The sequence below is a fragment of the Saccopteryx bilineata genome, chromosome 11, assembly GCF_036850765.1.
Source record: "Saccopteryx bilineata isolate mSacBil1 chromosome 11, mSacBil1_pri_phased_curated, whole genome shotgun sequence".
NCBI classification, from domain to species: domain Eukaryota; kingdom Metazoa; phylum Chordata; class Mammalia; order Chiroptera; family Emballonuridae; genus Saccopteryx; species Saccopteryx bilineata.
The window spans coordinates 2,127,043-2,199,131 of record NC_089500.1 but is presented as its reverse complement, the minus strand read 5'-3'; positions in this window follow the sequence as shown (position 1 = coordinate 2,199,131).

Genomic DNA, 72,089 nt, shown 5'->3' with positions numbered 1-72,089 from the left:
GAACAAGCTGCTTCCTGAAGCAAGTGTACTAATTGCCTCCTCGCTCTTCCTCCCGGAATGACCATGATGCTTTTTATAGCAGAAAGTGCGAGCCACCGAGAATAACGGTCATTTTTATTGAGCACGGACTGTCAGGCTCTCGGTTAAGCGGTGCACGCATCTTCCTCTTTAATTCTTTAAACCTGGGGGGGGGGGGATATGCTATCAATTCTTGCTCAATTAGATGGAGCCAGTGACAGTCCGCTGGTCACAAAGACATTGTTTCCTGCGCACAGGATCCTGAGCTCCCCAGAGGGAAGCCACAGTGCATCCTCCAAGGCGAAGCCGTGAGTATTTGTGGAGAGAAGAGCCCCGAGAGTCTGACAGAGCTCTCCGGAGAAACCCCTGTGGCAAGCCCACTCAGAGGAGCAAAGGTAAATGCCCCTCAATGGCTTACACAGGCTCTACCAGATGTTCAGTATTCATATCACGGGGCCACCACTCAGAAGGAGGTGGAAGGCTCCCCTGGAAGGAAGGTGAAAGTGCTCTCCCTGCGGTAGACCGTGCTTCATTCTCTATAGAAAAGGTGCAAATTCAGACAGTTCGTTCTTAAGCTTCGCAGCTAAACAAACAGGTGCTCAAGGAGGGACAATGGTGGACACCGGGTTCCATGGTGTGGCACACAACCTCTCCTGACCTGGTTGGCTTGGCCCAGCGGGTCCTGGAGCATGGCTGAGCCTGGACATCTACACGCCCATGCTCGCGGCTGAGCGCCAAGAACAGAGCATCATCCTCCCTCTGAGAGGGTGGTGGGGTGAGTCCTCGCAGGGCGGTGGGCGAGAGGCATTCTTGTAGCGGGGACCAGTTTCAGATGGGGATAAAAGGGTGGCACACCCTCAGGGTATAGTGAGGCAGGAAAAGGGGCTTCGAACTGAGTCACCACTGGTGGACCAGCTCCCTGAGGATGAGGGACAGGGTGCGTCTCTCTGCCAGTCTGGCACATGAGTCCTTGGCAACCATCTGGACAAAGAGCAGGGGACTCGCTGGCACCGCAGGTGTTGAGGAGGGTGCGCAGAGCCTTCGCTGAGCCCACCATGGTCGGCAGAAACACACCCATGGGGAAGAACATTGGAGGGAACTGCTGGACGAGAATCAAAGTCCAACACCAACAGAGCCCACGGTGATGTGGCCATGGAACCAGAAAGGCCGTGGAAACCAGTGCCTCCCACTCCCTGTAAGGAGGTCCCTGTGGGCGGCAACAGGCCCTGCTCAGGTGAGGCGAAACCAGACGGGACAGTAACTTGAGTATTCTGACTTCTCCGCTCCTCGAGCAAGATGAGAGCCTGAGTCTGAATGTCAGAAGTAACGTTTCGGCCCTGGCAAGTTGGCTCAGCGGTAGAGCATCAGCCTGGCGTGCGGGGGACCCAGGTTCGATTCCCGACCAAGGCACATAGGAGAAGCGCCCATTTGCTTCTCCACCCCCCCCTCCTTCCTCTCTGTCTCTCTCTTCCCCTCCTGCAGCCAAGGCTCCATTGGAGCAAAGATGGCCCGGGCACTGGGAATGGCTCCTTGGCCTCTGCCCCAGGCGCTAGAGTGGCTCTGGTCGCGGCAGAGCATCGCCCCCTAGTGGGCAGAGTGTCGCCCCTGGTGGGCGTGCCGGGTGGATCCCGGTTGGGCGCATGCGGGAGTCTGTCTGTCTCTCCCCGTTTCCAGCTTCAGAAAAATACAAAAAAAAAAAAAAAAAGTAACATTTCAGCAAAACTCTGATGCTCTCTCACCCCTAGGATAACGCTATTCCTTCCAAAAGTGGTCGTTCCTTGCTCTAATATTGGAAAATTCCAATACCCCATGGAATTGGAACTTGACAGAAGATGTGAGTTTCATGCAAGAGGCTCAGAGGCCGATGGGAAGAATCCCAAGGGACTTCCCGGGCCACAGACCTGTGTCACCATGACGCATGCTTGAATTAGCAGAGGAGCCTATAGAAGGATGTCTGTCACCTGTGTCACCTCCAAAACTGGAGGTCACGTCTGTCACTGTAGGGAAGAGTCATACTGTAAAAAGGGGTTCTTGTCCAGGGGCCAAAGACTCCAAGAAGGCTTCCACCTCAGCCCCTTACATTAAACGTTAAGTTCTAGCTCACTATTGAAGTGCAGGGTCAGCGTGTCTCATCAGTGCTTTGTAGGGCTCTCTAACCTACAAACAAGAAAAAAGGATTGCAGCCACCACTCAGGAGATAGAGACTTACCACCCTCACCAGCCTTGTGTCTATTCACTTACAAACAAACGAGGGACATGGTTTTCCACATTTAAATTCCCGCTGTCTGTGCTATTACATTATTTTTTTTTCCAGGATCATTCACATGAAGGGTGTGGAAGAGACAATTTTTAATATAAAAATTAAGGTTCTTCCTAGGACCACACAGGAAGGTGTCCGTTTAAAAACAAGATTAGGAAATAATAGCCAACACTGTGTGAATAATCACTTCAGGTGAAACTCTCTATTCCAGGGATCGGGACCTATAGCTCATGAGCCAGATGTGGCTCTTTTGATGGCTGCATCTGGCTCACAGACAAAGCTTTAATTAAAAAAATAATGTTAAAAATATAAAACATTCTCATGTATTGCAATCCATTTATTTCCTACTGCTCATGTTCATGGTTGCGGGTGGCTGGTGCCAATCACAGCTGTCCTCCGGGACAATACCAAATTTTTATTGGATAATGCGTAACATATATGGGTCATTGTATGGCTCTCATGGAATTACATTTTAAAATATGTGCCAGTCATGGCTCTCTTAGCCAAAAAGTTTCCCGACCCCTGCTTTAACTCTAATTGTTGTCTCTGATCATCAGGCACGAAAGAGATAAGGGAGCCGGGCCTTACGTGAGAAGGGGTGTTAATGCTTTCACACTCACTGCATAGAACTTGAAAATGAGTGAAGGATCTTAAGCGGGTGGGGTGGGGGAGTATCAGACACACACAGGCCCCTAAGGTCCATTTAAATTATTAAGTTTACCTCCATGACCACTGAGCCAAGAGATCTTCGTGTTCTCTCTTTGTCTTTCAGTCCTGTTTAAATGGGCTTAAGAATTTCAATTGGAGATGACAAAAAAAAAAAAAACGAAAGAAAGAGCAAGAAAGGAAATCCAAAATTCCTGCTTCGACTCTCTGACAGTGAATGACTGACTCATGCATGAGCGACCTTGGCTGTGTCAGGGGCGTCCTTTCCATGCTGAATAGCTGCACTGGGAGCTTTCTGTTTTTATTTTGGTGTTGCCACCCCGGGTGTCCCTGGTGCCACCGCAGTCTGGCGCCAGGAGAAGATGACGTGCGGACACTCCCGGACGTCTCCAGCAGCACGCCCAGGCTTCCGGGGCGTCTCCCAGCCTCACTGGTGGAGGTGGGCAGGCCCGCTCGTTTTAAGGGCCTCTACCGTTCTGATGTTCTGTGAAGGTCCCTTCACCGAATACTTTTCTTTTGTTTTATTTATTGATTTAATTTAATGTATTGGATTACGAGAAGAAGGGAGAAAGGGAGACAGAAACATTGATCTGTCCCTATGGGTGTCCTGACCAGGGATCCAGCCTGCAGCCTTTGCCTATTGGGGCGATGCTCTAACCAACTGAACTATCCGGCCAGGACGGTACTGTTCAGGCGGAATCCCTGCACATCCACCAATTGTCATTGGGGTTCTGGGGGAGACACTGCTGACATCAGAGCAGCCTCCCCAGCCTCCCCGCATGGGTCAGGAAAGGAGTATGAATGTGGGGCTGCAGGAAATGAGGACCGAGGCCTCAGGTAGACCAGAAGACAGTCAGCTCTCAACCACTCCTTCAAATCTCCTGGGAAGGATTTTGACCGTTTTTAGGGTGGATTTGTTTGTTTGCTTTGCTTGTTTCTTTGTGCATGTATTTACTGGTTGCTCATTTATTTGAGGGGCCTGGTTCCTTAGCGAAGGGAGCTGACATTTATATCCATGCTCAGGGATCCTTCCTCAGAGCTGCGGGCCTTGGCAACAACTATAAAAACGGTGTAAAGGTGACCCACGTTGGAGAGGGCTGTGGGGACCCTGTGCCAACCCTGAGGTCGGGCTAAATAAAACCTCTGGATTGACAACACCCACCCCTGAGGAACATTGTGTGTGAGGCTCCTGTTGGTCGGCCCCTCAATAACAGGCCAGTTCTGGCTCCGAAATTGTGCAAACCAGGGAAACAGTACCCAGGTCATTTCCTTCTGTCTCTAGCCGCGTCACCCACTCTCCTCACGTCACTCTTCCTGAAAGCACACGGCGCAGCTTTTGTGCAACTGAGCGTCCCCCAAATGGGTTTGCTGCAATGAATGCTTAATCTTTATAAGGGTCTTATTTGTATTTCTCTCGTCTCAGAAATCCTATCCAACCTTCCTGCCAAAACTGCAGGTTGCCTGTGCTCCTCCCTAACCAACAAGGTAGTGACAACAGGGCACATGACCCCAGAGGAATGGTCCCCAAACACACTTCATCCCCGGCAGCCTAGGCCCACCGAGACAGGCCCTCTGCCTGGCGTTTTAAAAGTCCCCTTCTTACTATATATGTATATAGTTAGTCTTAATAAATAAATGACCTGAACCACGTGTAATCGATCACTCAAACCCACGAGGACACAAATTATGTATAATACATCGGCTGTGTAATTTATTTATTAAGCAAAACGTGCATTTCCCATGCTGGTGTTTGGGCGCAGTTTGTCACACGTGCAGCCAAATGATGTATTCTTATTAGTCCCACTCAATTACCAAGCCATCCCTCTGTGCACGGGGTATTTGTTAATGGCCGTGCCGCGGCACCATGTCTACAAGACCTGTGATTTTTGTGATTCATCAACGCTCGCAGTAACCGAGAGAATGATGGATCAGCCGCCGTTGATGAAACGCCGCCGACAGGACAGTGCGCAGGCGGGTGCCACCGTCAGGAGTTGGAGAAATAGCATTGCTCCGCGTCCTTTCAATGTCTAATGAAATTTCTCGCTTCGTGGGAATTTCTCACACATATAGATGCAAACTCAGAAAGAGAGAGAAGGCTAAGGTGTGGGAGCGGGAGGGAGGAAATAGCAAGCCCGTCATCACAGCTTCATGGAGTCCAAGGAGACCGTCATAATGACGACTGAAAGGGGGACGGTACCCAGGTCTACGCGGGCAAGGGCGTGAGTCCCCTCTGCTCACCGCCACAGCTGTCTAACGTCTCAGTCTTTTCTTGAGGATCTGTTTCGGACAACAGCAGACTTCGGTCACATACAAGGGAAGCTCCAGGGACAGACTATGAAACTGGAGAACTGTCCGAGAGACTTTGGGGTGGGGCAGGGTGGGAGGTGGACAGCAAGAACAGGGACAAGGGAGTTTCAAACAGTTTCTCTCACACAGCCTCCCTTCTGCTTCCACGTGACACATGGCGGCAGAAAGGAAAATACCATTTCCAGCGAAGATTAATTATCTTGGTGGCTTCAGCTAAGTTTTTTCTCCTCTTAGATGGATCCGTGCAGAGGACTTACAGCTGAGGTTCAGAGCAGGGAGGACAGGACAGCACAGAAGTGTCCCCACGGTGGCACTGGGCTCCCCAGTTAGGAACGGGCGCAGAGAGCGTATGACGGGGACGGAAACAGGGACCCGGGATGCTCGCTGATCTTACCCAGACCAGCCAGGGGGTGTTTATGTCCTTCTCTGGCCATTTTGAAATCCATTGAGAAGTGTAAGAGGAAAGAAAGTCCATGGTTTCATGTGGAAATCGATCTTGCTAGATTAGACCAACTCCCCACATGATGTGAAATAGGGAACAAACCAAAAGTGGGGAGGACAGTGGACTGTTGTGAATTTCAGAGTTTACATGTCTTTCATCTGTACTGGATGTATTTTGTTTTTGTTTTCTTTTGCTAAAGATAAAACTTTGTGCTGTGTCCCCACGACCACTGTTGCCCTAATGTGTGTTTTAAAATCGAGGTGGAACATGGATTATTAGCAGCACAGTCGATAACTGGCTGGGAAGACAGCACCGTGTTTTGATGTCGCCTTTGTGAAAGTCAGCTCCACTCTTCAAGCTCAGCAGAGAGCTATGTGCAAGCTCTCAAGACCCTCCAGCGGCTCGCAGTCCCAACCCTGGTGGGCACCTTGACAGGCATGGCAGAGAGTGGCTTCATACCTGGAGCAGAGCCCAAGCCCTGACCCATGTGTGTCTTGGGAGTTGGGATAGTTGCTTTTATGTTAAAAAAAAAAAATTCCTAGTGTACTTTTTAATGGCATTTAAGTTTTTTCATTCCCACATCTGAAATCAATTCCATGGTGTCCCAACCACTAGGGCCGCAAAGAATCTGTTTGAACCTGTGCTCATCTCTTGATTCTCGAATAAAACGCCTCCCAGCGTGGTCATGGCCATGCCCCCGGTTCTGGGGGGTTGGTTCTGTTTCGCATGCTTTCTCCGTCGACCACACAGTGAGGTTATGAACTGTTCTCTGAGGAAATAAACTCACGGCAGTGCAAGGTCGCCAAAGGTCGCAGTGTGTCCAGATGCGAGCACCCTTCTCGTCTCCAAGGGGACATTCTCTCCAAGTTCCACTCCAGAGAGGGGCAGGAAGAGCTCATGTCCTCACATTTCTTCCTAATTAGCTCCGCGCCCTCGGGCCAAGAAGGCGCTGTCCTGTCCGCACCTTAGGAGCGACATTTCCAAAATAACCACACCGGGCTTCCAACTAGACAGTCACAGTTCCCATCTGCACCTGACCTCTAGGTTCGGGGCCCTTCCCACCGGCCAGAGCTGCACTGGGACCCAGTCATCCCAGCACAGGTTTGCTCATCAGCGCCCTGGCACCGCCGCTTGTCAGCTGGGGCGCTGTAAGGTAGCATCCTGGCTAAGTCTGGCTGCAGAAGCTCTGAGCAAACTGTGGTCCGTTCTCCACCCTCTGGGACGCACGCACCGTGGGACCACTCTGGAGCGTGGTCTTCATGCGCTTCTCCCTGTCTCTTCTCACACACGCGGTGCTTAACAAGCCACTTGTTTTCTTTCCCATCTCTGTAGCAGATGTCCTTGGAGCAGGCACGCTCTCTTGCTCTCTCGATGTTCCCTTCCTAGCACACGCCCCCTACTATCTCCAGGGTTGTTATTGTGACCAAGAAGAAAACAGACAGGCTCGGGATCGTCCTCGCCAGGAAGGGACAGTAGAAACCCCAAAGCATCACGGCTTCTCTCTCTATGCTGTCAGAGCCAGATTTGGCCGAGGAAGTATTTTCTAGAAAATTCTTCCCCCTTCACTTGCAGTTTCATAGACCGAGCCTTCCTTTGCCAAACTTGCAAAACAAACAAACAAACAAACTTTTGACTATAAAGTCGATTAAGGAAAAAAGTAAATAAAACCTGAATTCTATTAAATGAAAACCCCGAGACAGAGAAGAAAGCTGTCGTTTCCCACAAATAACATTGTGGAGCAGCCCTCCGGTGAGACAATTTATACCGTGAAGTGGAAATAGACGCCTTCTTAAAAGATTGTTCTGCTGCCACGAGTAAACCTGCGAGGAAAAAAAAAAACAAAACCCTTTTTAGCACCAGCGATAGCTAGACAATTAGGAGGTGTCTGTTTCATCTTCCAGCTGTGCAGGTAAGCAAATAAAAAGGTATCCAGCTTCCTGAAACGCAGGTTGAATGTATAATAACAATAGTTTTAAAAGTCCTCTTGGAACAATCATTTTGTGGGTTCTGCCGTCAAGGATTCAGGCGTATTGATAAATTTGAAATAAGTTTTCTGTGGGGCCACAGGGGGATGCGTATGGGTGGAAAAAACCTCCCCATCCCCACCCCAGAGAAATGTCCCCTCTTCACTTTCCTGGCTGGAAATAAAACCACATGGGTTTGTGTGTGTATGTGTGTGTGTGTGTGTCTGTGTCTGTGTGTATGTGTGTGTGTATTTAAATGCCTATTTGGAAGTACAAATATCTCTGGGTTCATGACTCTGGATCAAGGGTTATTTCTACTTCAGCGGGATTTTGCTTAAAACAATGCTTTCTCCCAAACAACAAGCTGAGATCTTTGTACTCGGGGGTGTGGCAAGCACTGTTTGGAGAGTATGGGGGGCAGAAAGGTTAGGGGAAGGTCAAGTCACTGGGGAGAAGGGGCTCGTTCTGTGGACAGGGAGACACAGGGCAGGCTTACTCGGTTCAGATTATTCTAGAAACAACGTTCTACTTCTTACCTGTTAAAAAAAATAGTCCTATTATCACCATTTTATAGTTGTAACAAATAGGGGGGAAACAATCAAGGTAGAGAATAATTTCTCCACCAAAGACAGAGGTGACACCAGGTCTGGGTCTTCCAACGCAAAGCTGTAGTCTTTAATCATAAGTAGATATCCCACAACCATAATCGTGTTTTACGGTTGGCACGCCGTGTCCTCCTCTAACCCTTTTTCAAGACTGTGGATGGTCACATGCTTGGTACACAATACTTCACATTAAAAAAATAATGTTACATTAAAATCAAAACTAAACTGAAAAGGCCCAGTGAGGTAAACCCTTGGAAACATCTTTTCCTGACATCATTTGAGAGAGGTGAGCATGAGAGTGGGGAGAAAGGACCCCAGAAATACTGTCACACTCATGTTTACTTTATTGATGGATAAAGGTGTGCAGTATTATGCATCAGAAAATTTAAAGCTGGAAAGAAGAGAACAGAAATTAAAAAACAGTGGGTGGGTCTAAGCATCAGGACCCTTCTGGCTGTGTCACAGCCAACACAGTAAAATGGTTTTTTGCTGCTTAGTGAATTTATCTTAGAAGCTACAGGGTTTCCAGGGCCCATGGAGGTCAGCTACAGGGAGAATGTTCAATGGCGTCAACGGCATTGAACATTGAAAGGGGACCATGGACGAATCCCTGAGGGACCTGATGACTGCAAATATAACTTGCACAGTTTCCTCTCAGGAGGATGGGTAATGGCACGCACAGCCGGCTGAGTGAGAAATGGCAAAAATATTAAAATTATGGTGAAAAAAAAAAAGAAAGAGAAGACAAGGAAAGTACTTCGGATGCTGGTCTTGCTGCCTTCCACCAGCAGGGAGGATCGGGTGCTATTTTGGGTGAGAGGAGAGGGTGCACTCCAAGAGAGAACCGTGGAGTTCTGACGGTGAGAATGGGAACTCTAATACCTGGCGTTTGGAAGATGCCAGCCAGGGGATTCTGAAACCTAAGTGCCCTAGAGTCCTCAGCAGAGAGGCGTCTCTGATGACTGTGTGGGCGGGTCTGGCTCTAGGGTCTGACAACACCCATTCGGTGTGGGGTCAAACCTGCTGATGGAGAAATGAGGAATTAGAAGTCCGTCATCTGAGGAGGGAGGATCATGTTTAAAGTGCATTTAAAGCCTGACCAGGAGGTAGCGCAGTAGATAGAGCATCAACCTGGGAAGCTGAGGACCCAAGTTTGAAACCCAGAGGTCGCCAGCTAGAGTGCGGGGTTGCCGGCTTGAGCATGGGATCATAGGCATGACCCTGTGGTCTCTGGCTTGAACCCAAAGATTTCTGACTTGAGCCCAAGGTCACTGGCTTGAGCAAGAGGTCACTGGCTCTCCTGGAGCCCCTTCCCCCCTGCCCCAGTCATGGCATATATGAGAAGCAATCAATGAACAACTAAGGTACTGCAATGAAGAACTGATGCTTCTCATCTCTCTCCCTTCCTATCTCTCTATCCCTATCTCTCTCTCTCTCTCTCTCTCTCTCTCTCTCGCTCACTCTCTCTCTTTCTTGAAAAAATTAAAATTAAAAAATAAAAGAAAGTGCATTTAGACATTTAGGCAGAAGGTGCTCTTATTCTGAAAGTGAAACAGGGAAGCCCAGGCTCGGTATCCTGGGCCCTCAGGGACAGCACCCCAGCCCTGGCGCTGGCACTCAGACTTTGAAGAAAGTGAGAGACTCATCCCAGAAGAACATCCTCTGGGGCACTGGATGCTGCCCCGAGATGGGCGGATTAAAACCTAATTAGTGGATCAAAGGGTAGGAAGTGAGGAGTGAGGATACAGAGAGGAGGCAGTGATCTAGGACCTCCACAGAGAGACCAAATGGCAAGGCGATTACAGCATGCAGCTGGTGGGAAGATTGCAAACCACGAAAGGAAACGTGAGTGGCCAGGGTGATACTTTTGTCGGGAAAGTTGTGAGTTGATGAAGAGCTGTAGGCCGATGAAAGGAGGCAGATGGGATGGGGGGTGGGGGCTGCTGGCTTCTGCTGCTTCCCCCATCAGCGTCCCACGGGCCTCTTCCATGGAAACCGAAGGTCTGAGGACAGGAAGGCTGGGAAACCACGGTGACATCCAGTAGGAACGACGGAGGAGCAGATGGAAGGAAAACCTAACAAGTCTGCACAGCCCTGGGCTTGGTCAGCAGCGCCAACGAGCCTCCTGTTCCCATTCCTCCTTCTCCTCTGCGAGGTCGACAGGCGGTTCTGAAAGACCACCGGGGTCAGGTTCATCCCCGTCTCGCAGTGACAGGGATCCTCCCAAGGCCATTTATGGAGGGAGGATGTCCGAGCTGGAGGGGTCTTCCCTCGGCTCCAGTGGGTCCCATCCTGGTCCGCACCTGCGGACAGGAGGGAAGGCTACAGGAATAGAGACACACAGACAATAATGGCTCCGGCTCCTCTTGTTCCGGTCGCTCTGGTGCTTGTTTCCCTGACGGCCGGGTAAAGCACACGTGCCGCCACCACTGGCTGCAAAGCATGAAGTCCTCGCCTCCCAGCCAGACTCGTGAATTCACCTCTAACCACACCAGAGTCCCAAGGGGACTACAGGAAGCTCATTCGCCCTAGCGTGCGCACACTGCATCAAGAAGACCTTCAGTGCTACAGGAAAGGGAGTGACAGTCGTGTCCCCCACTCTTCTGACATGGCTGGGAGAAGATGGAGACAGGGGAGAGAGGGAAGGGCCCCCCCCCCGTTGGTGCTGAACGGGACAGCAGGGCGCCGGCCGCTGGGGTCCGAAGCCCCTGTGACAGGAGAGGGTTGGACGTCTCAGGGTGAGGTGTGCAGCCACCGGACACGCCTCTGCTCTCTGATCTGCGGAGGGACGGCAACTGAGAGGCATTGTTTCTGCACAGCGTCACACGGGGTTTGAACAAAGCGGGAGACAGAGAACACCTGAAAACCAGAAAGTGCTGTCCACCTAGGTGTGGGGGCTGGGGAAAAGGGAAGGGGGGGCTGGTGGCCCCGGCCACCCCCACTGGAAGTATTGGGACAGACCCCTCCGCTCCCCCCCACAACTGTCCAGGGCATGTGCTGAGAAACTCCAACTCTCCCCTCCGTAAACACATAGCCACAGCTCTGCTAGCGGCCGCTGTGACAACAGTGTCTGTCACACTGAATGGCTGTGACAAAAGAAACTGACACAGACAGTCCACAGACTGAAAACCATGGTCATGGGCCAGCAGGAAACGCCAGAGGCCATGGCCCCTTGTTCGTGTCAGGCTGGGGGTCAGATGTATGTCAGGCTCAGCAGTCAGAGACAAGGACTGGACTGAGTGGTCTTCCGGAAGAGCCAGTTCCTGGAGCCATCGGATGGTGAGGCAGCAGGTCCGTCGATCACGCTGTGCTCAGCAGAGGAAAGGTGAGATCACACCATGCACACCACACACATCTCCCCCACGATGTGCAAAGATTTCCACTGAGGACCACTGCTCCAAGGGCTTGCCCCTCGTGGAAGGGGGAGGGAAACCCACCACGTGGCACACAAGACCTACAGGATCAGTGGATGCCGTGTGTGACCACCATCACTGCAGAAAGGAACAAGTTCAACACTAACATTTCCCGAGCACACATGGCGTGCAGTCAGTGTGCAAAGTGAGCCCTGGGTGTGCTTCTCTAAGGTAATCCCCAGAACGAGCCTGCAAGACAGACCGTTGTTGTCACAGGTGGGAACACTCGGGTTTACTGAGGTTTGTAAAACTGTGCTCATCGTTGTGTAGCTAAAAGGTGGCTGAGATGCCATGAGCATCGAGGTCTGTCTGACCCTGGCACCCAAGCGTCTAATCACGACCTGTGTCCCGGCGTGCTTCCAGACAAGGCCGTGCTGGAAGGTCCCCGAGTCACCTGGGAAGCTGGGCCTCACCCAGACGGGCACGGCTGCTCACACGTCCCCTCCATCTCTGCTCTGTGTCAGGGACACGTCTCAGAGGAGCAGGAGCAGGGTGAGGTGTCCACAAGGCCAGACCAGCAACAGAGGAGCCAGGCGTCCACCTCTGAGCCAGGCAGGGACAGCCCCACGGTCCGAGCCAACACCTTGCGAGGTAGCCTCCTCCTGTGGGGCACAGGAGAAGCCACCGCAAGCATTTCTCCGGCTCAATGCCCCCGCCGCTGGAGGCTGAGGAATGGCGCTGCGTGCGGACAAGGGGCAAGAGTTCAAGGACCAAAGGCCTTCATGCTTCAGGGGCGTTCTGACCACCAGACACACGGGGCGCAGTCATGTGTCACCGTTTTTATACTGGTTTAAACATTTTCTTTTAATGGTCTTTCTCTTCTTCCCATTTGCGAATGGGCCTCTTCAACACCTGACCTTGGACCTTTGAGTGATCACAGAAGAGGCAGCCGTGCAATAAATTAGTAAGTCGCTGGGAATCCTGTCGTGACCAAGAGGGAGCCTCCTGGCATCCGTAGACTTCCCCTGTCTCGGCGGGTAGGGGACATTCCACTTCTCCCCCCACCCCACCCCAGTCACTGTGGCCCTTCCTGGGTAGCGCCACCTCCTGGACTCATTCACGAGACTGCCTGTCATAAACATCTCCCCCACCCACCCACCCCCATGTTTGTAAAACAGCTTAACGTAACTCAAGTGCCCCATGCCAAGCAGTGTTAAGGAAGAGAGGCCTCCACCTGCATGCGGACACTGGGGTCCAGGATGCAAGAAGGGGCAGCCGCTGTGGGGGAGGGGTCCTCGTGCCTCAGTTTCCCCGGCCCTTTGAGCAGGACGGACATGGGAGAGCTGGGCCCCCTTGGTCCCCCAGGGAGGGTGCTCCCCTCCCCAGAACGAGCCCAAGGTACCTCCCTCCTTGTCCCCCCTTCTCCATTCTGCCTCTCCCTCCTGAGAGCTGGGAGAGGACGGGGGGGGGGCGGCGGCAGGGCTGTGGTGCGCCCTCCCCGCACGCGCCCTGGCCGTCCACGTCCGCGTGGCCTGTCCTCCCAGTGTCCTTCCCCGGCCCCGAGTCACACATCACTCATATGGTCACATTGAACTCCCGATGCTCCTACCCCAGAGGATGCTCTGACTCCGGCCATTTTTCTTCATTCTCACTAACAATTTGGTAATGAAATATTGATTTTTAGTTAGATTCATATTGATGCTATTAGGTTTGCATTGATAAATCACGCCGGGCCTCTCCGTCCAGGCGGCTGGAGAGTGAAGCTCCGGAGCCCTGGAGATTACAATCAACTCATTGATGTGTTAATTTGATGGATTTTTTCCTTCTCTTAGAAGGAATGGGAGGGCAGGGGAAGATTTTTCAAGGCCTCCATTGTAAAGTTTTCACAGTGAAATCAGAGACAATAATTGCAGGCTTCATGGTCTGCGTTTGCCTCTGAAGCCCCCCACCACCACCACCCCACCCCCCGGCTGGCTGCTCCAGTCAGGGGGACATTTAAAAGCAGGGAAAGGGGGCAGGGGTGGTGGGGGGGCTCTCTGGCTTGGGAGGGGGGACCCAGAGGATATGACACACCTTGTAAACATGGTCCCAGAGTCCAGCTTGCTCCGGGGACGGGAAACCATTCCGGTCAACCCTAATTAAGCAGATAGAGGGGGCCTGGCAAAGCCAGATGGCGCATGTGCTGCAGGCCTGCACAGGGAGACTGCCCCTAAAGAGGGGTGCGCTGCAGGCCTGCACAGAGGGACTGCCCCTGAACAGGGGTGTGGAGCTGGGCTGCACAGGGAGACCGCCCATGAACAGGGGTGCGGAGCTGGGCTGCACAGGGAGACTGCCCCTGAACAGGGGTGCGCTGCAGGCCTGCACAGGGAGACTGCCCCTGAACAGGGGTGCGGAGCTGGGCTGCACAGAGGGACTGCCCCTGAACAGAGGTGCGCTGCAGGCCTGCACAGAGGGACTGCCCCTGAACAGGGCTGCGGAGCTGGGCTGCAAAGAGGGACTGCCCCTGAACAGGGCTGCGGAGCTGGGCTGCACAGAGGGACGGCCCCTGAACAGGGGTGCGAAGCTGGGCTGCACAGAGGGACTACCCCTGAACAGGGGTGCGGAGCTGGGCTGCACAGAGGGACTACCCCTGAACAGGGGTGCGGAACTGGGCTGCACAGGGAGACTGCCCCTGAACAGGGCTGCGGAGCTGGGCTGCACAGGGAGACTGCCTCTAAACAGGGGTGCGGAGCTGGGCTGCACAGGGAGACTGCCCCTGAACAGGGGTGCGGAGCTGGGCTGCACAGGGAGACTGCCCCTGAACAGGGGTGCGGAGCTGGGCTGCACAGGGAGACTGCCCCTGAACAGGGGTGCGGAGCTGGGCTGCACAGAGGGACTGCCCCTGAACAGGGGTGCGCTGCAGGCCTGCACAGGGAGACTGCCCTGAACAGGGGTGCGGAGCTGGTCTGCACAGGGAGAATGCCCTGAACAGGTGTGCGGAGCTGGACTGCACAGGGAGACTGCCCATGAACAGGGCTGCGGAGCTGGGCTGCACAGGGAGACTGCCCCTAAACAGGGGTGCGGAGCTGGGCTGTACAGAGGGACTGCCCCTGAACAGGGGTGCGGAGCTGGGCTGTACAGAGGGACTGCCCTGAACAGGGGTGCGGAGCTGGGCTGCACAGGGAGACTGCCCTGAACAGGGGTGCGGAGCTGGGCTGCACAGGGAGACTGCCCTGAACAGGGGTGCGGAGCTGGGCTGCACAGGGAGACTGCCCTGAACAGGGGTGCGGAGCTGGGCTGCACAGGGAGACTGCCCTGAACAGGGGTGCGGAGCTGGGCTGCACAGGGAGACTGCCCCTGAACAGTGGTGTGCTGCAGGCCTGCACCGGGAGACTGCCCTGAACAGGGGTGCGGAGCTGGGCTGCACAGGGAGACTGCCCTGAACAGGGGTGCGGAGCTGGGCTGCACAGGGAGACTGCCCTGAACAGGGGTGCGGAGCTGGGCTGCACAGGGAGACTGCCCCTGAACAGTGGTGTGCTGCAGGCCTGCACCGGGAGACTGCCCTGAACAGGGGTGCGGAGCTGGGCTGCACAGGGAGAATGCCCTGAACAGGGGTGCGGAGCTGGTCTGCACAAGGAGACTGCCCCTGAACAGGGGTGCGGAGCTGGGCTGCACAGAGGGACGGCCCCTGAACAGGGGTGCGGAGCTGGGCTGCACAGGGAGACTGCCCCTGAACAGGGGTGCGCTGCAGGCCTGCACAGGGAAACTGCCCTGAACAGGGGTGCGGAGCTGGGCTGAGGGTGCCCACGTGAACCCGGGAAGGGCTCCATGGGCCTCCCTCCTTGGTGGTCTTGGGGGCACTTACTTCCCCCATGTGTGTTCCCCTGCACAGTGGCACTTAGCAGGCCGGGGCCCTGAGCATCTGCAGCCTATTTAAAGCAGGTTTGATTTATGGTCCTAGGCAAATGTAATGCCTGTCATTAAGGGACAGGACTTGGCTGCACAAGGGATCCTATTTGTGATTTCCTTCAAAGACTCAGGGTTGGGGGAGCAGAGGGGGGGCAGGGGCAGGGGCGGTCGCAGGGGTGGGGGTGGGCAGGATTTTGCCCTTGGATCCAAGAAGAAAAGGCTTTGGAAATGCTTAGGTAGTAAGTCATTCTGTTTTCTTTCTGAAGCAAAACTCTTCCCCATCCAGACCCAACCTCCCTGTGCACCAGCCCCGTGTCTCCTGAGCACAAAAGAGCAACTTCCCATCCACCAAGTCCATTCTGTCAAGTTTGTGTGTGTGTGCACGCGCATGTGTGTAACAGATTTAAGTAAGGCCTGCTTTCCGTCACATTCCGGGTCCCTTATCCGCACTCCTTGTCCGGCCACATGTCATGGAGGTCCCTGACATCACGGGTGACCCTCCAGTGGGCGCTGTGTGCTGTCACTCCAGTGGGAAGGTCACAGCAGTGCTTCTCAGCAGTCCAGTGGGGAGGGGAGGAAGGGCACTCGCTTAAGATCTTTGGGAGCCCCAGGCGGAGGTGCTGGGATATGCGCCAGGGCAGACAGGCTGGTGAGAGAGTTCCACTGAGGAAGAAGTGGCAAAGACCCAGGGGAAGAGTGTTTCCTCTTGGAGGTGTCACCCCACACAGGGAGGAGAAGAAGCAGGCGGGCAGCAGAAATGGAAGCAGGCAGGTCTTAGATATGGAGATCTGGGGTCCAGACTGAAGACCAGGCATGCAGAGAAAGAAGGTCCCACTCACAGTCAACCGGGGCCCCGGGAACCAGCTCACGAGGCCACTACGCAGCCCGAAACACCTGAGCGTAGATTGCGGGGAAGAGGATGGCTCGGTGCTGTTCTCAGCACTGATTGTGGAGCAGAGGTGGCCTGCGCCCTCCTGGTGCGTGGCTGCTGTTCTCAGGAAGAGCAGACCGAGGTGGGTCACCACCCAGACAGGGGCTCTGTGTCAGGACCACAGCCTCAGGACGAGGGCTTCCAGAGATTCCTCAAAGCTGGTGTGTGATTCAGACATCCCACAGATTAATTCAGGCGTCGAAGCGATTTCTTCCTTGGCCACAAACAGTTGCCCAGGCGTGGAATACCCACTCCTCTGTAACAGAGAAACCATTAGGTCCATGAGTCTCTTAAAAAAAAAAATCTAACCATGAGCATCAGACTAAATGCAAATGGCTGTTCAAGTCTTCGGGCTAAATAAGCATTACCAAAATAATTGCTTACGCTTAGCGGGACGTGAATTCTAAGTTGCAAAAGTTGTACGAGCAGCGGAACACTCTTCTTCCCCAGTGGGGAGACGGGCTTCCCAGCCTCGCCGACTTGAGGTTTTATCCAGACAGCACGAAGTTTTGTGTGTGTGTGTGTTTTTTAACTAGGGGAAGATGAGTAGCATGTCCCCAATAAAACTTTTTAAATGGAAAATCATTACCAAGGGGCTTTGTTCTAGGACAAGCGGGGCTTCGGTGCATGGATCCACGTCCTTTCTGCAATGGTGGCTTTCTGTGCCCTGTAGCGGCGGGGGCGGGTCAAGGCACAACAATGGTGGGTCGGACTTCAAGGACCCTGCTGACAATTCCCCATCTGACAAGAATAACTTCTTTCACGGAGGAATTTGAGAATCTGAAAGCTGGCAAAGCCCTCTCCGTGGGAGGCGAGCAGAAAGCGAGGGCAGCGCACACGGGCACCTTCTGCGGAGGGCCGAGAGAATTAAGAAACCCCTTTGGATGCGTCTGTCCCCGCCTTGGTGCCATTCTCCCAGCGCTCACAATGAAAGGACTTTGTCACCAAGAACAAGGTATCTCCCTTGGCAAGCCCCTTTCCTGTAGTTAGCCGGGTGCACACCTGTCAGGCTCCTGACACCGTTTGGAAAGAGGCTTTTTTTTTTCTTCTTTCCTAACACCTTCCCTCCCCCGGAGGGGACCCTATCCTTGACATCCATGACAGCCCCTTGGGGAAATCATTCTGTGAAGCAGGGCCTTCAATGTGAAGTTTCCTCTCTGATCTTGACCTCCCTTAATTATCTGTGTCTTCAGATGTCTCGGTGGCATTGGGGCCACAGTGGCACGTGAAGGCCCCCTGTGAGCCTCTGAGGGCAGCAGGTTACTCCACAGGCTGGAAGCTTTCAAGACACTTCTCTGCCTCTTTGGGACAGGACTCAAGATGGTGGTGGGCCTTTCCAGACCCCCCCCCCACTGGCACGTGCGGAAAGGGTCCTAGAGGCCTGGGCCGTGGCTCCTTTGCCTCCTGGGTTTCATAGCAAATGACACACGCTCTGCTCCCAGGAAGCTCAGGAGCTGTGATTCAGAACCAGTGTCAGAGCTCTGTGATGCAACACATCCCAGAGGCCAGGAGGAACTGGCCCCCAAGCCAGATCCTCTGTTGAGAGTGCAGCTGGGTCCCACCTGAGCTGGGCTCCACCCACCAGCCAGCAGCACCGAACAGGGCTCCCATCTGCGGTCTGTCCCCGCCATGCCCTTCCAGGAGCCCACGTCCCCACACACACTGCCTGTTCGCTATTCTTGTTCACCTGCTACCTGGTTAAAGACTTGAACCAGAGGCCACCGTTTTCTGTCACCCACCAGGACAAGGTTGTTTAACTCGGAATGCCCTTCCCAGCTGTCTCTGTCCCTGGCCAGATGCTCACATAGTCACTTCCCTTCCATCACATCTCAGAGACCTGCGTGCCCACCCCATCCACCACGGCAGCTCCCCGTCCGGCACTCCTGAACCCCTTACCCTGCCGTTTCTTCTTTCCAAAGGCTGAATGCATTCTAACACACCCAAGACATACCCGTGGCATGCATGGATCACCCACAAACTACCTGCCCCACTACAATCCAAGTGACCCTGGAAATCCAGAGGTCTTTGTTCTTCTCATTCAAGGATACATCCCAGGTGCCCAGAAGGGGCTTGGCACACCGTGGGTGTTTGAAAGATACCCACAGAGTGAGTTAGCAACCCTTCATTTATTACAAGCTGACCTCTCTTTCCACGTCGGTCTGCTGGCTCTGTGAGGACAGAAAGTGGCTCTCTTGTTGCCTTTGCTACCTGCGTGCAGCATGGTGCCTGCTTCCGTGTCTGAGAAGTGAATGAAGGAATGAACAGGACACCAGTGTGCACATGCTTCCTCCATCCCTGATGCCATTCCCTGCTCCTCCGCGGCTGTCCTGCCTCCCATTCTCATATTGCCAAGGAGCAACAGAAGTCATGAGTCTTCTTTTTTCCTGTTAAATGACATGTTTTGAGTACATTTTGGACACAGACACCTGTCCTTTCTAATCCCGTGGAGGGATAAGCAGGAAGGGAAACCTTCCAGGACCATGGACCACTACTATGGGTCATAAAGTGGGATGGGTTACGATGCGTGACAGGCTGAACTATGTCACCCCAAAAGTCACAGCTTGAAGTTCTCATCATCCCCAAGCACCTCAGAACGAGATCTCATTTGGAAGTGGGGTCCTCAAAGAAGTAACTCAATTAAAAGGAGGTCGTCAGGGTGGTGGGCCCTAATTCAATGGTACATCTGTCCTTACAAAAAGGAGAGACGAGGACCCAGCTGCGCACAGACAGAGGGACAGCATGTGGGGGCACAGGGAAAAAGAAGGTGGCCGTCTACAAGCCAAGGAGAGGGGCCTCAGAGGGACCGAGCCACCAGCAGCTCCATCTCAGACGTTCACACCCCAGAACTGTGAGAAAATCGATGTCCAGGGAGCCCCCCGGGGGGGTGCCTGGCAAAGTTACCCATAGCGATAACCCCCAGAGCATGAGATTTCACAGTTAAACCACCAATGCTTGATAGTCCATTAATCAAGGCGGGGGGGGCTTCTCTTTCTTTTCTCCAGTGAAATCGTCACGAAGGAAACAAACTCATGCTGATAAGAGACACCTGGTCATTCTAAACCCAGATCAAAAAACCTCTCCCACAACCTCTGTTTCCATCCTAGAGCAGAGCATTTGGTTCCAACATCAGTTCTACCAGTAAACGTTTTTTATCACAAACGACCATTTCTCACCCTAACTCAGGAGTCATTAGACAACATTTTTGCACTGTACTGACTCCTGAAATTCATTTATTCACTTATTTCTTTTTCCTTCCTTATGTGTCTACTCATAGAGAAGACTGGAACATTTCTCAAGTTAAAATCCTGACCTTTACGTGACCCTTGCCAACTATTCAAACACACACACATACACACACACACACGCACTAAAAAAAGCCATAAAAAAAGATTATGGATCAATTTAACAAAAATCCAAAATTCTTTCTTTTTTCTCCTTCACTGCAGAAGAAGTATCAGAAATGACATGTATAAATTGGAAATCATTTCCCACTTGCCAGCCTATCTAGAATTGATGTGGCTGAGAATATTCCTTGTAATTGTTAAATTAATTTAGATCTTCTTGATGTATTGTTCTTCATGTGAAAATCACTCATCATTCTTCCTTGGTTATTGGCCATTGCTTTTTCTTCTTCTTCTTCTTCTTCTTCTTCTTCTTCTTCTCTTCTTCTTCTTCTTCTTCTTCTTCTTCTCTTCTTCTTCTTCTTCGTCATCGTCTTCTTCGTCTTCTTCTTCATCGTCTTCTTCTTCTCTTCTTCTTCTTCTTCTTCTCCTCCTCCTCCTCCTCCTCTCCTCCTCCTCCTCCTCCTCCTCCTCCCCTCCTCCTCCCCTTCTCCTTCTTCTTCTTCTTCTTCTTCTTCCTCCTCTTCTTCTTCTTCTTCATCGTCATCGTCTTCTTCTTCTTCTTCCAAAGAATAAAGAAAGTTTCAGGGGACACATTGAAAAATGTTTTCTGCATGTAGACTCAGGGCACTGGGCCACCTAGGTGTACTTACTGCGAAGATCACTTCACACCCAAAGCAGAAGATTAAGATGTGCTGTGGAATGTCCTCAAGTACAGGAGAAATATGGAATCTTTCTTAAAGGAAAATAAAGATAGGAGGTAAATAAGCTGTCTGACCTGTGGTGGCACAGTGGATGGAGCATTGACCTGGAATGCTGAGGTCGCCAGTTTGAAACCCTGGGCTTGTCCGGTCAAGGAATATATGACAAGCAACTACTATGAGTTGATGCTTCCTGTTCCTCCCCCCTTTCTCTCTCTCTCTCATTCTCCTCTCTCTAAAGTCAATAATATATTTTTAATTAATAATAATAATAATAATAATGCCTTCTGAGGGTATATCTCCTACCCAACCTTCTTCAAGACCCCACATATGCAGCTTACTGACTTCCGGGTACACAGATAGGGGAAGCAAAAGTTAATTAAATGTCAGGGCAACCTACAAATATCTTAAACATCTACTAAGTCACCTCCTGATCAGTTTTACCAGAGAATGTGAAATCATATCAGGCTTGGCGTAAGTGTTAGGAGAAAACTAAAGTAATTCAAAAGACACCCAGCACTACAGGTTTCCCCAGGTGGAGCCATCCCGTCAGGGACTCCATTCTGCATCAGGGAGCATTTTCCATTCCTCCCTCCCTCTGCTCACACTCGCTCACAGTTCTCAGGGGACCTGTGGCCCTCATCTGTTTTAAGGACAAAAATGAGAAAGATACAGTTTTCATAATTCTGCACTTTGCGAAGCTGATCTAAAGAACATTTATTATTTGTTAAACTGGCATATGGGTTTACAATTTTAAGCAATCTGTTTTGGACAGATTTTTATTTTTTGAACCAAAAAAAAAATGGAGTTTCTATGAAATGCTAGAAGCTCTGTTTCCTCTTTTGCGCTACCAAGCTTCGCTGCGTGTGCTATGAGTGACTTCGTGGTTGAACTTTATGAGGGGATGTTTTCTGATCAAGCCCTGCAGGACCGCATCTGCCGTTTGCAAGGTAGCCAGGATGTCCACCATCCTGCCCACACCACACACACCATCAGGTGTTCGAACTTCATCCCTAAATGCACATGGGCACCTAGAGTATAAATCATCTTCCTGATGAGAAATTTACCTGATATGCTACGCCTCTGTGGAAAGGAGATAATTTGCTATAAATAAGGAGTCTATGGCTTCCTGCAGGAGAATTCTAATGGGCCCAGCTGACTATTTATGCTTCCTTTGAAAACTAAATATTGTGGCCCTGACCAGTTGGCTCAGCGGTAGAGCATCAGCCCGGTGTGTGAAAGTCCCAGGTTTGATTCCGGCTCAGGGTACACAGGAGAAGCACCCATCTGCTTCTCCACCCTTTCCCCTCTCCTTTCTCTTTGTCTCTCTCCTCCTCTCTTGCAGCCAAGGCTCCATTGGAGCAAAGTTGGCCCCAGGCGCTGAGGATGGCTCCATGGCTTCCACTTCAGGCACTAGAATGGCTTCAGCAGCAACAGAGCAACACCCCAGATGGGCAGAACATCGCCCCCTGGTGGGCATGCCAGGTGGATCCTGGTCAGGTGCATGCGGGAGTCTGTCTGACTGCCTCCCTGCTCTGACAAAACAAAAAATAAATAAATAAATAAATAAATAAATAAATAAATAAATAAATAAATAAAAACCCTAAATATTGCTACTCCACTCCTTCTCCTTTTCCTTTTCATGGACTTTTTATTACTCCCTTCACTCTTCACAATGCAGCATAAATAAATTATATATTCTACATATAGTATAAAAATATAACAAGTATTATCCATATAGTATAAATGTGCAATACAAATACGGTGTAAATAGATACTACATGTATATGCTTACTTACGGTCCAAGGAAAATTGGAAACACCTCTCTCAGTTAAAGTCCACTATGGGAAAGAACAGAGGAGGAATGTGAGCAGAGAGATAAAAATCCCTAGAAAGAACCTAAAAGAAATACGTGATTCAGGAGCTGGAAGGAGAAGTCTCTGAGGTTGGGGGGAGGGCAGCGTTGGCCACGGGAACCAGTGAGCATCTGAGATCTAGTTACAGTGTCCGCTTGCTCCAGCCCAGGAGTCCACAAGGACCTCCCACGTCCCTCTGGGTCCTGTGACTTTGCCCACCAGCACAAATACCGATTCATTCAGCGACGCTTTGAGGGCCGAATGCGTCCCAGGGATAGGGATGGGGGACCTACAGATGTACAGGACACAGTCTCTGCCTCAGGAAGCCCCAGGGTCGAGGTGGAAAACCCCAGAGGGAAAGGAAGCAGCTCAGGGCCGCCCGTCCCGCACCTCTGTCTGTGGAAGGCAGACAAAGTGCCTAGAAACAAAATTCTGTTTGGAAAACACATCCAGTTGTCGTGTTAGATCCATCACAGCAACTCACGAGTCTTGCAACATAAACGTGTATTCATTCGTTAGACGACCACTCATCGGCTGTCCCTTTCCACGCGCCAGGGAGTAGAGGACACCCTTCCCTGCAAAAACAAAGCAGGGACAACAAACAAACACGGAAAAGCAAGGGAAGAGCAGAAACAGGAGCAGGTCCAGCCGCAGCCCCAGGGCATGGAGCCCACTGAGGTTTCTGCACAAGGTGCCCTGGGGGACAAGCAGAACCTTCTTTCCAGAGGCCACCCGCAGGCAAAGGTGGGGTTGAGCAGGGCTGCTCCGCGGAAGAGTCAGGGCCATGGCACCTCTATAAGATGAGGGACTTGTTGTAGGGTTGTCAGCCTGTGCAGCTATGAAAAAGCTGCTACAGTTGTAACACAGCTGGACCCACAATGGGGACTAAAGTCTCAGGACTGTGGGAAGACGGGGAGACGGGACACTTCGGAGCCCACAGGGATGCCCTGGGCCTGAGGGGTCTCTCACCTCTCCCTGCCCTGGTGAGGGTTTCTCCAGTCTCCCTGGGAGACTACAAGGAAGCCGGCCTCCTTCCCCAGCAGCCAAGTGAACCCCTGGCTGGGCAGTTGAGAAGCTGCAGGGGGAGCCCCGTGGCGTCCAGGGACTGGGGACACAGTGGACCAGCAGCCTCCCTTCAACCCTCCAAATACCGTGCAAACGCCTTCAGTGGTCCCCCCTCATCTGGAACTTGGAAACGTCATTCCAGGTTAGCTGGGGTGACCTGGCACAGATCCACCACCTCGGGTGTGCCCAGGCAGCGGGCCCCAGTGTGAAATAACCAAGCTCCAGCCCCATGCCCGTCACCAGCCCTTGCCCTGGAGTGGCGCTCCTGTGCCCAGGTGAGAGGTGGCTCTGGCACTGCATGCCACAGGCCGGGCGTCTCAGCAGGAAACACATGAGCCAGGAGATAAACACTTAGCTAGCCCAGGACAAGAGCAGAGTGGTTTACCAGGCATGGCCAACATACGGCCCGTGGGCCAGATCTGGCCCGCACAATAAGTTTATGCAGCCCGCGATTACATTTTTAATATTCTCCACATGACGCACTGTGGAAGTGAAATAAGTAGTACTTTTAAATTGCTATCTATAAACTATGATATCTTTAATAATCTTCAGCTCAGCTTATATTTGTGTACAAACTTTTTCTTTAATGAATCTAAATAAAAGTACAAGATAAAGATTGAATGATTTATATTTGGAGGCTGTGTTAAGAATAGTTAATGCAGTATAGAGTCAGATATTAAAAAATAATAGGCGATGCAAAGCGCCTCAACACATCACATTAGTTTATTAATTTGTTGTACTAAATACTTACATTTATTCATAAACAAATTATATAATAAAATTTTGTTCACTTAAACGTATCGCTTTTGTATTTAACATTTTTTAATTTTAATATCTCGTCCAGCCCGTGAAAAAAGTTATCTTTCTAATCTGGTCTGGGGGCAAAAACTGTTGGCCACCCCTGGTTTAGATGCTGCCTGGGAAAGTTTCTAATCTGTGTATGCACGCACTACATTAACATGACTTGGAGATTTTCAAGTGATTTGGTTGTATCTTTGAAAATGTTTTAATACATCTGTGCCTTCAAATCAATTGCATAAACACCCCTGCAGGTATCCAGGGGGAGACTATACATATAAACAGAATTCATTTGCATTCAAAAATAAGCATCTTTGGCCCCGGCCGGTTGGCTCAGCGGTAGAGCGTCGGCCTGGCGTGCGGGGGACCCGGGTTCAATTCCCGGCCAGGGCACATGGGAGAAGTGCCCATTTGCTTCTTCACCCCCCCCCCTCCTTCCTCTCTGTCTCTCTCTTCCCCTCCCGCAGCCAAGGCTCCATTGGAGCAAAGATGGCCCGGGCGCTGGGGATGGCTCCTTGGCCTCTGCCCCAGGTGCTAGAGTGGCTCTGGTCATGGCAGAGTGACGCCCCGGAGGGGCAGAGCATCACCCCCTGGTGGGCAGAGCGTCGCCCCTGGTGGGCGTGCCGGGTGGATCCCGGTCGGGCGCATGCGGGAGTCTGTCTGACTGTCTCTCCCCATTTCCACCTTAAGAAAAAAAAAAAAAGCAAAAAAAAATAAAAATAAGCATCTGTGTTTCCAAAAAAAATCATCATCATCATCATCATCATCCTGGATAACTTCCAAACAAAGGGTGGCACAATTATGAGCTTCTGGTACAGGGATCCTCAAACTCAGCCACCTATTGGAATCGTGGGAGAGGACTCGTTAAAGCAGAATGTCAGGAGGCATCGGCATCTGCATGATTTTAAAGGTGTCCAAGTAATTCCACGAGGCAGCTGCATTTGAGAGCTAGTGAGCTGCAAGGATCTAGTTTTGACTGAGTGGAACTGAGGCATCAGAACATCTTGGGTGAACAGAGAATGCCAACTCAAGGCTCACCTCCTCCTTCTGCGGTTCTGTTGTGCTGCTATTCCAGCTGTGAGCCCATGACTACTGGCTCCTGGGTCCGCCAGTGGAAGCACAGAGATGTCACATTGTCTGAACAAGGCCAATCAGAGTGAGCCACACACAAAAACACACGCCTTCGGCGTCGCCAATGAGCCCACGTGGGCTGCACACTCTCTTCTCTCTGTGCCATTTAACCTCGCCTATGCTGTTAAAACACGGCTGCCTGGAAAGGTTGCCAAGGGCCGGAATGCGTCTGTGGGACATCTCATGCGAGATGAACAGAGTCCGGCCCCTTCTTCCTCCACCTGGAGTCTCCCCTCCTCAAACCACCAGGCGCACCTCCTGGGAGCAGACGTACCCCATTATGAGTCCAGGGCACAAGCTCTGGGTTCTGAGCTTTAGCCTCTCCGGTGACTTCACCCAGCCAACAAAGCACAACTAACGTAAAACCAATTCCTCATAAGGAAATGAAGAGACACGCTCGGTAGCTTTGGTGAGTGTGTGGGTGTGGAGGAGTCATGGTCCATCACGATGACTTGCCTCTCCCCACAGCATGTTCCCAGGGCAGAGGAAGGTCCTGGGTTGGAATCAGAAGAGCCTGCGTCTCGCAGAGGTCTTGGGCCAGCCACCTCTGCTCCTCGCACACAATCTGGTCCCTTCAGATGCAGGGACAGTGCTGCCATCTGCAAGCTCTGTGAGCTTCTACAGGGGGCTGACCCTTGGAGGCACTTTCCCGCCTGTAAAATGGGACTGACGCTGGGACCACGGAAGGAGGTGACACATGTCAGATGGTGACTCTCGGCATGAAAACAGCAGCTGGAGTTGTCTTCTGATTGCATGGTCCGAACATTTTGGCTGGCACCAACGCACTCGTGGAAGGTGAACACTTTTTCATACTTTTTTCTTCTTTTTTTGGCTTCCTGCATTGACCAAGATGGAGCTCAATAATAAATCATTGAACCAGCAGCACTGAATTCTTAAAGAACTCTAGAGATGATTGTTTTAAATAATATATATCATTTTTTTCCCCAAGAGAGACTCAAACACTATCCTTTCAAATCGTCTAATCAGGCACCCTAGTAATTTTGTACATTTTCCATTAAATTTATTAGGGTGACATTCATTATTAAAATTCTATGAGTTTTGGGTGTACAATTCTACAACACATCTGTTGGATACTGTAGTGTGTGTTCACCCCCTACCCCACTTCACACCTCTCTTCTGTCACCATTTATCCGCCCATGACCTTCTGCCAGCACCAGACCGCTTCCTCTCTGGTAATCTCCATGCCATTGTCTGTGTCAAGGAGAGGCACTTCACACCTCTCTTCTGTCACCATTTATCCACCCATGACCTTCTGCCAGCACCAGACCCGCCTCCTCTCTGGTAATCTCCATGCCATTGTCTGTGTCAAGGAGAGGCACTTCACACCTCTCTTCTGTCACCATTTATCCACCCATGACCTTCTGCCAGCACCAGACCCGCCTCCTCTCTGGTAATCTCCGTGCCACTGTCTGTGTCGAGGAGAGGCTTTTTCTTCGTTGATTAATCTTTTCATCTTTTTTACCTTATCCTTTCCCCTCAGACAGCTGTCAATCTGTTCTCTGTCTCTATGAGTCTGTTTCTATTTTATTTTATTTTGCTCATTAGATTCCACATATAAGTGAAATTATATGATGCTTGTCTGTCTTTTATTGGCTTATTTCACTGAGCATAATGCTCTCCAGGTCCATCCATGCTGTCACAAAATAAGTTTTCCCTCTTTTTTACAGATGACCAATAGGCATACGAAGAGATGTTCAATGTCACTAATCACCAAAGAAATGCAAAGTAAAACCACAATGGAATATCACCTCACACTTGTCAGAATGGCCCTCATCAACAAATCAACAAACGGGTGTTGGTGAGGGTGTGGAGAAAAGGGAACCCTCGTGCACTGTTGGTGGAAATGCAAACTGGTGCAGCCATTGTGGAAAGCAGTAGGGAGTTATCTCAAAATATTAAAAATGGAATGTCCTTATGACCCAGAGATTCCACTTCTGGGAATATATCTGAAGAAACCCCCAAAACACTAATTCAAAAGATCATAGGCACCCCTATGTTCATTACAGCAATATTTACAATAGCCAAGTGCCCAGCAGTAGATAGATGAGTGGATTAAAAAAAGTTGTGGTATAGACACAGAATAATTTTTGTACACTTCAATGTAAAAAAAGTCATTCATGGCACGCAGGCGTCCCCAAACTACGGCCCGCGGGCCGCATGTGGCCCCCTAAGGCCATTTATCCAGCCCCTGCTACACTTCCGGAAGGGGCACCTCTTTCACTGGTGGTCAGTGAGAGGAGCACTGTATGTGGCAGCCCTCCAACGGTCTGAGGGACAGTGAACTGGCCCCCTGTGTAAAGTATACTGGCTCCCGTGGTCTCTGTTGCTTACCATTGGGTTAGAACGTCGCTGTTGAATAAATGGTGGGAATAAGAGCAGGAGCCCTGGGCATCACAGGGACTCCTCCCTAACACAGTCCTGATTGAACAACTCATGGCTTCTCAACATTCAGGTATGGAAGAAAAGAGATAAATCCCCAAGAACAAGATGTTAAAACAAAACAGGAAATTGGGAAGAAGAAAGAGAAAGGAAAGAGAGCTTCTGCTTGTAGGGAACAATGCCTGAAACAGGAATTACAGTTGTCGTCGGGACTTCTCTCCCTGGGATGGACGGTTGTGTAACAAAGACTGTCCAGCATGTTGACTCGTGTGGCTGGGTCTCACCTTCTGAATAGACTACTTTAAATTCAACCCGGAACAGACCAAAGTGACATCAATGTTACTGTTGTAAATGGGGCATTTCGTTTTCTGCCTAAAGTGACATGATTTTTCTAGATGTGCAGCTGCATCCAAAGACCACAGTGAAAACTAACTAGTCAGATTTCTGAGGTGAAGTTTAAAATGTTAAAAAAAAAAAAAAGGTTCATGTGTCAGGCTGATGCTTCTGAATACAGTCATCCTCCTGGCAACACAAGTTTTCATCACGCAGGTTGGGTACCATTGACCAAATAATCGGAGGATGCAGCGCGAGGGTCCGCAGACCTTTACTGAAGGAGAAGGGCCCCTACCTCGTGCCCAGCCGAGGAAGATGCTGCTGCCCCCAGGCCCCGAGCTTCGCTGGAACGGCCAGTGCTTTGTCTGCGGCGTGAGGAGAAACCTGGGCTAGCACTGCGTTCATAAGAGGTACGAAACGGCTTGGGTCTTGAGTGACGAGTTAGAATAAGAATTAAGAAAAGGTCTGCAAAAATCATTTGTTACTAAGAATTAGGGAGAATGAAGTGCATTCATTTTATGCAGTGATTTTATTTAGAATCTAGTTATTTGGTGATATTCATGTACATTTTTATTCTTATTACTGTTGGTTCTCCTTTTTAAAACATTTATTGATTGGTTTTAGAGAGAAAGGATGGGAGAGAGAGAGACAGGAACATCAATCTGTTCCTGTGTGTGCCCTGACTGGGGATCGAACCTGCAAACTTTACATTATCGAGACAACGCTCTGACAGAACTATCTGGACAGAGCTCTTAGTACTATTATTTTTAATTGTTACTAAAATTCCTGAAAATGAACCATTTTGTTATAGGTTTAAAACCCCAATGCCTTTTCTAATAGACATAGACATTGTTATGTAGGAATTTTTGCCAGGTTTTCTTGAAAAAAGAAGCTGTTCAGTTACAAAAGTCAAAATCAAAATATACGGTAACAGACTATACTACTTCATCTGACCTAAGGGAGCAAACATCTCCTATAAAAACCTGTTCTTGCTCTTTCTGAATTCTCAGCCATTGGAATCTATTCCTCTACTTTGCCTGTGTCTGTCCGAAGTTGTAATCTGCCGAGTGGCATGCCCCCCTAAAAAATAGCTAACTGTTTTTATCTAATTATGGGTAACCCAAAGGCTATGTGCCCTGTATGAATTTAAGTGTCACAATAAAAGAGCCCAGGAATGTCCCTTCTGCACAGGGGACACACTGACTTTCAGGAGAACTGATCCCAAGTGTCCAACATAGGTGTCAGAAAGAATGAGTAACCACAAGACGACCCTTGTCGGAAGACAGAACACTGTATCCAAAGCCAGGAGATGGCCACTCCCCCCCATACCGGTCCTCACTGGGACACGCCATGACCTGTTCCCCAACTGGTCCTTTTGGAAATATAGCCACCTCTTCTGGAACTGCTGGCCTGGCGTTTGGTGGCCCCTTCACTCCCACTCTCTTGGGGACTCCAGCACGCCCCTTCCACGATGCCAGCCACCCTCCACAATGCCTGGAAAGCTGATCACAACAAGGTTTCCCAGGACTGCCTGGTCATGTGATGCTCATCCTCTTTTATCAATTAGGTAAGGAAAGAATTGCAGAGAAATTTCAACAAAGAAGAAAACAAGCATATCTTCAGTTGTCCAATGACCATACCCATCCAGATATCACATTTGATGACCTTCAACCAAAATGACACCACAACACTATTTCAGCAAATAGAACCAACTGCAACCCAGAAAATGTATAAAATCTCAATAACTGGTGTCCCTGTTGCATGGATGTGTTTACCTTCTGTCATTGCAAGGGTTGAGTGTTCACTATTTGCAATGCAATAATGATTTTGTAATTCACGGTGTATCTGCCCAGCCTTGGCTTCTGGAAATGCATCGGCCACCATTTTTTCTAAGTACCTGTGTATGGAACAAAGCATAATGGGTGATTGAGATGAATAAATGATTGAAAGTCACCAGACCCAGGTGGTCTGTGTATTAGCTCACGGATAACTGATGGGACACATCAGCTCACCCCAGTCTGGCACTTCTTGGCTCTTTGATTTGGGGAAAGTCATCGAACTCTCAGAAACCCCACTTTCCTCTGTCATAAAGCTGAGAAGTAACACGGTCACCCCAGTTGCAGAAAGAACTCAGGAAGATAATGAATGTAAGATAACAAACTCAATAAACAGTAACTATGTTTGAGCTGTTAACTAAGGATCAGTTCGTAAAGAAAATATCATCTCTCCCATACTAGCCTATGTATGACTTCCTAGGAATTGCTACCAGGATGTCATTGGCCACCTACCTGTCTAAGCCCTGACCTCTCACAGCTGGAAATAAATCACTCACACATGGAGACTGACTTGACAGGTAGCCTTTAGACCCCAGCCAAAGAATCAAGTGCATAACATTATGAAACTATTTCTTTGTGGTCCTGACTTTGGTTTTAGTAATATTTGCAAATGTGTATCTTTGGGAATGAACGGGCAACCTCAGGGTATCCATGGTGGCTTATGTCATTAGTTTTACAGAGTACTGGGTGCACATGCACAGGGACCCCAGGAAAGCCAGACAGAGAATGTGACTCTATTCCACATGTCAACTTATCAGATGTACCGGGGTTGTGGGGGGGTGGAGAAGCAAAAACAAGACAGGGGGAAAATAACTTAATATATTCTCACTTGTCCTGCCATACACAGAGAAAGAGGGAGTACAAGCTAAATCAACTGACGGGTATGTTTCTGAAAGTGCTGACATGAAACTGAAAGTTCCTTCAGGCCCAAGATTGTGTTTCCTCCTCTCTCTCCACTGATGAGTAGAACGTAACAGACTGTCTCATAGACACAGAGATGCAGAGCTGGGCAGGGTCTTCATGCCATCAGCCCAGGGCACCTGCGTCTTCTCGACCTCACTACTCCAGAAGACCTGCGTTGTGACAGAGTAACAGTCGTGACTGCTGCTGATGTCTAACCAACGTTGGTGGATGTTAGGCATTGTTCCAAGCAATGTTCCTGCTTGAATTCCTTTATTCTTCCCAATTCCTCATCAGATAGCTGTGCTGGCCTGCCCCCATTTTACAGATGAGTAAACTGAAGCAACAGGAATCCACGGGTGGGAGGGTAAGGGGACTCAGGTTCTGCCCAGCAGCGCTGGGGCATGGACCAAGCAGCTCTGTGAAGAAGCCAGCCAATCAAGTGTGGGAAGATATCCTTCCAAAGTTCAGCAAGCTCATGTTCAGAGGCTCATCAGTGTCCAACAAATGGGTGCAAACTGACCCCTGCCCCTGAGTCACTCCCCTGTTTGATCCATTGGTCCTTTTGTGAATGACCCCCTGCCTCCTCATCCCTCAAGCTTATTTTTGAGCTGATTACACATCAATGTGAGGCTCCTCGTCAGAGTAACGATTCTGACATGTCGGTATTAGTGCGGGGGTGGGAGGGGAGTGTGGTGGAACATGAGAATGGGTCAGAGGCCAGCAGCATGTTGCTCTGGTTGTCAGCTGGGCAAGATACCCAGTGGTCTCAGAGAAACTACAAACTGCTTACAAGAAATTCATTTCAAATTCAAACACATGGATTAAAAGTAAAACCAAGAAAAATGGAAAGAAGATATATTATTCATACATTTATCTATAAAGAGTAGAAGTAACAATGTTATTATTAGGTAAAGTAGACTTCAGAACAAAGAAAATTATTAGAGACAGAAAGGACATTACATAATAATAAAAAAGATCCATCTACCAGAAGATATACAATCCCAAATGTGCATGCATCAAACAGTAGAGCCTCAAGATATATAGTCAAGCTCAATAGAACTGAAAGGAAACAAAGGCAAATCCACAGTTGTAGCTAGGAAGTTCAACACCACATTCTATGTGAAAGATAGAACTACTAGACAGAAAATCAGCATAGATGTAGATCTAAGCAGCACAATCAACAGAACATATGGAAAACAATCCACTTAACAACAATAGAATATTCATGTTGAGGGGTTTTCTCCAAGTGCCCATGTAAGTTACCAAAACAAACAAACAAAAATGACCATATCTTGATGTGTTGGGCCATAAAAGAAACCTTAAAAAAATTGAAAGAAAACAAAGTATCATATTTTTCACTCCATAAGACACACCTGACCATAAAACACACCAAGGATTTTAAGGAGGAAAATAAGAAAAATAATATTCTGAACCAAATGATGTGTTAAAATATTTAATAAAATACTGTATTTTTCACTCCATAAGACGCACGGGCATTTTTCCCTCCACTTTTTTTTTTGGGGGGGGGGAGAAAGTTCATCTTATGGAGCAAAAAATACAGTATGTGTCTGATCATATGGAATCTATTCGTATTTCTAAAATCTCTCAGAAAATGAGGAATACATAGATATTTCCTCAGCTTGATAACAAACATCTCCAAAAAAACCTGCATCTAACATTATACTTAATGAGGAAAGACTCAGTGATATTCTCCTAAAATCTGGGTCAAGGCAAGAATGTCCACTCTCACCATTCCCATTCAACATACTACTGGAAATTCTAGGAACTGCAATAAGACAAGAAAAATAAATAAATAAATAAATAGGAAGCATATAGAAGAGAAAGAAAAAATTAAAACTATCCTGATTTGCAGGGGACATTATTTTCTACATTAATTCTACAAAATCCCAAAGAATCTACCAGATATGTCCTAAAACTAAAAGGTTAGTTTGAGCAAGTTTGCAGAACAAGATTAACATGCAATGTCCACCACACTTGGATATATTAACAATGAACTATGAAAATCAAAATTAGAAACAAAATACCATCTGTAATCAATCCAAAGAAAATAAAATATGTAACATGCACTTCACAAAACATACACAGGATCCATATACTGAAAATTAGGAAACAGAGATGAAAAATCAAAGAACACTTGAGCAAATGAGCCCCGTCACAACATCCTCTACCACCATCCAAATTAAATGACATTTACATGTATTGCCATAATGTGAGGTCATCACCGCCATTGCAGCCCCGTGACAGTCCCTTACCCTTTCTCACTTTCTTGTCAGATCTCAGCTGCTGAAACTACAAATGGCTTAAGGGGAGGGAGTATGAATTTTTTTACTACGTTTTTTCCAACACCTGCCCCAACAGCCGGAGAACAAAAGGCCTCCAGCAAACATTTGTTAGACCAATGAGTGCAGCAGGGAAGCAGTCCATTGACTCAGGTGGGAATAGTCTACAGGTGACACGCATGTGCCGTTCTAGGTTTTCAGAAGAGTGTTCAGAGAATTCAGACTCAAGAGTCATCTGAGTCTGATGCTTCCTAAGATGCTGACTGCAGAGAAACTAGACAGTAGAAAGAATGAGGGGGTGGAAAACAAGGGGGAGCTAGGAGAGAGGTGGGGGGGGGAGGGGACTCCAGGCAGAGCAGACTCGAAGGAGGGTGGAGATGGGGAAACTACTCCTGAGGGCAAGGGGACAGGAAGAGAGCCCTGCCCATGCTCACAGGGCAGCCCTAGGCAGTCAACAGCAATAAAGCCCTCAGAGATGTCTAGTGGGTCAAGAATCCTGGGTTTGGGTCCTTAGGACATTGCTGTCCCTGACACGTATGTTTGGCCAGGTGAGGGTGGAGCCAAGGTTAGGAGGCGGCAGGCTGAGGAGCGAGGGCTGTCTGTAATGGGGAGAGAAACAGAGACGTTGAGGCACAGACGTGGTGCTGAGGGAGGGAGTGATGGGATGAAGGAAGGAGCCGAGGGACGTGAGACACTAAAACGAGAATTGAAGATGAAGCCCTGGCTGGTTGGCTCAGCGGTAGAGCTTTGGCCTGGCATGTGGAAGTCCCGGGATTGATTCCCGGCCAAGGCACACAGAAGAAATGCCCACCTGCTTCTCCACCCTTCCCCCTCTCCTTCCTCTCTGTCTCTCTCTTCCCCTCCCGCAGCCCAGGCTCCATTGGAGCAAAGTTGGCCTGGGTGCTGAGGATGGCTCCATGGCCTCCGCCTCAGGCGCTAGAATGGCTCTGGTTGCAGCGAAGCAACATCCCCAGATGGGCAGAGCATCGCCCCCTAGTGGGCATGCCGGGTGGATCTTGGCAGGAGTCTGTCTGTCTGCCTCCCTGCTTCTCACTTCATAAAAATATAAAACAAAACAAAACAAAAGAAGTAAAAATGAAGAGAATGACCACTGGAATGACACCCCAAGGAGAAGGAAGACAGGGGTTAGAGTGCCAACAAGGGAGTCATGTCACTGGAAACCAGGTAGGAGGTAAGGTGACAGGCTCAGGGTCGGAGGCTGCAGCTCGGGCTGCTGAGGCTGGGCACACATCAAGGGTGCCGACATTTCCTCCATGTCATCACTGATTGATTGTTGAGAGAGCTCGTCTAGGGAGGGTGAGGTGGTCAATAGAGTGACAAAGTTTGAAAGTGAGAAGGCGGGTAATAAAAGACGTCATTATCCCAGGAGGTAAAAAAGAGCTTGTCACGTGTCACCAACGGTTGATCCAAAATGATGATCTGCACCTCTCCCCGGTCCAAGGGACATGTCATCCCGGGACAGAGGTCAGCCGTCCAGCCACAGAAGGAATAAAGGGGCTGAGTGACCTCCAGAGCATTCGGGGTGGGTGAGCAGAACCTGCCTTCCCCCCACACTCAGTCCTGCGTCGTGTGAACTTCCTGGGCTCTTGGGTGTCGGCCAAAGCCTATCTTAGCCAGACCCCGTTTTGTTATGTTTCTGAGTTGACACAGCCGCTGTTCCCTACAATGTTTCCATAGTCTACTCACAACGCGCACCCATTGTCCTAGCAGCAGAAAAGATTCCAAAACTCATCTTCTCCATCATTCAGGCCCTGGTCGGCGGCACGGCAGGCGCGGGTGATTTGACCACGTGCTGGCTGGGACCCCTCACATGGTCATCCATCACCATTATGAGCGGCATTCACAACCTTCCTCTCTTTGGCAGAAAGAGTCTGAAATGCAGACTGTGAGGACAGAGGGAGAGATGGACCCAGGAGGTACCGAGAGGCCCAGGTATGTGCTTTCTTAGAAACAAAAATGGAAATATGTTTCCAGGGCGGGGAGGAGGGGAAGGGGAGGACGTCGTTGCCACAGGGCCACCTCCCCTTTCCAAATATGAAAAATAAATTCACCCTCAAGGAAGAAAAAGCAGACAAACGGCTCTGACAGACCCATTCTCCCCTGTCGTGAGTGGCTCCCCGAGACTGCGCACTGAGATGAGTAAGAACTCGAGGCCACAGTGTTGGGGAGACCCCCACCACCACCACTATCACCGCTGTTGCCAGCCAGTGTCTCCTTGCCGCTCTGTGCTTTTTAACCCCAGTGTGACAAAGTGGCTTGTCCCAGAAATGAAGGAAAATACAAAAGCCAGCTTCCAGCCCAAAGGCAAAGACATGAGGTCCTCACTTCGTGAACACTGCCACCATCCAGTCCCCAACACTCACTACCTACCATGGAAGGGTTTGTATTATCGATCTTCTTCCTGATCCAGAAAAGAAAAAAGTACCCCCTTCAGTCACTCCGTCGTTATAAAATCCTTTTCTGTTGTCGTCTACTGGAGGAAGGAATGATGTAGAGTGGACGGCAGTGGAGGTCTAAGACGGGGTCAGACTGAACAGGCACCCCCACTGCAGCATACTGGACTGGACTGGGAGTTTTGAGGCCGAGGCAGTCTCCACTGGGTCCCACTGTCCATGCAGAAATACGGGCGCCTCAATTTAGCTGGCGTTTCCTTATATCGGGCAGATTTTCCAGAGACCTGTGGACCCGCTGTGCACGGGACATGGTCGGTACTCAGTAAATGCCTGTGAAAGGGTCCCCTGAGCAGACTCTGATGAGAAGCTCCCCATCACCCATGACTCTGAGGTGACTGAAGCCCCCACAGCTCCCTGAAGAGGGTACGACCTCTTGTCTGTTTGAGGTAGAATTATGGTGACCAGCTCTCAACCAAATTTTGGAATACTAATTCTAACGCAGACTTGTTTTGGGTTTTTTTTTCTAATTTATGAACTGATTTATGTAAATATTCATGATTTCATTATACTGTTAGTGAATGTCTTTACTAGGGAAAAAAAAAACTTTAAATTACCTGAATTCAGAAAAGTCTCCAAAAAGAAAATCCAAAATGAACTACAAGGCAAGATCTGTAGCTCAGTCACAGATTTGGAGCTGAACAACTGGAACTGGCTGGTGTTTGGTCTGAGTGAGTCTCGGCTCCAAAGGAACACGACTTTGTAAACTGCACAGTCCCCCTAATGTACCTCGTGGTAGCATGTAAATCCCCGTGCATGGCCCAGTTTAGAGAGAGATCGGTGGGATAACATAAATATATTCTGTTCACAAAAGTTAGGAGATATTTCAGAATGAATATGAAGCCATTAAAAAAAGAAACATTTGATTTTTTTTTTTATTAAACAAGAACATCAGAAAAGCAAATGACAAGTCAAAGGAAGTTGTTGGATTAGGCAAATGAGATGCAAAACGGACTTTTACTTAATTGGTGAGAATGCACAAGACACAAGGCTGAAAGTCGTGGAGTATCTGCACACTCTCTCATCCCTTCATTTTGGGGAGCAGTGTAGAAAGCCAACTATATTCTCTCATCACACCATCTTTCTCTTACATGATAGAGGGGGAAGCACACTCCTTCAGAGTAGGGCAACACGTCTCCCTGCTCACAGTCTGTAGTCTGGGGGTTCATCCACATCTGTGTGCTTTTCCTGGGACCCGCCTGACTTCGCAAACGGCGATGTTTCCTCGTGGACAGCTCTGCCACCTTCATACCTACCAAAGCCATGGTCATCATGTTCAGCTGTTGATGTTGAGATGGGACACAGAGTGGCCAGGTAACGCCGGGCAGTTTTCAATGGATTCCCCACATCAAGATGATCTTTAAAAGTTTCAAGGTGTCTAAAGAAATAAATGAAATCCCAATATTCTTTTTGACTTCTGAAATACACGAAACCAGCCAATTATCATGGTGTTCAACTTCCTGCCTGGAAAGGGCTTCTGCCATTAAAAAAATTAATAACAACACAAAGACAGTTGCCATGCAGTAGAGCTGAAAGAAAGAGCACGACTCATTGGGCGTGAGGGTGGGGGACTCTCTCATGCCTATTTTCCAAAATAAATAAATAAATAAATAAAAATCAGGAGGAAGCCCTGGAAGAATTTGGTTTCATCCAACTTTGCTACTAGCTTGTTACTAACTAGCTGCCTATGTCAGGCAGAAAGAGAAAGTTCAAAACAGGGAAAGGGTGGACACAGGTCAACCGCAACAGAGCTTCTCATGCTGGAGGATGATAAACCCAGACACAAAGAAACAAAACAAAATTATTTTAGACTTTCCAGCCCCAGGAGTCTATGATTTGCTATATTTTGAATTTTCCGTACAATGCAAAAGAAAAAATAATTTTTTAAGCAGATTTTGATCAAGGCAGAGTAATGATTTGCAGGAGACAAACTCCCCCCAAATATTGCTGAAGGAGGGACGGACATGGGTCACTCAGGTGGGGACACCCGCTGAGCACACCACTGCTGCCAGGAGCTGCTGCCTCCTCTTCCTCCCCGGATGCAGAGAAGAGCCCCCATCCACACATCTCCCTCTGCGGGCTAACCCAACGTGACACATGTGAGCACTAACATGTGTTCTCAATCGCTCTTAGACACAGCTCAGCCGAACACATCACGAGCCCCCGCCACGGGGACCCGTGGTGTTGCGGTTGAGCTGTGTCCACCCTTTCCCTGTTTCGAATTTTCTCTTCCTCCTTTTTTCCTCCCCAGTCTCCCCACCCCCCCTACACACACACCCGCCCTTTTCCTAATTTAACTGGAGAGAAAATGACATGCTAATTTCAGCTCCACCTCAGCTGGGTCATTCTCGGGTCAGCAGATGAGAGACATCACAGAAGAGAGGAGACGGGGCGCGCTCTCACGGCAGGGCAGCGTGACCCCGCGGTCCATCACGGGGGTGCGCGTCAGAACAATGACAGTCATCTGTCAGAAAGCGGGAGGGGGCACCTCGTTAACACACGGCTCACTTGCCCTGAGCTACACCTCGTTTAGAATCACATCCATCACTCAACTCCAAGGTGTTGCTTCCTCTTGCTGATGGAACTGCAGGCTCCCTGTCCCTGCCCTCCCCTCCGAGTTCAGGGCCACAGTGCTGGCGGAGTCAATGAGGGAGAGGTTGGACCCGGGCTGGGAAGGATGCAGCAACCTGGGAAAAACAGAGGCTTCCATTTGCTCAGGGCTAGAGACACATCGCTAGGGTCCTCGGGGGTGTGACCGACAGAGGACGCAAGAGTGATCGGCTTTCAAGGTCTCTCCCTCGTGGTCCTCAGGGGAAGGCCTCCCCTGGACAGAAATATCCTGGGATCTCCTGTAGTTTTCCACTTTGCTCCCTGTAGAAATACAGATAACTTGAAGATCAAGTCACAAAAAAAAAAAAAAAAACCCACGTGGGTTTATAAACTCCAGAATCTATAGCTAATCTCTACTAAGGAGCCCACTCTTGTCTCTGGAGGGTGTCTGTCTCTGGTGCACGGTGTTTAATTAATTCAGCCCTAAAAAAAAAAAAAAAAAAAAAAAAAAAAAAAAAAAAAAAAAGCCTAAAACTCAGCCCACAGAGAGGGTTCTTCCAGAGACAATTCCGTGGTGAAATTATATTTAATTATGCTCCTAAAAGGAGACTGCCCAGCATGGTTCAAGGCAACCTTCCCGGCCTGTGGAACCCCAGGTTCTGAGAGGTGTGTCTCTTCAATGGGCCACGAATAGACTCTTTTACCAAGTTTTTACAGTAAGTCCAGAATTTAACCCAGGCCACCCTCTATACTGTTCATAAATTACAAAAATGTGTTCATCTTTTCCTGTAGGGACTGTAGGAGAATCACACACACACACACACACACGCACGCACTTGGTTCTTTTCAATTCTTGGAAAAGGTAAATAATAACATACCTTTATTTGAGGTTGGGAGAGCAGCTAAAAGACCACTAAAGCTGAACGGTGCCTTGGGATGACCAGCAGGGGCCGACAGTGGTGAAGTGACCTTTCTGAGGCCACGCAACGCAGACCACAGCAGAGCCGAAGTTTCCAGGTGGTGGTCACTGATGAGCACGGGATGGACAGGCCCTGGGGACCGAGCGGCCAGCACCACAGGACAAGGCATGTCCCTCCCATGGAGAAGCAGTGTAGGTGCCAAGGGCAAATTCAAGACGCCTTCAAGGGCCCCTCGCGCCGGGACCCTGTGCGGCACTTCGTTCTCCATCCCGTCCTCTGATGAAGCTGGCATGACGACACACATGCCCTTGCTGGTCCTGTCCCACCCAGAGGCCACATGCTAGGTGGATCACCCCCTCCACGGGGAGCCCATTGCGTTCCTCCAGTGTCACGGTTCGGGACGGACATCCCTATAGCGACATCAGGAGCAGTCTTGTCTAGCCAGAGCCCAGGAATTCAAGCCCTTCCCCGCAGTTACTGAACCCAGAGAGCTCTGAAGGCTGAAAATGTTTTTGAAGTTCCTTTCTTAACAAAATCAGACGTAACCTTCAGCGATGTGAGACTATTTATGGCTTCTGCATATACCAACTACAGTGACCATCCAGCTGTTTGGCTGCAACCATGTTCACGGGTCTGACTCAGCAGCGCTACCCCCCCGCTCCTCTGTGAGTGTGACTTATTCTACAACCACGTCGCCTCTCCCGATTCAAAGGGAGTCTGAGTTCCACAACACAGTCAGGCATTCTGGGACTGCTCTGTCTTGCCTCAGAGATGAAGCACTCGGCAAATTCCCATAGAGACATCAGACAGACATGCTGTCATTTCTGGAGAAGACAGGACAATGATGACAAAAAAATAACAATGCATCGTTTAGTTTAGAGTGTTGTTTCTGGAAACCCCTGTGTTGAAACTGCCGGTCAATTACTGTTTTCCTCTTATTCCTGAGCAACACGGGAAGGTCCTGGTAAGCAGCTGGCCAGGAGCGCAGTGCAGGTGCAAACCCCAGTAGAGAAAGGCTCATTCTGCGAATGAGCCCTCCCCTGATAGCAGGCACGGGTCAAGCCATGGAGCCACGGAGAAGCTCGCGGGATCCACAGATGGCACCCCAGAGAAAGGGCAAGAAAGCAGGTGGACACGTGAACACTCACATCACCAAATCTTCATGCCTCCTTCTCTCATGAGCAAAAGCCGTGATCATGGTTGCTTCCACAAGGGGAAATACAGTATTGGCTTGCCCAGTTCTAATGCCCCGGAACTTAACTAGATCACACAGGATTAACAGATTGATTTTGCAGTGGGCGACAGGAAGGGAAACAGTGGGGTTTGATGCCAAAGCCTCACATGTACAAGAAACCAAATGTCATTTCCAGGGAGTACCGTCCTGTTGACCCTTACAGCACTCCCCCCTGACACCAGCTGTGTCTCCTTCCGTTCACAGAAATGTCTTTCCAAACTTGGTATTTCACATCAGCCACCTGGAGGTCTGATTAAGATTTTCCGCCATCACAGGGGAATGAGTCTCTCTCAGACACAAGCCAGAGTCATCCTGAGGTCTCTGTTTTCTTTTATTTATCAAAGGCATCAAAAGCGCACACTCAACGTGCACGGGATTTCTTTTTAATCAGTCCTCTCTTTCTCGGTGTGTGTGTCCCTGTCTTTCTCTCCTCCTCTTCTCTTTTCCTTTCTCTCTGTCTCTCTTTTAATCCCTTGATCTCTCTCTCTCTCTCTCTCTCTCTCTTTTCTCTCCCTTTCTATAGCTCTCTCTCTCCCTTTCTCTCCCTCTTTATCTCTCCCTTGATCTCTCCCTCCTCTCTCTTTCCCCCCACCCCCTCCCTCCCCCTTCCCTCTCCCCTTAATCGCACAGTCTTTACAAACCCATGCCTGTGACAAGGCATGCATCTACTGCTCTGTCAAATGTGCCAGGCCAGGACAGCTATTGGGTTTGTAGAAGAGACAAACATTTCAGGCTTGCCATTTCTGGGTAATGAAGCATGGCAACAAAATATACCTGTGCAACATTTGATAAAGATGAGCTGACACGCCAGTCCAAATAGGTTCTTTTGTGTGTCTGCACGTGTCGGCCATCATCGCTTTCCTCCGCAACAGGAAGGGAGCAGTCACCGCGGCAGCAGGCGGGACCCTGTGGGAAGAGCCGTTCACACAATTAAACGTCATTTACCTCTGGCCTTGATTTCACTCCCACCACCCTTCATTTATTATCTAGGTTTTCTTCCTTTTCTATGCAGGGAGAAAAAAAGGGGAGGGAGAGAGAGAGAAAGAGAAGTGGCTCGATTTTTCTTTCTTTCTCTTGCTCTCTCCTACTTCCTTTTCCAGGGGCCCCTGGAGCAGACACCAGGCAGAGAACTCTCGGGTATTTAGCATGAGGTCTTCAGTGAAAACGCTTCCCGGTGGGGTTTGTATGGCCTATATTGTGGTTTGATGAATGCGGAGCAGAATGGAACCCTACAGTTACTCACACACACGGGGTCCTCAGCCAGAGTCCAGGCCTGCGGAACTCCCTACATCGCTTTACAGAAACCATCTTTTGTTCCTTAGTCAGCAGATGGGGGGGGGGGGGGGGACAGAGACAGAGACAGAGAGAGTACACTCCACTATCGGGCTGGAAGTACAGACCATCCAGTGGCCCACATATGACCTCAAGAAGATTTCTGAGGCCATGGCTTATCTAAGAGATGAATTTGTTTTCATGTCTCCCTGCCTGCCAGATTTCTGGGTCTCGTCCCCTTCCATGTACTCTTTCCCTTGGGACAGCATGGGGGGCCCCCTTATGGGGGGGCCTGGGGCTAGGGTGACATGGAGACCCCGCAAGAGGTCTGCCACACCTCCACGCTCCACGCTGCTGTCACCCCCGTTTCACAAAGCCCACACAGGATATTGCCTTTCTAGTCTTTACAGAGCAATGCACCATATATGGTGGGCTAAAAAGGGGCTAATAGCTGCTCTGGATTATAAAGCTCTTCTGTCGAAAGGGCTGGACAAAGAGCCCGGGGTTATTCGATTCCTTTCTTCTTCTGATGACAGTAACCGTTTTCGATGCAGCACAGAATGACAACAATGAGCACTTTGTGGTCCAATGACCTCCGAACGACCAGACGCCCACAGGTCTCGCTTTTGTTCACTCCTCACAACCCAGCCCTCCACTGAGCCCCCCACGCAGGCGCGTGAACTCCAGTTAACCCCTAAACTCACACAGGACGGGCCCTCAGTGTCCCACATCCCAGGAAGACCAACTCGACACTGTCATTGCTATGCAACACCCTTTAGGGGACGCAGCCCATTCTTCTGCTCCCCTCAGACCTTGGTGACTATGGCACATGCACAACAGAAACCTGACTCAAGGGAACGAGGTCCAAGGACATGGGAAACTGGGATAAAAGAACCCGGATTTGGGGGTATCTTCCCTGCCACCTGTTAATTGGGGAACGTCTTACTGTCACTGAGTTTCTGTGTCTTACGTGTGACATGAGAAAGGGAAGATTCTAGACCTCTCCTAGCAAGAGGCGGAGAAAATCCAGTGGACCACACGTGTAAAGGCATGCTGCAAACCACCACACGCTACTCAGTTTTATTTCCTTTCTAAAGCTTAAAGGAGAGCATATAAGGAAGATCACAGCAAATTCCAAAGGCGTAGCACAACAGACGAAAGTTGTGTTCAATCTCAACAACTTAGTGATAAAAAAAGGAAAACCCCATAAACCCACAAATTGCAGAGCTTCTGATAGAGTCTGCATTTTATAAAAACAGTCAGTTACGCAGCCTTCTATCTTGTCAGAGCCATTGCCTTGATCTCATTCTTTTCATTTGCCAAGTCATGGTGAAAATGTCCTCTTGAGAGTTACCACAATGAAACTTGTCAGTGGAAGTCATTCAGTGAGTAGACTGTTACCTCACTGGTAATAGGAAACACCTTTCTGACAGGCAGCAGATGTATTTTAGCAGAAATTGCATAAACTTATCGCAAAATCAGCCCATTTCTTCACCACATAAAATTCTTTTTTTTTTTTTTTTTTAGATTTTTTAACTGATCGATTTTAAAGAGAGGAGGGAGAGAGAAAGAAGGAGGGAGGAACAGGAAGCATCAACTCATCATGGTTGCTTCTTGAATGTTCCTTGACCGGGCAAGCCCAGGGTTTCAAATCGCCAACCTCAGAACTCCAGATCGATGCTTTATCCTCTGTGCCACAAAATTCTTAAGGTAAATTTAAAAGTTCTATTATTTCCTATTGTTTTAGGTCTTAAGTCAAATGTATTGAGGTGATATTTGACAGTGATCAGTTTTGATAAATGCATGTAGTCATGTGACCACCATCAGAATCAAGAAATACAGCATTTCCATCACTCTCTGTCCCCTTAACCACTAATGCCCTCCCCCACCACATCACCCCCACCCCAGGTCCTCACAACCACTGACCTGCCCTGTGTCCCCACATCTCCACCTTTGCCAGAGTCTCGTGGGAATAGATTCATAGAGTATCTGGGCTTTGAGCTAGGCTTCTTTCGCTTAGGACAACGCATCTGAGGGTCATTTCGTGTTCCGAGGGTCAGCAGGTCATTCCCTTTATTTTCAAGGAGCATTGTGCGGGAATCCCATGGTGTGTTGACTTATCCTCTGACAGAGGCTTGGCTGGTTTCCAGAGTTTGGCCATGGTGAACAAAAGTCATGCGCGCCTTCACAGAAATGCTGCACGTTCCTGCTCGGGGAGCAGCTCCTGGCGGGCGATGCATCCCCTCCAGCTCAGCACACACAGGTTTCCATAGGGAAGAGCACGTGCGTGTCTCTGAGATCAGTGCCTCAGTGTGGGAGAATGAGTAATAGGAAGACCGTCTGCCTTGCGCTCTGAGAAGCTGTTCGATGGTTTTACAAAGGGGCTGGCCCGTTTCTACCAGCAATGTGCAGGAATTCCAGTGGCTCCACACCCTCACTGGCACGGCATGTTGTTGTTTATCTGGGTCGTGGTACTAGGGGCTTACTCATTACCCGTCATGATTTTCGTCTGCATTTCCCCGGTGACTAATGCTGCTGAACGTCTCTCCAGCAGTCCCTGTGCTAACTTGTCATCGCGACATCTTGGTGGAGGTCATTTCAGATGCCCACCCTACTTTTTTATTGAGATGTTTCTCCTTGAGAACAGTGAGTTTTTTTTACCTCATCTGGGCACCCACCCTTACCAGATAGGCCACTTAAAGGTGCTTCCTTTTGGTCTGTGACTTGGCTTCTTTCCTTGGTGTCCCTCTGAAGAGCAGAAACTCTAATCTGCGATGAGGTCCAGTGGAGCGCTATTTTTCTTATGACTCATGTTTGTTGAAAGCTTGTTAGTGCATAAGTTAAGTAGCAGGACTCACGGACCAATAAAAGCATCCTCCTGTGGTAAACAAGCACAACTGATCCTGAGCGTTTCTCAAGACAACACTGTCCCTTTTTTTCCCAAGTGAGTGAAGCGCCACAGCCCACACGAGGCACATGGTGTCCTGTATGTCTCCAATTGGACAAGTTCCCAAAACTGAAGATCAGTGAGGCTGAGAAGACAAGTCCTTACCTAGTTATGAAGTCAAGCTTGGGAAGTTGGTGCCTATAACAGTAAAATGACTATAGGTGATCAGCTTTCTTTGCTTTCTCAGTTTCAGGTTGAGATCCCTTCATGGATTTTGAAAACAAAACAATTGATTATAAAGGATTAGCAAGAAAAAGAAGAGGAGGAGAAGGAGGAGGAGGAGGAGAGAAGAAGAAGAAGAAGAAGAAGAAGAAGAAGAAGAAGAAGAAGAAGAAGAAGAAGAAGAAGAAGAGGAGGAAGAGGAAGGAGGAAGGAGGAGGAGAAAGAAGACCTCTACAAATGACCAAAAAACATTTAATGATCAATTAACTTATGTACATATGCAGCTCTCTCATGTTATAGATAATAAGCATTTCTGTCATTAGCTGCTCATTTTTTTGAAATGGTGAAGGTTAGAAGGCTCTCCTTAATTGAAGTGTTGCTATCCTCACTGAAACCCAGATGGACAGATCCTCGTCCCTGGTGTGAGAGCATCGTCATAGGTGTTCTCTGTGGTATCTTGTGTTTCTTGGTCTCCCACCCTCTGTGGCCCGATCGCGGCCTTCTGTTCCTGGAATTGTCTAGAACCATGTTGGTTGAAGGAGTTCTCAGATCTCTGTCTACCTCCACATCTATCTTTTCCAGCGTTGTTACTCTTAGCTTTCTTTTTAGTTTCTTTATGCTTTTCCTGACACCGTTTAAATAGACACTTTCTTCCAAAAGAAAATAAATGAAGTTTTATTGCTCTAATCTGTGAGCTCATCTGCGTTTTCAGCGCCTGCACAAATGCCTGCTCAGCTCAGGTTGCTAGAGGCATAGTAAGCACTACAGGATGTGCCATTTTTGTGTCCTCATGTGTGCTCTGGTGAGCCCTCACTGACCACTCGCATGCAGGACAGGCCATCTGCAAGGTGGAGAGTCCATGACCCCCTCGTCGGGTCTTCTCGGTCAACGTGGCCCCGTGGCCCTGTCTGCACGCTGGCGTTGGGGATCCCTGTGTCTCTGGTTTCTCTTCTGTCCTGTGACTCGGGAACTCGCCTGCTCTCTGCAATCCAACAGGATGCCAGTGAAGTTGAAATCCAAGGAAACACTTGATGTTTCTAGTCTGCTACCTGAGCCCCATCCCCTACCTCCCATCACTGAAAGCTGTTCAGCGGAGGACCCCATGACTGTTGCTCGGACAGACCTGCACTCCTTAGAATGATGGACACCCACAGCCCCAAGGGAGAGCCCACGCTGGCTTCCTGTTCCACGGTGTGTGGCCTGAAACGAACTCCCCGGGACGTCAAAGGCGGAGGAGTCATCATAAAGGAGAGGAGATCAGGGGCGCACTACTGCCAGGTCAAGAGGTGTCCGGGTGCTGGGCCAGCCTGACAGGGTGGTTGGTGTAGGACGGATCCAAGGGCTGGCAATCAGCACAGGCTTGGCCAGACTCAGCCCCAGCCACCACAACTGGGAGTTCAGAATGGTGGACCCAAACGCTTTAGCAATCTCTAGACCAAGGGCCCTTAATCTGAAAATGGCTCTGAGTCTCTTTGACTTCAGTGGAAAGAAAAGACTCCTTTGGAAATGGATAGTGACAGCCCAGTTCAAAGAGAACAGACTGGCAAAGGCAAGGCTGCGCTTCTGAAAACGAACAGCAGACACCTCATTCCCCTCGCCGTCTTCAAAGGGCTTCGCTCAGTTGGTTTGAAGGCCATCATGAGAACTGCCCACATTCCCATTCCTGACCTGTCCTCCCGGCGTCTGAGGGCACAGGGCAGCACAGGGTCATTTCTGGGGAGAGGAAGTCCAGTGCGACGAGCCAGGATGTGGGGTCATGAGGCACAGAGGGCACGAGGAGAGGGGCCCCCACCTGCTACACTTCCATCTCCCTCTGCATGAGTAACAAAACAGACGTTACGTAAACAAAGGGCAACACAGAGCAAAGCAAGAAAGGACTGAGAGGTAGAATGATACATTGACTTCGGTAAGGAAAAGAAACATGTGTGTGTGTGTGTATGAGTGTGTGTGCATGTGTGCACACGTTTGCATGTGTATGCACATGAACACGTGTCTGTCTCAGCACCGACACTTGGACTATCATCGAAGGACAATGAGACAAGGTCACAGGAAAACACTCCTTTGAATCATTCCTCAAGTGGGCAGGGGAATTAGGACTGATTTATGAATGTATTTCCACAATTTACTTGAAAAGGTGCATGTCTCTGCAGCCTGACAAGGAAAAAAACAAACAAGTGAGGGTGCCATGAAGGAGCACCCTGGCTCCGGTTTATTGTAAAATTATCCCATGCTACCTGCTCTAACCCCCCGAAAACAAATTAAATCCTCACTAAGCTGACTTTAAATCAATAGTTTCATTTAAGAATAGTGTGACTTAATAAAAATAAAAAACTAACTGGTCCAGCCAATTTAAGAGGGAAATAAATCCTTGTCCAAGGAAAAATAGCAGATTTGACTTGTATATTGGCCCGGCTCTGCTGGAGGGGGTGAGTCTACATCTAAATTAACTCTGGCCACACAGAAAGCCCATTGGCCTTGTGCAGGCATCTGCTTCCTGTGTGCCCAAGAGCAGGGATGCCGGTGACCCCCAAAACAAGGAGGAGCCTTGCAACTGAAAATAATAATAATAATGATTACTAAAAGGTACAAGATGACCCCGTGGAATCTGTCTTCATCAACCCTGCACCGCTGTCCAGGGACCCCTGCCTGGACCAAGAGACGGGAGCAGGGGAGGTCCCTTATGAAGGTGTCGTTTTCTGAACAAGGAAAGACAGAAGGAAGGTAGGTGTGGATGAGAAACACCTGTACAATTAATTCTAATAGATGCACAACTGAGTTCTGAATCTTCTCTTCAAACACCAGAGTTGGGTCAATATTTATTTTTTGCTTTTAGACTCCATGACGCATGTTGCCATTTTATGAAGGAAATAAAAAATAAAAAAAGAGTTCTCTAGAAATAAAGACTAAAAATAGACTCAAGAAGTCTTTGCCAGTGGTTACAGAGAAAACCCTGTCATCCCGTAAGTCAAAACTAGAACTTTACCCCCATTTAATGAAGTCCTTGTTTATTCATCACATAAATTAGAAAAATGTTGAGGACCTGACACTTGCCTCCTTAATATATGATTATGTATTGTGGGTCCATAAACATTAAATGGCCTTCAGGCCATGATGCATCAATATTATCAGTGTCACCATTACCACCAGAACATTTTTAAATGTTCATAATTGTAAATTTCAATTCCAGACACTACCAAGTAAGAAAGCTCATCCTTTCTAAAGCAAGATTTAAACCAATTAATTAATTAATTAATTAATATAGAAAGAAAAAAAAAGCCAGGCAATATCATCTTCCCTTCCCCGAGTCCCTCTCTTCAGGACTCATTTTAATTTAATTTCTTGACCAGGAAAATACTTGGCCAGATACCTTGAGAAATCAGTTTCCTTAAGGCGGCGTCATCTGACAGGGACACTTCAGCTCCAGGGGTTCAATCCACATTCCCATATCCATAACCCTGCCTCGTCTATCTAGTTATGTGACAGTCTGGTCTCGGTTTTATCATCCATAAAATGGAGGTCCTGACACCTGCTCAGTTCATAGAATCATTAAGAGGCCCTGGCAGGGCAGGGATACTCAATGAAGAATAAAGGCTGGGCATCCTTCTGAACAAAGATGGGCACTGTGATCACTTTCAACGCAGACAACGCCGGCTTTTCGGCGACATGTAAGTCCTATCTCTGCAGGTGGCCAAACGATCATATGACCAACCCTCCAAAATGAGCACTCCAGAAGGATTCTTACAAATCACGATAAGGAGAGGGATTGCCACCCTAGGGCTGATGACAGGGTGCCCACCGCTGTGCCCATGTGCAGCCAAAAGTCCAGGGTTCAACACGTAGGGCGATGGCCTCAAGGGCTATGGGAGGGCTTCTCCAAACATGTGGGGACTGGAACGGTGGGGGAGGTGGGTGAGTGGGTGTTTTACGGAGTGGGTCGTGGCCCCACAGCAAACCGGCGACCTGACCATGGCATGCTGACAATGTGTTTGTTCCTGTTCGTTGTCAATTAGGAGGGTTTTCCTTTTCTGGAAGGTCCGACCATTGTTTTCAACTCCCACTCAAGGGAAGACTTTCACAAATCTGCAACGGCCTCCCTTTGAAAAGTGTTCCACACCCACTGGTGAACGGCCCTTCCCAACCGGGACCAGTAGGTCTGTGTTTTATAAAATGCAGAAACGGAGAATGAGCAAGACGCCTGGGTGACCTGGCGGAAGGAAGAGCAGTGTGGTCCCAGCTTCCCGAGATCTTTGGCCACGTTTCCCAAAGGACCGCGGCTTGATGCAGCTGGCCCTCCCTCCGGCCAGGATGCCTTGACCCCAGCGCAGTGACCTCCCAGGCAGAGGCACCAGAGAAGTGCCCTGGGGCTATCTCTCCCAGAAACCCAGGGACACGGGTGACTGAAGCCATCAGGACCCACACAAGCTTGTCCTGGGCTTCCCAAACTCCCGGGTGACAAGAACACCTGAGCTGCTTCTTGCACACACAGACCCCAGGTGCGCTCCCTGGAGACACTGTCTGTCCTGGAGGGCAAGCACAGGACTCTGCAATGGGCACAAGGGAAGGGAATTGGTGCGTTTTTCTCATCAGAACGTTTGGGAAGTAAGAACCCACACACCGGCCCTGGCCGGTTGGCTCAGCGGTAGAGCGTCGGCCTAGCGTGCGGAGGACCCAGGTTCGATTCCCGGCCAGGGCACACAGGAGAAGCGCCCATTTGCTTCTCCACCCCTCCGCCGCGCCTTCCTCTCTGTCTCTCTCTTCCCCTCCCGCAGCCAAGGCTCCATTGGAGCAAAGATGGCCCGGGCGCTGGGGATGGCTCTGTGGCCTCTGCCTCAGGCGCTAGAGTGGCTCTGGTCGCAACATGGCGACACCCAGGATGGGCAGAGCATCGCCCCCTGGTGGGCAGAGCGTCACCCCTGGTGGGCGTGCTAGGTGGATCCCGGTCGGGCGCATGCGGGAGTCTGTCTGACTGTCTCTCCCTGTTTCCAGCTTCAGGAAAATGCAAAAAAAAAAAAAGAACCCACACATCGGACTCTCGGGGCCAGGGCTGCACCCTCGGCGGGAAGGGAGAGAGTCCCGCGGGCCTCGGGCACAGCACGAGCTCTGTCCAAAGTAGCACAGAGGCAGACCGGGATCAGGGGTGGACACGGCATTTCAGAATCAACATGAAAACCATTCCACACGACACCAAAGCACCCACAGAGGCCGAGATTTCCAAATCCGATAGAATCATTCCCAACGAAACGGGCAGGAGCCCCTGGGGGCCGTCAAACAGGGAGGGTAGAAGTGTGGTTTAGAGCTACCTTACTTTCTCAGGGACAACCCCAGCCTCTGGCAACAGATGTTCCCTAAACATCTGCCCCATGAATTAATGATTGTGTTATACTGTAACACCTGTTTCCTCCAGTAGAGAGGGAATGTCTGCAGACACCGTGCATTCTGCCAGCCCAGGACAAGCCTGGTATGAGCAAAAGCAAGGAAGGTCCCTGCATCCCTTAAAGAGCCACAGGAAGCCCTGGCCGGTTGGCTCAGCGGTAGAGCGTCGGCCTGGCGTGCGGGGGACCCGGGTTCGATTCCCGGCCAGGGCACATAGGAGAAGCGCCCATTTGCTTCTCCACCCCCCCCACCCCCTCCTTCCTCTCTGTCTCTCTCTTCCCCTCCCGCAGCCAAGGCTCCATTGGAGCAAAGATGGCCCGGGCGCTGGGGATGGCTCCTTGGCCTCTGCCCCAGGCACTAGAGTGGCTCTGGTCGCGGCAGAGCGACGCCCGGGAGGGGCAGAGCATCGCCCCCTGGTGGGCAGAGCCTCGCCCCTGGTGGGCGTGCCGGGTGGATCCCGGTCGGGCACATGCAGGAGTCTGTCTGACTGTCTCTCCCCATTTCCAGCTTCAGAAAAATACAAAAAAAAAAAAAAAGCCACAGGAGTAGGAGCAGAGCCACCAGCGAGTACAGCAGGAAGGAGACCCAGCCAGGTCTCCATGTAGGGTCAATGTGAGCACCGATGGGCCAGCCAGTGGTCAGCACAGCTGCTCCCCAATGGCCAGGTGGCCCCAGACAGAGGACCAAGAAGGTGTTGCTCAATGTCTATGGCAATATGGGGAGAACAGCCGTGAGACATTTCTGGGGCTATTGACTCATAGAGTTCCTGCCAGTCCCAGAGAAAAAGGAAGCTTGGCTTAAACATATATAAATGTAGACAACTAAAATCCAAAGGCTTTTCTATTTCTTGCACAAGAGTTTGGGCATGAATAGTTTTATCTCCTATAAATCAGTCTGCGGAATTCAAGTGAATAGATTCCACTCCGAGTCTACAATGTGAGTTGTTACCTTCTCATCTTGGGACAGAGCGAGCGATGCCTCCACGTGACCTCGGCCAGCCGAGCCCATGCTTGCAGACCAGCACATCCTGTTCACACACTTGAATCTTGAGGCCAGCCTCAGTGCTGCGCTGTTTGTGCGTGTTGTGGTCAGGGGACCGGAGCAGGAAGTGCGGAAGTGGAGGGCAGGGGTCCTACCTGCATCAGGACGCCAGCCTCCCCCCAGCGTCCTGTTTTCATGTTCCCTCCATAAATGGTTTTATTAATAGTTACCTCTAGGACTTAACCGGAGAATTAAGCAATGTCACCCCGAGACATCTCTGGGGAAGGATAGCTTCCCAAAGATCCCCTTTCTACGCCAAGAATTCTTGGAGCCAGAACAGGGCAGCTCTCTCTTCCCAGCGCATCCCTCCCTGCCTTCCAGCTGGGAGGCAGAAGCTTTCCTAGGCTGTGCTCGCGGTGATGGACGGCCAGGCCACCTCTGAGCGAGGGACAGAGGGTTCCAAGCCAATGTGATCTCTTCATCTACCCTGCCTCCCTTTTGGACGTGGCAAGTGACAGACCCCAAGAGGCTTGGGGGGGGGGGAGGCTGAGAGCAGGGAACTCTGGGAGGCTCACTCCGGAAACCCAGCACACAGCATACAGCAGCTGGCCTGCACCGGTGCGTTCTTCAGAAAATTATTCAGATAAATCACAAGCCAGACATCTGGATTGATTCTGTTGGTTGTGTGGTGTGTGCGTGTGTGCGCGCACATGTGTGTGTGTGTGTGTGTATTTTCTTTCCACGTTCATTTTTACCCTTCAAGTAATCACTGCCTGTTCATTTCCTCTTACAATCATAATTATCTGCCTTGAGTTGATAAGAAGTGAAGATTCATTTCCTTCTGGTGAGCTGTCAGTTGCCAACGAGGGCCAGTCTTCCGGCCCCAGCCCCACACACACTCCCTCCCCCTGGCTTCTTCCCCTGCTCCCTGCCATCCGGCTAGTCCAGGTGGCCCTCAGATTCTCCAAGGCCAGCCCCACCTGAACGCCTCCTGCTCAGTTTTCAATTCCCTGGTCCTTCTTCACCCTGAACCATGGCCTTCCTCACCTGCCACATGCAAATCGAGCGTTGGGCACAACAGACCTCTTATCTCGGGTCTGACCCTACCCTCTCTGCTCCAAACAGAGACAGCCAGTATGCTCTCTCCCCATTTCACTGAGCAAGCTCGGGGGAGGCTGACAAAACTCCCACTGGGCTGGCCGCCCCAGACCCCGCATGGCTTGCGACGAGCTTCCACTCTCTATTCCATGGCCCTTCGTGTCTTCAAGGCTGGATGTTCTCTAAGACCCCTTTCCATTCTAAAGCTGTGGGTCTCACCTCCATCTGCCTCAGTTCACTCCTCTATAAAACGGGCTATCTTAGAGCACCCACCTTGAGAAAGGACAAGGCTTAAACCACACTATTCCTATCAAGCATTTAGAACAGCGCCTGGCTCACGGGAGGAATCCAGGCCATGATCACTGGGTTATCATCACCATTTTGCTCTCATTCTTCCTTCAAACACTCAGCCACATCAACCACCTCTAGGAAGCCCTCCATGACTACGGTCTCTACAGTCATCTCTCCTTTTCAGGAATTTAGAGCACCGGTTGCCTCTTCCTTTCCCTTGAGACACAGCCACCTATACTCTAAACACCATTCCTGGATTCTTCTGTTATCTAACTCGATGTGCATGCCGTCCCTCTGGCCAGACTACAGAGGGTGCCCCTGTGGTACGTTCTGGAAGCAGCCTGGTGCTTTTGTCTGTTGCTGAACAGTGAGAGTTATAGACACTGGAAACACCCAAGGGCGCAGAGTGTCCCAGCATGCCTGCTAAAGGGGCGTGTTGGGTGAGCCGTGAGTCAGCCAGCTCTGGGGACCAAGACATCTGCCCCTGAGATGGTGACGGGGTCACTGACACCTGCTTCCCAGAGGCTGCTCTCTGTCACGTGGCTCGGGAAGGGGGAGGAGGAGGACCCCCTGGGCTGCATGGTCCCCTTTACCGTGTTAAGAAAACCTGGAGACTTGGGGCAACCTTAGGGTTGTGTCATTTGTCTGCAGCAACAACCATCTCAGCATGGAACATGCCCAGCAGAAGAAAGGGAGGGAGAGAGACCGGAGGGCGAGGGTGGCATTGCCGGGAGTCCCGTGCCACTCAGACGTGCACGGCCCAGCGCGCCATAATGGACACATCCATCTTGAAAGAATGACATTGGTCTTGGAAGACACCGTTGCCAGGAAGAGGGCCGCTCAGCAGCCGCCCGTCAGCGGGGCTGGTTCTACTTACCTCCCGAGATCAAATGAGTTGGAACATGTGAGTCACCCCTAGTGCTTCTAATGAGCTGAGCCTCCTGCAAAGATTGACAAGACTGAATGAAGCCCCGAGTGCTCTGTCGACAGAAGTTGAACAAGCCCTGGCAGCTCCTGCGAACCTGGACCTCAACTCTGCTTCTCTCAGGAACAGCTTCACGGAAAAACACCCAACCCTGAGATTTTTCATAAGCGGCGAAGAGCCCTTTGTGAGGCTTCAGCACAACATGGAAGGAGCCTTTGCCTCCTGGGGACATCCACGGGGGTGCGGGGGGGCACCTTGAAGACAGCACATGCCGGGAGCATCCAGGTGAGCTCGGGAGTGATGGCAGAAGAACTCCGCGATGATGAGCTGTCTTCGTTCTGGTTGATTTCCTGGCGGATCTTCCCAGATGATCCTGTCTTCAACCTCGAGTGATCCGAGGACGTCAGAAGCCTTAATGCTTTAAAAGAGAAATAAGTCCTCCTTCCCTCAAGGATCGAGCATCACCGTCGGTGGCCCGTGGTCGGGAGACCACGTTGTGCTTGGGGTAAGAACATGCCTTGGCTTCTCCGCTCGGCGGTGATAAATTTTCTGAAACCCTGTCAGAGAAACAGCGCTACCTTGTGTGAAGCTTTCTGGGGGATGGGGGTTTAGGCGTGGGGGAGGCCCTTAGGCCAAGGAACAGAAGTCATTTTATACTAATACATATACTAATACAACTCATGTGAGATCAGCTGAGCCTCCAGAGCTCCCCGGGATCTTTCCAAAGAGCCAACACAGTTATTTGAAGACAGCATGTTCTCAGTGATCCCAGAAGATTAAGCCTTTGACAGTCAGATCAATGTCCTGCAATGAAGCCCCCTAAATCAGACTTCTCAACCTCGCACTATCGGTTCCTTGTTGTGGGGCAGGGGGTGGAGGAACCCTCTGTACATTACAGGAGGCTTCCAGCTGCGAGACAGGAACAGGACCCCCTACAGGTGACAAATAAATGGGCTTGCCAAGTGTCTTCTGGGGGACAAGATGTGCCCCCTGCTGGGACCCACCACCCTCAATGAGCAGGAAGGTCTCCTTCGTGGGTGACACCAGACTCCGGCCAATATCTGTATCTGAGTAGATGAACCAGCACGTGACCGCAATCACCCGCCACGGGTGAAGGGGACGGAGTGGATATCCCCTTAGATTCTCCCAAGAGGTTTTCCAATAGGAACACTTCCGATGCACCAGCGACCCCAGGGGTTCTGGGGTTCCTCAGTTTTCAGGCATGGGCACGGACCTGTGGTGCTCAGCCCCCCGCTTTATGACTGTTTCCTCCTCCCCCGTGGGTGGGGTGGGGGGACAAACCCTCTGGCTTTCAAAGGACACCCCAGATAGGTTGCTTAATGATCATTGGGATACTGTGGCACTGATTTTTTAAATGAAACACACATAAATAACCTGAGCTGGAGGGTTATTTCTCTCCAGTCCTGATGGCCCCTCTCATCTTAAAATAATTTACAGGACTTCTGCAGTGACTGCGGGCCCGGGCTTGTTATCCCTGCATCACTTGATGGAGATACTTATCACAACCCCAAACAAGGCCCATAAATCGCCGGCGCCCCTGGTTGGCTCATGGAGTTTTCTGAGTCCCATGTGGTCGATCAAAGGGTCACTTGGTGAGAGGCCAAGCCTCCAGACGTCTTCCCTCGTGGCTTTTTTAATTTCCTCCCGTCCTTCCTTTGCGCTCAGAGATGCTGCATCTTTAAAGGAAAGGCGAGGCACCACTTTACAGGAAATTTCATTTTAAGTAAAATGTTCTTGAATTTAAAAGAGAAGAAGAAAGAAGAAAAGTGGGGTGGGGAGGAGGAGGAGAAAAAGAAAAGTTGTCTTTTTGTGGGGGGGTTTTTTCTTGATCACTTGCCTAGAGTTCTTGGCTCGGGGCCTTGGCCTGGGTCCCACTCCGTTCCTCTTCGTACAATCGGTTACTTTCAGACAACGAGTCAACGGCACCTGAGCCAAAGAAAATAGGGACCGAGCTCATGGGCGGTTTTTCCGAGGCCTGTTATACCAGGGGGTGGGGAGGACATCTGCATTCACTCTGGGTCTCTCCACGTTTGATGGGTGAGGCGTCCTCCGTGAGCCGGCTTTGTGCGCAGGGTTCACGGGTGCAAGCGGTCAACTTCACATCTCTGTGACTCCCGTTTTTTTCTCCAGTAGGGTCCCCTCCCAGCACCCTTCCTAATCACTCCTATCAGTGGTTTTTGGACTGCCCGGGCCACTGAGGACCCCTTCTTTCATCCTTAACCCCTGAAGCCCCATCACGGGAATCAAAACATTCTGCCTGACCAGGCAATGAGGTCTACATTTCATCTCTCTTTCTGGCTGTATTAAAAAAACAAACAAAAACAAGCAAACAAACAAAAAGAAACACACATGTCATGGTTTCTTAGGAAAGCAGCATGAGAAAGAGGATTTTTTCCCCTCCTTTTGACCAGCATTGCCGGAACAGAAATAGTCTTGATCAGACATCTGTGTTCTTCGGTGCTATGACCTGGACAGACAGACAACCCAGGAACAGCTGGTTGCCATGTCAGTCCAAAAGAGAGGATTTGGTTTTGAAACACAAACTGGTGTCCCCATGGGCTTTGGGTTCGTTCCCCGTGTAGGGCAGTCTCCCACAGGACAGATACTCAGGAGAAGCTCTCTGTCCTTTCTTACGGTGATACTGGGGCATTCCCAGGCTGGGTCTTTCCTGAAATCAGGATGTGGGTGATGATGCACTCCATTCGTAGACTGAGTGAGGTCCACGATGTTCAATAGTCCCTAAGGGGACATTGTGGTGGGTGGGTTTAACCATGTATGTGGCATGGGTTCCCCTCAGGGGTACAGGAAAATCAAGGCTTTGTCAGGACACAACTGGGTGAGAAAAGAGTCGATATCCAAACAGGATGCACCGACCAATGTCCCCACCTGCTTGCTGAAACACCTTCCATGGTGTACACACCCGTAGTGGAGAGGAAGTGCTGACAGCAGGTCAAGTTAAAGCTCAGTCTCATGTCTCCCCTGTCAAGTGCTCAATAACATGAGAGTCCCTATAGAACAGCTCCCCAATCCCAGAAAGTTCAACGGGCTGCACCGCTCTCAACCATATGGAGGCGAAAGAGCGTAAATGTGTTCCCCCGGGGTTCTGGAAGCATGGGCCAGAGCTTTAGGGGAGTGAATTTCTTTGAGAAGCTTCTCATTTTCTTTTTAAACAATCATGTCATATTTTCATTCTATGATATAATGCATACACATTGACATTGATGCAAAAAATATGATTTTAAATATTAAAAGTTTGAAAAAAAAACATTACCAACATCAGGACATCATTACCAACAAGGGATGTTACTACAGACCCTATAGACATCAAAAGAATAACAAACCGCCACAAATGATGCTACAACATCATTTAACAGGTGAAATGACCAGCTCCTCAAAAAATTGAAAATATCTCAGCTCCTTTAACATTACATAGATACAATTATTTTGCCTAATAACTATTCAAGTAGTTGCATTTTCTTATTTGAAAGCTCATTTGGGACAAATATCTCCAGGCCCTGATAATCTCACTAGAGATGTCGACCAAAATTTAAAGAGAAATTAACACCCATACTACACATTTTCTTTTCAGTAAATAGAAGAGATTTCTTGATTAATGCTGCTCCAGAAAGAGAGAGAAACTTTTAATTAAGTGGCAAAGAAATGTAGACAACTTCAAGATATTGTATGTTCCAAGAGCCAGAGGAAGAACGTATCAGAGGTAGCTTACTTGTTTAGGGTGGACACGGGGTGGTGTGTAAGCTGAGACCCCAAAAAAGAGAAGGAGCTAGCCCCGCGGAAACAAGAGGGGGAAGAATGTTGAGGGGGAAGAATGTTCCAGGGGAGCGGCCGTGGGGCAGAGCCGGTGCTCATAAGAAACGGTCCAAACATTGGACCAGTCTTGCCTCCCTAAATAAACCTCACTTGTTCATTAAAACTCAGCCAAATTTTATTTCTGGTGAGAAAATATAAATAAAAAGGCTTGCTGAACTCTTTGTTGCTTATATTTTGTTAAGGATTTTTACATCTACGGGCATGAGGGATGTTGGTCTGTATTTTCCTTTCTTATAGCCCTTGTTTTTGGTGGCAAGGAAGTACGGACATCATAAAATGTTCTCTAGAACTGTATTGACCAGCGTGGGAGTCAATGGCCACATGCGGCCATGCAGCTCTTTAAAATGTGGCTTGTGCCACTGAGGAACTGAGTGCTAAATTTTACTTAATTTATATTAGTTTACATCTAAATCACCCCATGTGGCTAGTGGCTCCTGTGGCTCTGGTATGCTAAAACCTCAGCTTTGGACCCATAAATATAATGCCCATTATATTGACTCGTGTGTGTACCTAACAACACACATTAGCACAGGGCAAGGTAGAGAGGTGTTGTTCCAAAATATGTTAAATAAATAAAAATACAACCTCACTTTTTATTTGCATTGTTTTAAATGGTGATGAGGTTGAACATCTTTTCATACTATTCATTGGCCATCCTTTATACATCACGCCCCCTCGTGGCTATCCATTCTTTCTACTTAGCTCTCAACTTTTTTTTTTTTTTTTTAATTTTTCCAAAGCTGGAAACGGGGAGAGACAGTCAGACAGACTCCCACATGCGCCCGACCGGGATCCACCCGGCACGCCCACCAGGGGCGACGCTCTGCCCACCAGGGGGTGATGCTCTGCCCCTCCGGGGCATCGCTCTGTCGCGACCAGAGCCACTCCAGCACCTGGGGCAGAGGCCAAGGAGCCATCCCCAGCGCCCGGGCCATCTTTGCTCCAATGGAGCCTTGGCTGCGGGAGGGGAAGAGAGAGACAGAGAGGAAGGAGAGGGGGAGGGGTAGAGAAGCAGATAGGCACTTCTCCTGTGTGCCCTGGCCGGGAATCGAACCCGGGACCCCTGCACGCCAGGCTGACGTTCTACCACCAAGCCAACCGGCCAGGGCCAGCTCTCAACTTTTTAAAGCACTTTTACACAATAGAAAATGAACATGTAAATATTTGGCTTTCCAATATGTTGCCATTATTTTCTGAAGATTATAGTGAGTGTTTTTAATTGTGGCTTTTGCCATATGGAAGTTTTAAATTTACACGGAATCAGTTTTATCAATCTATTCCTTTATGGTTTCCGGGCATAAAATCTTTGGAAAACGCTTCCTATTCCTTCTTAGCCCAGCGTCTCTGATAAGAAAGCAAGCCCCAGCACCAGGTTAGCATTTCTACCTCTGTCCAGTCCGGGTTCTCCTTTTCAGAAGAGTCATTGTTCTTCACAATGTCAATATCCCGTGATTACAATGAACAGGGGGTGGCTGAAATGTGAGACATGCTTTGTAAAAGAAAGCACCTTTGTTAAAAAGGAGAGTTTTCCTAAGTCACCGAATTAAAATTTCCTTTGGGCGGGTTAACTGGGTTGGTTTTCTAAGAGGGAAATAAATACCTGCTCCGAGGAGTCGGCCCAAACCAGGGATGCCTGGCGAACAGGACGCTCACCTCGGAACCCCAACCGCATGGCAGCCTGAAAACCCAGCTCTTCAGGGTCAGAATGAAAGCCTTTCCCCTCGCCTCGCCTGTCTCCAGAGTCCTGCTGAACAGCATGGTCATAAAGCCCAGTAGGCACCCTACCTAGAGCACCAGGCAGGAAGGATTAGAGACCGCCCTCGTGGACCAGCAAGGGGGTCCCCGCCCCTGGACGTCAGCACTCTTCCTCAACAAACGCCAGCTGCCTCTCACGCTTGGAATGATCCTGTTTCTCATTGCTGCTGTTCAGTAAGTTTTCCCACTGTTGTGACATCTGACAGGCTCCGTCGATGTTGCTGGATCTTCCCAGATGCCAGCGCTTCATTCATTGTGGGCTGGCACACATGCCTGTCAATCTTAGACTGACAATTTCGACGTATGTTAAATGGCAGGGGGAGGTAGGAGAGAAAAAATTAAAACACCGCCTCCCGTGAAATGATGAAGAGAAATGAGGAAATATTTGATATGTGCTCTTATAGGTTTGAACAAAACCTAAAAGCTCAGCTTTCGTGTTTTTCCAAACACAAAGGAGAGGGAGAAGGAACAGAGCAGAGCTGCTTCGGATGGATGGGTGGCACCTCCTCCAAGGCTTCCACTGCGCACCAGACACACGCAGGGTGACACAGAGGCAGGTAGCTTTGAATCTGAGACTTTCTGTTACATCAAAATTGGGGAGGGGGAGGAAACAGCTAGGTCTTGTTACCAATAAAGTGAATTAGGAAAATGTTCCTGGCGCCCAAAGCCTCTCCTTCTTCCAATGAACACAATTAAAAGGGTCATAAAGATTTTAATCACTTCCTTGAACACGTCCAGGTGTGTCACGGGCGACTCTCTTGCATAGGAAGCGCTGGCCCCCTCCCCAACGGCACATTCTCTTAATGGCCTCCCTGTCCCCTGGCTCATTTCATTGCTCTGTGACTTGTTATTTCCGACCTGAGTTAACGTGGCACTTAAAAACACCGAGCGCACTTTCCCACTGCCCCCATCCCCTCTCCCCACCGGCAGGGGAAGTAGGAGAGAGTGAGGCCAGTGAGAAGGGTCTGGAAACCCTGGGAGCCCATTCAGAACTCAGACTGGAGAAGTGTGCTGAGCTGTGGCTAGCTGATAGAGTAAGTACCTCTCACAACCGGGGTGGGAAACATCTGCCCCCGCTCCTCCACCATAAACATCAGACCCTGAAAGGTAAGGAAGGAACTGGATACACACGGGGCAGGACTAGAAGGTAAATGCGAGGGTTTCTGTTCGTGAGTGACAAGAGGCAGGCTGGGAGCGTCTCTGTCACCATCCCTCCCAAGACCAAGATGGAAGCCAACACTGAGAAGCACATCTTGCTCGTATCCTGACAGTCGGGAGCCGCCCCCCCCACACACACACACACACACGCGCACACACACTCTTTCTCTCTTTTTTTTTTCTTTTGGCACTGATCATCTTTCTTTGCGTTCGTGACCTGGCAGTGTTGCCGATCACAAATTCACTAATTACAAATCCATTCCCTTGGGTGTCACCAGAGCATGTCTGCCTGTCCTTGGAGAAGTCTCATAAAGCTGAGGAATATGGAGGCAGACATCCTTTGGGAGGTGGTCTGGTCCAAAGCACAGCCCACCCCAGATCTACAGATGGAAAAGCCATGGTCCGGAGAAGTGACTTCTCAAGGTCACACCACCATTTTCCTCGTCAAAGGCAGCAAGTATGACAGCCCAAGCCTCCCTGGTCACAGACCTGTGTTCCATCCCAGAACATGGTGACGATTCTCGTTAGATGGGAAACAGAAATATTTAGAAGGTCCTCAGGGGAGAGGGAGGCAGTCTTATTTATTGAATAGAAATGGAAGACGTGACTTTTTTTTAAGACTGCTGGTCAACTCTCGACAAGCCATGTTAAATGATGAAGTGTGAACAGGGAACAGTGAAAAATCTAAGGGCAAAAGAAAGAAAAAAATTATTTTTTTAAGCCAGTTGCTGTAGATTTCAAAGCACTTAGAATTATTATTTCCTTTCATATCTTTGGCTCCTTTTGGATTCTGGGTCCTGTTAAAATGTTAGTTTTACTGTGGAGTGTTTTATTAAGGCCAAATTAACATCCCAGCTGAAATTAATGCATACCTTTGTTCTGCAGACTCAGACTCCTAGATGTCACTTAGGTGTTGAACAGATTTTAACACTCAGGAACAGTTCGCACCAGGAAAAACACATCAATTTACCAAGAGGCAAGAACCTCAAACTTTTCAACCCTAATCCATATTGACGGCCAGGAAGAGATTTCCCTCTCCCCTCCTCCCCCACCCCTCCTCCCTTTGGCTGGGGTATTTTTGTGTGTGCGCATTGTGTTATCCTGGGACTGTGTGTTATCCTAGGATCTGCTGAGGGACAGCTGTCTCTGTTCTAGTTCTTAGCTCCTCCAACAAGTTACCTGCTTTATGTTCAGCCCCAAGGCAAGAGAGGGAGATAAATCTTGTGCTCTGTGTGTTGTCACGTCTCTGGGCGTGCTGAGGAATTCTGCTTGGGGTCTCTGGGCACTGGATCCCAAGACTCCCCATGGCTGAATGCAGGGCGTACCGCGTTGGCAGAGGCATGGATTTTTCCACAGACAAATTAACATTGTTTCATTTCCTTTCGACACCGTGTCTTTTCCATACACCTGTTCTGACACTCTCATGAAAATCACTGCATCCCAATCAACTGCAGAGAGAATGAGGCATTGTTGCACCAAGCGTCTCGTAAAATGTGGCTTCTTTTTTGTATCTATCTCATCCCCCATCTGCCTTCTTTGGAGAGACAGATCTGAGATCTAACACCCTGCACATTTAAAAGTCTAAAATATGCGTCATTTGGTTTTCCAGTCTCTCTATTTGCAGAGTGTACCCTGCAGCGCTGTTAGTCATACTTGGGGTAAAAATGGGTGACTTTAAAGTGCACCAAATCTAAGACTTTTAAGGAAAATAACTGTTCCAATGTTTGGGGGGTGTTAAAATTAAGAAATATTTCTGGATTGATATTCCCGATATTTCAAACAATGGTGATTATTTCTTGTAGTGATCAATGTTAATGATAATAATGTTTGTTTTTTAAATGCTTTCATATATCGGCTACCACTTATGGCGCCAATAAACTTCAACACTATTGTTTTATTATTGGCTTAAATTTGCAGGCAGAAAACTCACGCCCAGAGATGTTGTATGTGGTATTTAATTATGGGGGGGAGGGGTACAACATCAGACTTCCAAATCATCATTTCACAGAGACCCCTGGCAAAGAAGTGGTCTTAGTGACTTCACACACCACGACTTCTAATTGCTGCTAAAATGCATTTCTAAATCCTCAAGTTTTGCTTTTACTTTCTAATCAGTGTCGTTTTGTGATCCTAGAACCAGCTTATCAAATTCACACCAATGTGGGCTATGGGGGCAGCTAACGGAATGTCCAGAAAGGCCAAGACTGGGGCAATCTTTGTCTAAGAACATCATCACGGACTTGGATGGCGAAGCTGCACAGTCCCATGCCCCTGGGTGTGGTGGCAGGAGTGTCCACGGCAGGCCAATGAAGAAAAATGTAAAGGAAACATAATGGAAACTGTCCCACCCACCCACCCCTGGGTGTATAAAATGGCAGAAATTGTTCTCCCATCTTCCCCAGGCAGAATGCCACGTTCACGAATTTAAAACAAGCATTCCCCTCATGACCTTCCACTTTCTCCTCAGCCTCCAACACTGCTGCCCATCCTACAAGACCTGGGCCAAACCCCGTTCCTCTGCGAGTCTCCCAGAGAGAACGAGTCATGACTCACCTTCTACCCATCCATCTGCACCATGTGCTTGAACTGCCGCGCTCCAATCCAGTCCACAGATCGCTCATGTCCGCCTCCCCTCATCTCCACTCCCAACTCGGAGCCGCAGATTCCCTCAAGGGCGGGGACAGGGTGTTCGCTTCCAACCCTCCAACCATCAGTCGGTGCACAGAATGCTTGTCAGGTGAGCAAACTTTACAGTGGTGTTCCAGAACAAAACAGCACCACGCCACCCCCTCCGCAGTGATCTCCTTCGCCACCTGCGGTGCAGGTCGGGGGGAATGCTTCAATCAATGGATAGCCAGATCGATCTGACAAATACTGATTTTTCCCCCATTCTGTTCAGTGACGCAACGGGACACCCACACCTGCCGGTATCATCCCTTCTTCCTAGCAGGGGGTTCATGTGGATGCAACTTAAGAAATATGGTCAGACCCGCATGTATTTTGAAAAGGAGTTCACAGGGGTGAGCCTGCTGTCTAAATATAAAACATTGTTTAGAAGCCCAGGAGCAAAAGGTGACATCACTCCTCAAAGAACTTTCCAGCTTCATCCCCTTCTCCAAGCCAAGCCAGGACTGGCATTTTCCAGAGTTCAAAGTGTTAAGAAGAAGGTGTGCAGGGAATGTTGCCTCAGGCCGTGTAACCCTGCTTGGGTCCATTTGCTCTACTGAGCAGTTAATTCATCACGCTGCTGGTCATTCCAATCGGTATGAACTTAATAGAATTAATGAGATATATATATATATATTTGTGTGTGTGTGTGTGTGTGTGTATGATTGTCTGTGGTTTAGCTCTCTCACAGTTTGCCATAAATAGCAAAAGGCCGAAGAAAGGAGGATTTTTAGGTGCTGCGTGTTTTTGAATTGTGGGTATTGAAAACGGAGTGTTGCAGACACCCAGTGCTGTGGGCCACTCTCCCCAATGCCAGGGAGACTGTCGCGTGGGCAGTGTGTGGGCCATTCTCCCTAATGCCAGGGAGACTGTCGCGTGGGCAGTGTGTGGGCCATTCTCCCTAATGCCAGGGAGACTGTCGCGTGGGCAGTGTGTGGGCCATTCCCCTAATGCCAGGGAGACTGTCGCGTGGGCAGTGTGTGGGCCATTCTCCCCAATGCCAGGGAGACTGTCGCGTGGGCAGTGTGTGGGCCATTCTCCCTAATGCCAGGGAGACTGTCGCGTGGGCAGTGTGTGGGCCATTCTCCCTAATGCCAGGGAGACTGTCGCGTGGGCAGTGTGTGGGCCATTCTCCCTAATGCCAGGGAGACTGTCGCGTGGGCAGTGTGTGGGCCATTCCCCTAATGCCAGGGAGACTGTCGCGTGGGCAGTGTGTGGGCCATTCTCCCCAATGCCAGGGAGACTGTCGCGTGGGCAGTGTGTGGGCCATTCCCCTAATGCCAGGGAGACTGTCGCGTGGGCAGTGTGTGGGCCATTCTCCCCAATGCCAGGGAGACTGTCGCGTGGGCAGTGTGTGGGTTTCGTGAAGCAGTCAGGGTCCTTCTGCACCACTGCGTCTCACGGGCATCTGGCCAAGAAGGGTCATCTTTCACCAATGTCACACTTGTCCTGGTGCCCCTGCTGTTGAGTTATCAATAAAAGTCCCAATCTCAGGCTCCACTGGAAGTGACTACTTTCCGATGTCACGGGAAGGAAAGGCTCCGATGCACACGCGACAAAGCAGGACGGTGTACAAAGCCCTCTGCAGCCCCTCTCACCAGCGAAGCCTCTTTCCAAACTAGACTCCCTTCCGTTAGGAACCAGAGGGTCAGCGTCTCCAGATGCAAACCCACTAGAGAGAGAAACATCCAGCCTCCCCTCCAACCTCCAGCAGGCACTCTGAGCAGGCGGCGAGCACATGGGTGTGATCCCAGCCCCACACACGTCACAGAGCCAGACCTCGAGGAGTGAGAGCATGGGGAGACGACCAATAGGCCACAGGCAACAGATCAAACCTCATGCTGACTCCCAGTCGCCCATAGAGCCGTGGCCTCCACTCAGGTTCCCATTTACGAGGGTCTGAGCGATGACTTTTACATTCCAAAGGGTTGGCAGCAGATGACGTTTGGCTTCTCTCTCTATGTGCCCATAAAATATCACGTGAGAAATACTCCTGCTGAGAATGGCGAAGTCAGAGGTTGGAACCTGATGGTCCCAAGCGGACATTCCCAAAGCGTTTTGTGAACAGGTTGTTTCATCTATAAGAGCCCCAGTCCTTACACATCCCACCCACAGGCGACCACACCCCCACCCACTGCGCAGGGCTGGATTCCATTACTCAACATTTAATTAAGGAAAAAAATGATAAAAACGGACTGATTTGTCGATGGTCTCCATCACCATCGTTCTGCCTGCTTGTAGGAGGACACTGTGTCTCATTGACCCCACTCTGGCTTGTCCGTGGACCGACGTCCCTTCAGAGTTCTGCAGAGAAGGCAAGGGCCCTTTTCTCTAGCTGCTATGTGTCCGAAATCTCATCAGTCTGTTTATTGGTAATTCTAAGCATCGCAAAGACAGCACGAAAGATAAGTCATCGGTTGAGTGTCATGGTGCTTGTACTGAATCCATAACAAATGCAGGCGATGTTTATGTCTTAGTGTTCCCTCCCAGCCCACAGCTCCCGCGCTGGTGTCTGGGCTGAGACCAGTGATGGGCACAGCAGACAGCCCCCTTTGGTCCTGGCTCTTTCGTGAACCAAAAGCTGCTGGTGATCAGGGGTGGGGGTGGGGGGAACCGTCCCGAAGATGAAATGAGGAAGTCATTTTCAATGATGCTATCTACACCGTCCTGGAAACACTGGAATAAGTCTTTAGAAAATTGACACTTGTCCGTTATTGGGAGTCTTTGTGGATCATTGCTGTTCAGCCAAGAGCCAAGTGGTGTAGGGAACTAGAAAGGGCGAGAGAGCAGGGGAGGGAAGGCCCTAAAAGTGGACTGGTTTGCAGGGCGACACCCTGGAAGGGCACGAGGGAAACCCGGTCTGACTCCCCTACTTTGAAAAGACAGAGCGCTCAGGGTGCAGGAAGCTGAATGCAGGCCGCTGAAACGTGATTGAAAATTTCGTGACGTGAAGACTGAAAATCACTAGGCAGGAGACAGGTAGTGTTTAATCTCCAGTGGGGTGACAATTCTAGATAAACTGATAGAGATGCCCGCTTCCTGATAACCCAGTCAATACTGCAGATAGTAGATACCGGCCGGAAGCCGGCCCGGGGTGAAGGGCGGGGGGCAGGGGGGACCGAGGCACAGCTCTCAGCTCCTTGTTAGGTCAGGTGAGACCCGTGCTTTGCTGTATATACTCTCTTATAACACTACAGACCCAAAAACGTCCAAGTCCGTCCTGGACACCATTTGAAGGTGCATACGTGCATTCTTCTGCATGTCACTTGTCCATGGCAGAGGACACATGACATCCTATCCTGAAAATGAAAGTGGAGGCTCATCTTTGAAAGAAATCTCTCTACACACACACACCCCACCCCACCCCCAAAAAACGCCGAATTTCCAGGCAGAGAATTTCCGAGTTACTCTCTTTCTAAAATTCTTGTTTCTTTTCTTTTCTTTTCTTTTCTTTTCTTTTTAATGTTCAGACAGGAACATACACACAGGCCATCACAACGAACCAAAGAGATTACTGGGTGTATGTAGCCCAAGGAAGGGCAAACACACACACCTGCAGCGAACAGAAGGAGCAAGATGCGGGCGAGCCCAGAGCTCCTCCCTGGTGGGCAGGCGTGCACGTGGGTGTGCGCGCTTTTCGGAGCCGTGGCCCCAATACCTGCAGAGACAGGTCCGCGGTCGGCAGGACGTTCCCGCGCCGCCTCCCATGGAGGGAACTGGGAGGGGAGGTCTTCTTTGAACACGTCCGTCTCCGTAGTTCTTATTAAATAACGCACAAGGCTTTTTCTTTGGGAAGAATTTCCAGCAGAAAGAGAACTGAGATGCGAGAACGTGTACAGCAAGCAGGAACCCTGAGGCTGCTGCCCACTCTGGGCTCTCGGGCAGGTGACCCCTGTGCCGCACACTCCCTTCTCCCTACTGGGAACTGGGCATCTCATATCCCTCTTCCGCCCATATTTTGTTTTCTCCTCAATGTCAGGGCTGGTTAGGGGGGGTGAAAAATACATCCCTATTATCTCTTTCCTTGTTTCTCTGAGAGCTCCTTGCTGTCTGCCTCCACCTGCTGGACGGAACCAAGCAGGCTTGCTCCGTGTGACTGCAGTGAACCGGGCTCAGGAGCTCCCGTCTTCCTATCGGACCTCACAGACAGACGTGCAAAACAATTCACCTGCGTAAATGAAGTGTTCGCACGTCAGCCTGTGGCCAACACGCACCCTCAAGGTGTTTCCCACACGGCTTGGAGACTCCGATTTGTGGGAAACAGTTGATGCTGTTGGAAGTCATGGAGACTATGTATCAATACGGTCCATGCAAGGCAAAACGGGAGTGGCGGCGGGGGTTCCATGTCTGAATGCTGACAAACATTTCCGTGGCCGCGCTAGCCCTCGGTCAGTTTTAGCCACGATCGGACAGGAAGCCACGCCGGCCTGTATAGAAGGCCTGTCCCACACCCGGGTTCGTTCTGAGAGGTGTCGGCGCACCACGGCCTGTGGATCAGTTCTAAGAACGCAGAGAATGTTCCTGATAGAACAGGAGCCGTTACCAGCGGCTGTGTGAATCCACATCTTGGCACCCTTTAAAACACAGATTGTTATTGACCCACGTGACCATAACAGCCCCCAAGAAGCCATCACTGTCTGTGGTGTGAATCCTTCACGGTGTGCATCTCACTGACCCTCAGAAGTCATCCGGGTCTGTCCTATTATTCTGGCTGCCCTCTGTGGGCACCAAAGGCATGTGCTGAGCATGACCAGGAAAGGGAAGCTGTGGTCAATGACCCTGGCTGTTCTCCGAGAAGCCACACTTGGTAGAATTGGCTATTTCTGTGGCAGATTCTAGCATGGTGTTTCCCTGAATTTATAAAGAAGTTAAACCTTTGAAATGTGGAGAAGAAAGAGGTCATCTGATTTCAAAGTTCAAAGATAAAGAAAAAGTAAAAGCACAGAGGCAACTGAGGACAGTCCTTGCTCTGCATGAGGGTGTGACGTCACAGCCACTTGAATTCCCCAGCGCTGGGATGCTGGTTCACGCTCGGTGAGACTTCTCTGCTCTGCACACTTGGGGGCCCGAAAACAATCGTGAGGTATTGTCTATATGCTTATTTTGCGTTTCTTCCCTGACCTGTGCTCTCTCATATCAAAAAAAAAAAAAAATGGAGCCTGGAATATTTTCAACGGGAAGAACTCTTGTTGTCTGTCCCATCAGTACAAATAAAAGGAGATACTTTGAGGTGTAAGCGGCAGGATGAGGGTTTTCGACGTTCTCCTGGGCTGGGGACAGGGTCTGCAGGAAGTCCCCTTCAAGCAGGCACAGTGTAGTCCAGTGTGACCCAGCCACGTCATTCTGTGTCCCCCTGTGGCTGAGACTATTCAAGTGAGCATGGATCCCACCTCTTTGAGACAGGATATATTCTAGAAACAAAGTGATGGACAAAATGCACAGACAGGTATCCCCCCCCCCCTCACAGGAAGTGGGACTTGGTGTCATTTGGTTTGCACCCTTACTTTCTGCCTTGGAGCAAACGGTTGGTCCGCTGGGGAAGCTGGGCAGAACATGTTGACGGAAAAATCGGGTCAAAGCAGAGTCAGCAAAGCAGAGCTGCTAAGGAGACCAATACCCTTCAAGTTACAGAAGAAGAAGAAGAAGAGGGAAAAAAAGAATAGAAAAGGGAAAATTAAGTGCTGGAAAACTTGACTCTTTGCCCTAAGACATAGTGAACACACCTGTATTTATACGGTGTTATGTCAAGAGTTGGCAGTTAGAACTGACGGCTTCAAATCTGACATTCAGCAGTAATGCAGCCAACGGGAGGCGGGGCGTGAGCCACCTCAGTGACTCGCTTTTAGTTTCATGCCAAGTCGGACAAGTGGAGGCAGAGGTAAGAATCTCAGATTCATGAGGGACCTCTGGGGAGAGCCCCATTTATGTTCACGTCGCAAACACCTGCTAACCGCTGCCTCACACACACCCCCTGTGTGCCCTCCATGGGGCAAAACACGTCTTCCTAACGCTGTGGAGTAGAGCTCTTCCAAGAGCCATGATGTCACAAATCTCAACTGGTCACCTGCCTCCCTCTGGGGAGAACTCATCCGAGCGGGTCCCAAGGTGCCGGCTTTGTACCCAGGGGGCCCCGCGGTTCCCGTGGCACACAGCAGTGTGGCACAGGTGGACAGCCCCTGCAGAGAAGTCAAACGTAGGGAATCCTGACCCCTTCCCAGCCCCCACCCAGCCTGTGCCCAGCCTGCAGCTTGGGCAGGAGAGGGTTAACATGCTGCAGCTGCCTGGAAGGAACCAGCTGAAGCCGACCTGCTGGGAACTCTGCATCCTCTGCCACACTAACCCTCAGAAAGGATCCAGAGACCCAGGCTGAGGACAGCCAGCTTCGGAGAGCCTCTGGTTCATGTATCCAACTCTCACACACACACACACACACACACACACACACGTTCACATATAACTATACACACGTGCACACACGTGACGCACACACAGACATGCATGTGCACACAGGCACACAGAGACACATACGTATAGACACATACACAGATACACATATGGCTCATTTGCCTATTGATCCGTTTGCCTCTTCCTCTGGCTCAAATAAGAAGTTCTGCTTTTGTAACGTGCTATATGCCAAGTGGTCGCTTTTACTAAAGAATACTTGGGTGCAGCCCTGGCCGGTTGGCTCAGCAGTAGAGCGTCGGCCTGGCGTGCAGGGGACCCGGGTTCGATTCCCGGCCAGGGCACATAGGAGAAGCGCCCATTTGCTTCTCCACCCCCCCTCCTTCCTCTCTGTCTCTCTCTTCCCCTCCCGCAGCCAAGGCTCCATTGGAGCAGGGATGGCCCGGGCACTGGGGATGGCTCCTTGGCCTCTGCCCCAGGCGCTGGAGTGGCCCAGGAGGGGCAGAGCATCGCCCCCTGGTGGGCAGAGCGTCGCCTCTGGTGGGCGTGCCGGGTGGATCCTGGTCGGGCGCATGCGGGAGTCTGTCTGACTGTCTCTCCCCATTTCCAGCTTCAGAAAAAGACAAAAAAAAAAAAAAAAGAATACTTGGGTGCACCCTCGCACGCAGACACACGCGCCCATGCCTACATGCGCACGCACGCAGGCACCCGGAACATAGAGCGCTCATGTGCTGCTGCCAAGAGGATCCCTGGGAAGCTCCTGCCCTGCAGATGGAAATACCCTCTGGCTTTGAGCATCCAGATGACCAAAGCCAGGCTGAGGTCACGAAGGGGCTGGTGTGACGGGATCCCTCCGCGGCTGCCTGCTTGGAGCCGTCCCCGCACCCACTCGGGCGTTCTGAGCAGCACCCCCGAGTGTGAGTGTTCTGTGTTCACCAGGGTGAATGTCTACCCCCCCTCACTTCCACCACCCCCCCCCCAGGGTCTACCAACAGAAGAGAAAACGTCACTGGACACTGGAAATTAATTATTTGAAATAAAAAAATAAAATTCTACGAGAATAAACATTTTTTAATGATCTTCTTCCTTTTCCTGGTTTTTTTCTTTGTTTTGTTTTGTTTTTTACTTGAATTCTGGTCTGGCCCACATACAAGGAAATGGGCGCCCTCTGGCACCAGCCAGCACCGGGGGCCTTTGGCAAAGTTCACGCGCAGCCCCTGACAGCTGTAGAGCAGAAGGAAGATGGGGGCTCTGGAAGGCAGGCTCCTGCAGGCCCAGGGTGCTCTCTGCAGCCCTGCCCATGCTCACCTGCTCCCCCTGCGTGTGTGCACCGTCTGGACCCCGGATTCCTCGGTCTGCGCACACAGCCGGAGCAGCAGGCGCGTTCTAGAAAGCTCGCTCGTCCCTGCTCAGCAGATGCCCGCTCACTCAGGGGACTCGCTCGGGGACTCGCTCGGGGTTCATGATGGTGAAGACATCCGTCCATCCAAACACGCCTTCCCTTTTGATGCCGCCATCAGAAGGGCCACCGCCCGACTGCCCAGAGCAACTCCGGTGCGTCGAACGCTTTCCTCTCATTTCTATTAGTCATGGTATTTCAGGGCCAAAGGGCAAGTTTGACGGCCAGGAAAACCGAACCTCCTGAGGGGAAACACATGGGGGTATGCTCCCCCATCCTGCAAGATCAGGAAAAGCTGAGCTGAAAGTGGTCTGGTCCCACGTGGGGCGGCGGACGTGAGCCCCAAGTGTGCACCAGGCCGCCACATGGAACAGGGTCCACAGAAGCCGCATGGGACAGACAGGCCAGGTGCCGGGACCGGCTCCCCGCTGCCACACATGATGGACAAACACTGGCCCAGTCCCAGGCCTGCATCTTCAGATTCGGGGTGAGTTGCTTTGTCAACGACGGGAATTGAAGTCTTTTGTTTAGAAGGAATTTTTAAAACAGGAAAGCCACTGGAGATCTTACAGTAAGAACCTTGGTTTTCCCATCGGGTTCCCATGTAGACATCTCTCACAGGCTGTCCTGGTGGAGAGCAGAGAGCGCACATGCACACACATGGGTGTCTCCCTGGCCACCCCCAGTCACGCATTACGCCCGTGTGAGAAGAAGGCTGCCTAGCACATGAGCCTGAGACCGTCAGGGGGTGAGCAGGGCGGCAGCCCTCCACAGAACATTTGCTCTGATTTTGAGTCTGGGAAGGAGGACCAAACCTCTGAGCAGGATGAAGGCACAGTCCCCAAGAAAGAAATGCCAGGTCGGCCAAGCCTGCGGCTGCAACCCTGGGCCTTTTTGAGGAGATGTTTGGAACAAGGGGAGGGAGGAGAGAAGGATGTCAGAACAGGCCACACATCACAGCATGTGGGAACCTTCCTCCCACAGCCCTGCCTGCCCTGCTCTGGTCCTCAGATCCCAGAACTCAGAGGTGCCGTTAAACCGACCACACACAGCAGCTGGGGGGCGGGAGCCGGGAGCCAGGCCCATATTGGGTAGATAAGCGTCTGCTGGGCGTCCTAGGGCTCACAAATAGGCCTCCTCCTGGGGGAATCTTGAGCACGGGCCTCTGATTTTCTGTGCGTCCCCAGGACACTCCTGGGGTTCATGATGTGAGATCTATAAAATAAAGGATTAAGGCCTCAGCGTCCGTATATTAAAACAGCTTGCCCTGGACACAGCAAGGGTCTGTGAGCCATGCTGAGCCAACTGAGTTTTAAGAACCCAAGAAGGAGGGACGCCCACCCTGGCTGGCTTCTGGGGTGGAGGTGGGTGGCCTTCGGGGGCTGTGCGTTTCTGTGTCTCCAGAACCTGCGACATCATTTACGACCCATTATGTAATGACACAGGCCAGTGAGATGTAAATAAACCTATCTGGAAAGCAAGCCAGAGTCCAGGACTTGCTGGGGCCGGGGGAGGGGGGCAGTTGGACTGGCCTG